At 34.2% G+C, this 72,089-nt stretch overlaps 1 protein-coding gene and 1 long non-coding RNA gene across 2 annotated transcripts; both read right to left on the bottom strand.

Annotated features, from left to right (window-relative positions):
• Positions 1-14,277: 14,277 nt before the first annotated feature.
• Positions 14,278-18,440, bottom strand: LOC114289415 (E3 ubiquitin-protein ligase RMA1H1). The gene is made up of 2 exons (XM_028233140.2): positions 18,308-18,440; positions 14,278-15,152 (listed from the first exon to the last, which is right to left on the bottom strand). Exon 2 carries the CDS (start codon positions 15,107-15,109, stop codon positions 14,411-14,413), a length of 699 nt encoding a protein of 232 aa, XP_028088941.2. The 5' UTR covers positions 15,110-15,152; positions 18,308-18,440; the 3' UTR covers positions 14,278-14,410.
• A 26,607-nt stretch (positions 18,441-45,047) lies between these two features.
• Positions 45,048-61,785, bottom strand: LOC145799076 (uncharacterized). Its single transcript, XR_014341074.1, has 2 exons — positions 61,511-61,785; positions 45,048-45,283 (listed from the first exon to the last, which is right to left on the bottom strand). It is a non-coding gene; the product is annotated as an uncharacterized LOC145799076 (long non-coding RNA).
• Positions 61,786-72,089: the final 10,304 nt, after the last annotated feature.

Below are 72,089 nucleotides of genomic sequence, written 5' to 3'. Positions count from 1 at the left end.
TCAGTTAACATGCTTAATCATAGATTAGCACTAATCAGTGGTGTTATCAGTAAACAGGAGTGAGGGTTGTCACAGTCTCTCCTCCTTATAAAGAGTTTGGTCCTCCAAACTCGAATTACCTTTATTTTGAAAGAAAACAGGATTCAGTGGAAACAATTCAGGATATCTCTTCATCATATCATCTTCTTTCTCCCAAGTGGCACACACGCCACCATGGTTTTGCCAATCAACTTTCACTAACGGTATCTCTTTATTCCTTAACTTCTTGATCCGCCTGTTTACAATCTGAATAGGCCATTCTTCGTAAGTGTAGTCATCACTTAGCACTACACGGGTAGGCTCAATCACATGGAAGGGATTGTATTCCCTCAACATTGAAATATGGAACACGTTATGTATATGCTCAATTTCAGGAGGAAGCGCTACTTGATACGCCACTGGATTAATCTTTTCAATAATCTCATACGGTCCGACATATCTCGCGCTAGCTTACCCTTGACTCCAAAACGAGTCTGGCCCTTCATCGGTGTCACTTTTACAAAGACATGATTACCTACTTCATATTCTCTATCTCGCCTTTAGACATCTGCATAACTTTTCTGTCAGCTTTGTGCGGTTTTCAATCTCTGTTGAATCAGTTTCACCTTTTTAGTAGTTTCTTGTACAATCTCGGGCCCAAGCAAAGGCCCATCTCCCACTTCTGCCCAGCGAATTGGAGATCGATATTTTCTGCCATACAAAGCCTCGAAAGGCGCCATACCAATGCTTGAATGAAAACTGTTGTTGTAGGCGAATTCAGCCCACGGTAAATGGCTTTCCCAATTTTCTTGGAAATCAAGAACACACATTCTTAGTAAATCCTCCAGAGTCTGGATGGTTCTTTCTGACTAACCATCTGTTTGAGGATGGTATGCACTACTCAGTCTTAGTTCAGTACCCAATGCTGTCTGCAAACTTTGCCAAAATCTCGATATAAACTTTGAGTCCCTATCAGAAACAATGGACACAGGCACTCCATGCAATCTAACAATCTCATCAATATAAAGTATAACTAATTTGTCTGCATTATAAATTGTTTTGACAGGTAAGAAATGAACAAATTTAGTCAATCTATCAACAATAACCCAAATTGAGTCCATACCTTTACTGGAGCGAGGTAAACCAACAATAAAATCCATAGTGATATGTTCCCATTTCTACTCTGGTATCGGTAAAGGTTGCAGTAAACCTGCGAGTCGTTGATATTCGGCTTTAACTTGTTGGCAATGAAGACATTTCGATACAAAATCAGCAATCTCTTTCTTCATTCCCGGCCACCAGAAATTCAGTTTCAAGTCTTGATACATTTTCGTATTTTCTGGATGGATAGACAATTTTGAATTGTGGCCTTCTTACAGAATTCTTCTTTTCAGTTCAGAATCACTTGGTACACACAATCTTCCCTGATATTTCAACACATTATTCTCAAATTTGAAATCCGGCCTTGGTTTAGACTCTCGTTCTTCGATGATCTTCTTCAAAAAGTCATCATGTTGCTGTTTCTCTTTAATCTCTTCAATCAGTGCCGGTTGAACAGAAATAGCAGCTAAGGTTCCACCTTGTTCACGCAAAACAATCTCAATTTCCAAGTCTTTCAAGGTCACAAAGCAATTCTTTCTACCCGGTGAGTAAACAGGCTAAATTGTCAATCGATTTCCGACTTAATGCATCAGCAACGGTATTAGCTTTCTCGAGATGGTACAAAATTTGCAAATCATAGTCTTTAATCAATTCTAACCATCTCCGCTGCCTCATGTTCAGTTCTTTCTGTGTGAAGAAGTACTTCAAACTCTTATGGCCTGTGGATACCTCACATGTAGCCCCATAAAGGTAGTGACGCCAAATTTTCAGTGCAAGCACCACTGCTGCAAGCTCCAAATCATGGGTCGGGTAGTTCTTTTTATGTGGTCTCAGTTGTCGGGAAGCATACGCAAATCACTTTTCCATTCTACATTAAAACACATCCCAAATCTTTATGAGAAGCATCACTATATACAGTATAACCATCCATACCTGAGGGTAGGGTGAGAATCGGTGCAGTCACTAGTCGAGTTTTCAACTCTTGAAAAGTTAATTCCCTCTGATCGGTCCAGTCAAATGACATCCCCTTCTGAGTCAGCTGTGTCAGTGGTAGGAAAATTTTGGAGAAATCTTTGACAAACCTTCTGTAGTACCCGGCTAAGCCTAGAAAGCTTCGGACTTCGGTGACATTTGTCGGTCTAAGCCAACTCACTACTGCTTCAATTTTCTGCGGATCAACTGAAATTCCATCCTTACTGATCACATGCCCCAAAAACATAACATTGTCAAGCCAAAATTCACATTTAGTCAGTTTAGCATACAGTTTCTGTTCTCTTAGGGTCTGTAAGGCAATTCTCAAATGATGTTCATATTCCTCCGTGCTTTTGAAATAAATTAAAATGTCATCTATAAATACAACAATAAAGTCATCGAGGAATGGTTTAAAAATTCGGTTCATAAGGTCCATAAATGCAACAGGTGCATTGGTAACTCTGAAAGGCATAACTAAGAATTCATAATGTCCATCTCTCGTTCGAAATGCAGTCTTTTCAATATCCCCTATCTTGACTTTCAACTGGTGGTATCCAGATCTAAGGTCAATTTTGGAGAACACTTGGGCACCCTGTAATTGGTCAAATAAATCATCAATGTGAGGCAATGGATATTTATTTTTCACTGTTACCTTGTTCAATTCACGGTAGCCAATGCAGAGTCTCAGTGAACCGTCTCTCTTTTTCACAAATAAGACTAGCGCGCCCCACGGTGAAGTACTGGACCTGATGAACTTCTTATCTAGCAGCTCTTGTAGCTGAACTTTCAACTCTTTCAATTCAGTCGGTGCCATTCTGTAAGGAGCTTTAGATACTGGCTGTGTACCCGGAATCACATCAATGGTGAACTCAATCTCCCTATCAATCAAATCCCCTGGCAGATCATCTGGAAAAACATCTGGGAATTCTCTGACTATAGGAATACTATTCACATCAGTTTTATCATCAGTAGGTGCAGTCAATACAGAACATAGATACCCTTTACACCCTTTTCTAATCAATTTAAAAGCTTTCATGGATGAAATCAGGTATGGGGGAGGTACTACTCCAACTCCGTTAAACACAAATTCAGGCAGTCTGAGTGGATGGAAAACAACTTGTTTTGTTACACAGTCTATAGTAGCATGATATTTCATTAACCAATCCATTCCCAATATCACATCAAAATGATCTATATTCAATGGCAGTAAATCATTATACAGATGAACATCCCTAACAACAATTTCACATGCAGGGTACATATAAGCACAAGTCATGGATCCCCCAACAGGTGAAGATACAACTAACAAATTGTTCATGGGTTCCAATGGTCTATTCAATTTTCGCGAAAAAGCATGTGATACATATGAATGTGTAAACCCTGAATCAATCAGAACATATGCATTTTGAGCACAAATTAAGAGTATACCTGACACAACGGTCTTAGTATTTTGCACATCTCCCGGTACGAGTGCGAACACTCGGCCTTGCCTCATAGGCTCTTTTCCAGTCGCTTAAGGGTTGGGTTTTGGTGGAGCAGTTGATGCTGCTACGCTAAGTGCAGCTTTGCTATTGCCTTGGGGAGCAGAAAGGCAATCTTTAACCATGTGGCCTACCTTGCCACACCTGTAACAAGCACCAGAGAGTTTATAACAAACCCCCTTATGATTCTTACCACATTCGAAACAGGGCGGTATAGAACGGTTTCCTTGACTAGAACTAGTTGTTGACCCTGTATTCTGCTTTTTGTTCAATGAACCGTTCCAGCCTTTCTTGAACTTGAAGCCTCACCTCTTACCATGCCATTCAGTTCCTGGTGTTTCAGTTTGATTTAGTGCCTCGATGTTCGCCTCAGCCATGATTGCTCGGTCAAGAACATCCACATACTTTAATAATTTCAAAACATTAATTCTGTCAAGAATTTCCACATTAAGGCCGCCTTCAAACTTCCTGGCCTTTTTGTAGTCAGTGTCAACCATGTACAGTGCATAACGGGCAAGTTCGGTAAACTTTGATTCATACTCTGCCACCGACATAGTACCTTGCTTTAATTGCTCAAATTTGGTTACCTTGCGGTCCCTGACACACTGTGGGAAGTATTTCTCAAAGAAGGCTCCATTAAACTGAGCCTAATCCATAGCAGTATTTGTGTCGTAGACCAGCATCCACCACCTTCTGGCCTCTTCTTGTAAGGTGAAGGTAGCCAATAGGACTTTGTGTGCTTCCGAACACGGAAACACTTCAAATAACTTTTCTGTTTCAAGCACCCACACTTCGGCCTTTAAGGGTTCAAGGCCTCCCTGAAAGGATGGTGGTTTCATCTTGCTGAACTTCTGTGTTAGAGCAATGATGTCATCATTCACATTCTGTTCCAGCTGTACCGGAGGAGGTGGGGGCTGTTGGTTCTGTTGTTGCAGCCTTAAGGCCTCAGTCAACATTTCAACTGTTCTCTTTAGCCTTGCCATTCTGGCCTCAGATGATTCAGTTTCATCAATAGTTCTTGCATTATCCATTTCACTATAGATAATTATAGCAATAATAAACATAAGTAGTTGCATACTTAACCACATTAGCCAATTAGCACAGATATTCATGTCATGGCCACACACACTTTCATGCTCATGCAATGCCCTATTTACTTTTCTAGGACATCTTATAGCTCATTTGGACACATGTGTGCGGTATAACTCATGGTTTAATATCGCTCTGATACCACTCTGTCACGACCCAAACCCGCCCCTATAGGTTTAGCACCGTAACCGGCCAGTAATCCAAGATTACCGAAGGCCTGCTTAACAGTAGAACAGTAATACAGAGTACAGGGGCTGGCGGAAGCCAAAACAGTAATTAAAAGATGTCCAATGAGCTGTGACAGTCTGTATGCAAAAAGACTTTTTAAAACATATTCACATTCGAAATAAAACAGTATGTACATACATCATATACAGATATTCAAGTTAGGGACCAAATCCCTACCATAACAGTACAGTACAGGTACACATATCATTCAGTCTATACAGTGTTACAAAACACCCCCTTTGTATCTGGTTTTGTAACACTGTATAAACTGAATGATATCTGTACTTGTACTGTACTGTTATGGTAGGGATTTGGTCTCTAACCTGAATATCTGTATATGATGTATGTACATACTGTTTTATTTCGAATGTGAATATGTTTTAAAAAGTCTTTTTGCATACAGACTGTCACAGCTCATTGGACATCTTTTAATTACTGTTTTGGCTTTCGCCAGGCCCTGTACTCTGTATTACTATTCTACTGTTAAGCAGGCCTTTGGTAATCTTGGATTACTAGCGAGTTACGGTGCTAAACCCATAGGGGCGGGTTTGGGTCGTGACAACTCCCTATTCCTGAATAGAAATGGGAGTACATTATTATGGATTTCGTGGTTAGGCTACCGCAATCAGTCTCGAAGAATGATGCAATATGGGTTATCGTGGATTGATTGACAAAGTCGGCACAGTTTCTACCAATCAGAATCACGTACTCCCTCACTAAGTTTGTCACTCTGTACATTAAGGAAATTATTCATTTGCATTGCGCCCCAGTTTCAATCATATCCAATAGAGACCCCCGCTTTGTGTCTCATTTCTAGAACAAATTGCAAGAAGCTTTGGGAACCACTCTGAAGTTTAGCATGGCCTATAACCCGTAAATTGATGGGCAATCCGAAAGAACAATTCAGACTTTGGAAGATATGTTACGTGTGTGTGTGTGTGTGTGTGTGTGTGTGTGTGTGTGTGTGTGTGTGTGTGTTAGACCTCAAAGGTAATTGGGACAATTACCTACCTTTGGTAGAGTTCGCCTATAATAACAGCTACCATGTAAGCATTAGAATGGCACCGTACGAGGCACTGTATGGAAGGAGATGTCGATCACCTCTGAGTTGGACGGAAGTCAGAGACAGGGAATTATTAGGCACTGAAATCGTGCAAATCACAAGTGATAAAATCTAACTCATCCAACGGCGAATTCGCACTGCCCAAAGCCGCCAGAAAAGCTATGTAGATACAAGAAAAGAGGACTTAGAATTTCAAATAAGAGATCATGTGTTTCCAAAGATCTCACCCACAAGAGGGGTTATCTGATTTGGAAAATGAGGAAAGTTAAACCCATGTTACATCGGCCGATTCAAGATACTCAAAAGGATTGGTCCTGTGGCATATCACCTTGCGCTTCCACCCGAACTGTCCAATGTCCATAATGTGTTTCACGTTTCGATGCTTCGTCGACATCTTCGAGATACAGAGCATGTTGTTGATTATGAGAACTTGGAAGTTCAAGAAGACCTCTCTTATGAAGAACAACCTGTACAGATTCTCAATCGTCGTGATCAGATCCTTCAAAACAAGACTATACCTCTCGTAAAAATCTTATAGAGAAACTATCGTGTCGAAGAAGCGACATGGGAAACTGAAAGCCAAATGTGAACCAAGTGCCCACACCTCTTCGAAAACCAAAGTACGTCAAGTTTAGAGACAAACTTCTTTTAAGGAGAGGAGAAATATGACACCCGAATTTGTAATTTTATTCAATACTGCAATAAATAGAATTTTTTATTATTATAAAAATAATAATAAAATAAAATAAATAATAATAAAAATAAAAATAAAAATAAAAATAAATGTATGGTTTAGAAAATTGGGAATTAATCGATTAAATTGTTAAGGAAATAAATTGTGAGGCACCGCACGTTAAATATTTCAGTAAGTGGTAAGTGATATTTTATAGTTGGGTGGTGAGGTTTTTAGATGTGAACCTAATGTACAATCATAGGTAATTTTAGGAATCATAACCTTTAAAATTGAATTAAATAATACTAAAAAAAATAGCCAAACAAGCTTTCGGTGAGCCAAAGATTAACATGGCCCTTGGTAATTCCTTGAGGTAAACTTAAGGACCAATGACAGATGGCAATAGTGGAGAGAAAATTAAGGGCCAAGGACAGGTGGCATTAAGAGAAATTACTTGTGTGTATGCTTTGTTTCTTGGGCCTCACTCTTGGTTCTATATAAATAGGATAGGTGCTGTAGGAGAAAGCATCCAAGCAAGAAAACACAGTGCTATAGTAGAGAGCATTCAAACAAGAAACACAACAAACAGGGAGTGAGCCCAAAATAATTTATGAGTAATTTTAAGGTGAGTTATATTATACCTTGAGTTACCATAATAAGTTTTCTATATGTCTTGAGTTACCATAGTATATTTTACGAATGTTTTGAGTTACCACAATTTATTTTATATAATTTATGTTTTATGGTTATGTTAATGTTTTAATTACGTGGATTATTTTCAAAACTTTATTTACTTAAATTGAAACCCATGAATATGCGTGTTTAAATTTTAAAAATTATTTGACAAAGATTTTATAAACAATTACATTCTGTAAGTACCACCACAGGAATCCCACGCCTTGGGGGACTTAAATGAACCATTGGCCCTTGTTTGGCCACCTTGTGGTCCCTTGTTTGTCATGGATCCATTGACCCTTATTCTGATTGTCACTTCAGTAACCCCTGTTATGTTATGTTTTGTACCGTAGTTATAGTTACTTACATAATTTTTGTATTTTAGTTTTTGCCACTTAAATGATTTGTTTATTCAGCTTAAATTATGTTAATGTTTTAGCTTAAATAATTATCTATGGCTATTTTGTGTCCCTGTACTCACAGTATAATATTTCTCACTCTACTATGTGCTTATAGTTGTTACCCCTTTCAAATGACGAGATTTAACGAGATCAAGATGAGAGATAAATCACAGTGTTTTCTTTTCTTTTTTTGTCTTTTGTACTATCTATATTTTGATTGGATTCTTGTAATAAAATAAAAGCCCAAATGACTTTTTTTTTTCTTTTTAACAAAATTTTGATACCTAATTATTTTATTTTAATTTATTTAATTTATCCGTTGCGCTACCACTACAGAAATTTTAAAATTATTTTATTTTTATCTTGTTGAGACGCCGAACCTTTGGGTACCGGGTTTGAGTCGTGACATCCTGATGACTGGGTTACAGTTAATGAAAATTATTCCCAAACTCAACAATCTTCTACTGGCCAAAATATTCAAGATATTCAACAATATAATGATGATTCTGTTCATATAAGATTTAATCAACCCCATAGTCAATCTTCTCGCCATAGTACTTCTAGTATCCCTACTGATACTGAAGATGATGAAATTTTCAATACACCTTTATTTACTAGACAAGATAGAAAAATTCATATTTGCCAAACTTCTAACACCACCAATAGTAAATTAAAAGGAATCAATAATTCATCTACTTCTCAAATTAGTAAACCAGTTTATTTCATCCTCACACATCTTCCTGAAGAAGATACTACCCCATAGGAATCACCTACTCAAACTGATTTTGAAGTTGTTCCTTCTATTAATCCACAATTATTAACCCCTAGTAAACCTTTTATTCCAGATCTTAATAAACTTCATGTTTAATTCAAATATAGAGCAAATAAGTTAAAAAGACAAACTTATAGAACCAATTATGATTAATACCAATAATCAAAAATTACCAAGAAATGGTATAAATTTATGAACGAAATCAACACTGAAATCTACTTTTTTGATTATTTAGAAAATTATTATCAAAAAGTTAATACTATTACTAAAACTAAACGGAAAACTTCCCCTAATACTTTTGTTTCTTCCAGTCACCCTCCTTTAGAAGCAATCCTCATTGAACATAAGGGTGTTGTAGTACATGCTTCTCCTTTTAAGCTTCCTGGTGATGAATCTGAAATCAAAAAAGTAATTGAACAAAAAATTATGCTAATTAATGTTTAAAAACTATTGGTAAACAATTAGACAAAATTGAAACTACTTTTGATGATTACTCAACTAGTCATACTTCCACTAGTAAACCCTTAAACAAACCACTTATTAATCTTCCTAGCAATAGGAAATGGGTAAGCCTGTTATCCATGATACAACTACTGTTGAAGACATTGAACAATTATTTACAAAAATATCCACTACTTCTAACGAAAAAGGCCTTACGGGCTTAACACAACAACCACCTGTTCAATTTAGAGTGACTCCGATACATCCAACAATGAACTCAATCAAATAGCCCAACAATTCCAAGCCAATAATCTTAACCGAATCACACATCCTAAAGTTAATCCTACTACTCTTACCAAAAATTGGTATACTAAACCTACACACCCAGATCTTCAATTTGAAAAAACTAATATTAGCAATCAATTTTCTGTTTTTGTTAAAAAATTATATGAATAGAATATTGATGGTCTAAGTGAAAATCAAATTCTACAAAAATTAAATCATATGTCCATGGTTGCAAATAGTTACCTTAGTAATTATCCTAATTATACTCAACCTAAAATAGTCTCCGTAATTATCCTTATTCTTAAGTTTTTCTTTAAGTTTACATTTATTAGAATAATGACCATTTTTTTCACAATTGTAACAAGTAACATCTTGAGTAGATTTTAACTTCTTTTTAAAGTGATTAGTTTGTTTGTAATATTATGCTAAACCAAAAAAATATATATCAATTGTGGAAAAAATTGTCATTATTCTAATAAATGTAAGCTTAAAGAAAAACTTAAAAATAAGTTTAATCAACTACAAATTATTGAAGAACATTAAAGTCAAATATTCAACATATTTAAAATAACTAATATCCCAAATCAATCTCCTGTTCATTCTAGTCCATCATCCAGTAACACCATTCCCTGGAGTGATACCTCAACTTATTACTCTTCCAATGAAAATACTGACGGAGAGATTGAATTAGGATGTAATGATACTTGCTGTAAACAAATTACTATTCTGAGTAAATCACAACAAGAAGAAGATTCTTTAATAGAATTTAAAAAAAAATACACTAATTAGTTAAAATCTTTACTAATAAATAAAGACAAAAAACCTCATCAAGATAAACCAATTATTATCCTCACAACTACTTTACAAAGATTCCAAAAAAATAAACATAAAGAAATCACTCTACAAGATTTACAAAATGAGATTAACCAAATTAAACTAACCATTCAAGAGTTAAATGTTAAAGACAAATCATTAGAAGAAGAAATTGCAACATTACACATCAATAAAAATCTTAATGATTTTCAAAATAATAATGATACTTCCTCTAATGAATCTAGTTCTAGTCCTGATCCTAGACACGTCATCTTTGATAATCGATCAACTAAATCTAATAGTGGTAATCACAATGATAGTCATCGTTTAAATATTATTAATAGAATTCATATTCAAAAATGACATTCGAAAGTCAAACTAGTTATTAATGACTTTAAAATAGAAATCATAGCCCTCATTGACACCGACACTGATTTAAATTGTATTCAAGAAGGTTTAATCCCCACAAAATATTATCATAAAACTAGTGAACAATTAAGTTCTGCTAATGGAAGTCAAATGCATATTAAATATAAATTACCCAAAGTATATATTTGTCAAAATAATGTTTGTTTTAAAACATCCTTTGTTCTAGTCAGAAATATGACCGACAAAGTTATCCTAGGAACCCCGTTTATCTTTTTACTATATCCATTTACCACTGCTAACCATGGCATAACCACACAAGCTTTTGGTCAAACAGTGACTTTTAAATTCTTGTCTTATCCTGAAATTAAATAATTAAATCAATTAAAAGAATATTTTATATCCCAATCTATTAATCGATTAACTAAATAACTCAAATTTATCAAAGAAGAAGTAAAATACAAAAGAATTGAAACTCAATTGAGTAATCCAATTCTTATATCTAAAATTGATAATTTTAAAAACCAATTAGAAAATACCGTTTGTTTCACTTTACCTAGTGCTTTCTAGCATAGGAAAAAACATGTAGTTACACTTAAAAATTTTAATAAAAGACAAATTCCTACTAAGTTTTGACCTATTCAAAATGAATAATGAATTGGGCAAATTACATATACACCCCTCCAGGTTTGGTTAAATTACAGATACCCCCCTGAGGTTTCGGAAATTACATCCCGCCCTCTGAGGTTTGTATTTTCATAACAATTTACCCCCTGAGGTTTATATTTCATAACAAATTACCCCCTAATTTCTTATGCAAATATAGCATTCAGGGGGGAATTCGTAATTTCTCAAACCTCAGGGGGGTATCTGTAATTTTGTCAAACCTGGAGGGGTGTATATGTAATTTGCCCTAATGAATTAGTGAAAATGTGCAAAAAAAAGATTAATGAATTATTAAAAAATAACATCATTAGTAATAGTAAGTCGCATTGGTCTTGCCCTGCTTTTTATGTTAATAAAATTGCTAAACTTGAATGTGGTGTTCCACGATTAGTCATTAATTATAAACCGTTAAACAAAGTTTTAGAATGGATACGCTATTCAATCCCTAATAAAAACAAAAAGATTTCATTAAAAACTTAGTCAAGTTGTCATCTTTAGTAAATTTGATCTCAAAAGTAGATTTTGGCAAATACAAATTCATCTTGATAATCGCTATAAAACTGTCTTTATTACACCTTTTGGCCATTACGAATGGAATGTCATACCCTTTGGATTAAAAAATACTCCTAGTGAATTTCAAAACATTATAAATGAAATTTTTAATCCCTTTAGTCATTTTTTTATTGTCTACATAGATGATATCCTCATTTTCTCTAAGTCACTCGATGAATATTGGAAACATCTTAATTCCTTTCTCCATATTATCAAATATAATAGTTTAGCCATTTCTGCTCACAAGATTAAGCTATTTCAAACTAAAGTTAGATTATTAGGCTATGATATCTACCAAAGTACTATTCTTCCTGTCAGTCGATCTATTGAGTTTGCTTTTAAGTTCCCTGATGAAATTTTAGACAAAACCCAATTACAACGATTTTTTGATTCCTTAAATTACATTGCTGAATTTTACAAAGACCTTAAGTCTTTTTAAGTCTTATTGAGATTTATTTTTTTTTCTGAATTTGTAATATGTTAGGCCTATTTTGGCAACAAAAAAAAAAAAAAAAAAAAAAACTTAAAAAATTAAAAAGTTAGTTTTTTATTTTTTATTTTTTGGTACTTCTCAAAATAAGCCTTAAATTAACAAAATTTGGAATCACATCACTCTATGTCTTCAATCATTGTCTTTGAGAACGTGTTCAAAAAATCGTCATTGAGAATGAGATTATTGGGTTAAAAAAAAATCATCATAATCATAATCATAATCGCAATCACCAGTAATTGCTTGTCAATTATGGGGTGATGGATGGAAAATTTTGACTTTAATTTTTTTTTTTTTTTGGTTTCACCTGACAGAAGAAAATTTATAAATATTACAAAATTACGGACGGGACATTCCACAAAAATTTCCCTATTTGTCATTTATAGAAGAAAATTTATAAATATCACAAAATTTGTAGACTAGATATTCAAATATGTAAAAAATTTCAACGACATTTTAACACAAACAAATAGCAAGTACAAATTCAACAATTATAGAATAAAAAATATCTTAAACAACTACAGGAGACAGAAAAATCAAAAGTACCAATAAGATTCAAGTTCGATAGATTGGTTTTAACATTTTTAAATTTTTTTTAAAAACATTTCTAATGAGCTTTTTTAGAGTGGGAACAAATGAAAGCTGACTAATTTTAACAAATTAGGATTCTACCAAATGAGGCATAGTAAAACATAGAGGGGTGTGGAGAGTTTTTCAAAGAAAAAAATTTTCTGTGGTCAAACCATAACAAAAGTAGATGATTAATTTCCACTTTAATAGATGAATGAAATGTATGTCTATGATTCTATAATCAACCTTGCAAAACACACGAACGAGTTTGTGCCAAAAATAAGTCTCATGGTGGTGTTTGGCAAGTGATTTTGAGGTTAAAATAGTCACAAAAGATAAAATAGATTATTTTAATCACAATAAACAAAACATCACACCTAACCCATAATCATTACACTCTTCTCTCACAAAAAAAAGTCAAAAAAGTCAATAAGCCAAAAAACCCTTACCAAACCAAACTTTTTAGCTGAGGCTATAATAGCAAAAAAAGCCAAAAAGTTAAAAAGCGAACTCACTTCCCAAATGGAGGCATAGACTTTGCTTAAAAGAACTTAGAATAGGAAATTTAGTCAAAACTCCTCCATTGAACCCTTATTTGATGAAAGGAACAGCCCAATTTATTTTGCTTTATAAACTCCCTAAAAAGAAAATACATGATTGAGTAAGAATAAAGTAAAATATCTTGTTCTTCTTTTCTTAGATAATATTGTTAGAGTAACATGTTGCTGTTACTGTTTACATCAATTTCGACGGTAATAATTTTTTTTTTTAAGAATTTCATACTCACCATGGATCTTATTTAATAGATCTTGATGAAAAAATTATGAAAATATTAGTAATATTATTAAAAACGGACATCTACATCAAAAATTACATTATTTTAAAGTTAATATTTTGATAATAATAATATGTGTTTGACTTTACAAGAAAAAAAATTTATACTTATTCTTAATATATTAAAATTTTATTATAAAAAAATTTTGACCAAATTCACTTTAAAATATTTATAATTGTCCTAAACTTGACTTGCAAGATCCATAATTGTCCCCCTGAGAAAAAGGTATCACTTTATGCCTTATTTATAGGTTACTTCTGCTGTAAATTTCTCTTTTCTGACACCTCCCTTGATAATTTGGCAGTTTGCTTAAAACTCATTAAAAAAAATTTAAAAAAATTATTTTTGGTCCACGGCCTTGTAACACCGGGCCTCATTTTGATGTTAGTGCTTGTGTTGATGAACCCAACACTAGCCCAATGTATTGTTTGGTGAATCCAATACTCCTTGGCATCGCGTGACCTTACTCTACGTAAATCATGGTTAGATATTATAATCTACCTAAAAATCAATTATTAAAAGACAAAACCTCATCCAAATCAATTATTTCATATACCAACCAAATTTGATAGGAAAGTTGCATGAGACAGAGATAAGGCAGCTACAATTTAGTTCACTACTTTCTTTCTTTTTTGGTTTTAATGGATATGGACAACTAAGATTCTTTAAAAGTAGACTTCACTGACGAACCCTGTAAAATATTGTCTATATATGTATATTGTATCTAATTTGTGATCGATTTTGTCTTTGCATCCTTCTCCAATCACACAATGTTTGTTCAAAGACTGGGCAAAATTTTTAGTATCTCATACATCCAACCCATCACACATCTATCCATGCATTGTTTCGTAAGCTAGCATTGCAAATTTCTACAAACTGTACAAAATAGGAGTAGAGATAGAAGAAGTCTAAACAATGATCAAAAGAGAAGAAGACATAGAAGAAAGCAACAGAAGAGGAAAATTGAAACTCTGTTTAGAGACTTGTCAGCTTTCATCTCCTGCCTTCTCAACCTAGGGCTGCTACTCCCCGTTAGGTGGTAGGAGTTCGGATACGCATACAAACTCTCCGAGTTCCCAAACACCCTGGCATAAACCATTTCCCCAAACATCCCAACCACCGGTTGAGAAACACTCATCGCTGTACTCCCGCTAAGGCTAAAAGATGGCGGTGATGAATCTTCATCATATTGTTGATTTTGATAAGGATTATGATATTGTATCGGCTGACTACGTTGTGATGTAGTAATTTGAGCTTGAGTACCACAAGCAGGTGGCCTTGGTGGTATGGCCAAACCAAGAGATTGTGGTTTGCCTTCAAGCTCAGATTCATTTGGAATATGACCACGGCCATAGAGGGGTACCACCGTGGTGTTGGATATTTTGGCTTTGCAGACCGGGCATTGTGGGTGTTCGTCTGAATCAAGAGAAGTGTTCTGGAAATGGAACCATTTATAGATGCAAGGCCAACAGTAAAGGTGCCCACATAGGGTAACCACAGGGTCACGTGCAAAGTCTAGGCAGATGCTACATTCGAAGCAGCCGGATATATTTTCGGACTCTGATGCTGCAGCGGGGATGGATTTCCACTCTTGGGCAACATACTGATCAAAGGCCATCGTTCTTAACCCACAGTTTGTTCTAGTTAACACTTCTTAAATCCTGGAGAGATAATGGAGAAATAACAGATTCAGTGTCTCAGTATTTATGGGTTAAACTTTAGAGAGTGAATAACCCAACACTAATGCAATGCTTATTTTAGTGGGAACTAACATTATTGTAAACAATCCTTTTGCAAATTATTTACCAAGGAGGAGACAAAGGGAAATTGCATAAAACTGGCTAAAGAAAAGACAGCAACTTTTCAACAGAGCATCTTAAAAAACGAAAAATAAAATAGAAATAAACATAATAACAACGAGAACAAAACATGTATAAACAATTTGACCCCCACAAAAAAAAATCCAGAAAGTGAGGACCATTTGCAGCTCTTTATTGGCCAAGAATACCAAGTGCATACAGAAAGCTAAATTATTGAGTGGTCCAATGTGCATTGCAATCAGATAAGGACACACAAAAGAGAAGCAGGTACCGGCAACATATATGATACATGTGGCCCTAGTATTTTATTTTCCTTCACTTGAAAATTCAATTTGGAGATCCATCTATATGTTCAAACCCACAATATCTATATCCCTTGACATCTGAATCAATAAGGTCAAAACACCATGAGAATAACACTACGCACAATTCTTTTAGTTTAGATGAAAATAAAAAATCACAGTTGCTTGTTCTCTCAATAATCCTATACAAAACCCATCTCCCAATTCCTCCAAGTAGTGCTCACTGATGGTGACAGCAAAATGCCATCTCAGGAAGTAAGATACTAAATAGGATTATTCAACTGCAATTCCTGAATATTTATATACTACAAGAGAAAATGACAACTTCAGTACGTTGAACTGGACCATGCATAGACTGCAAATATATATTTATATGATTGTAATGCGAAGATTCAAAGCGAAGCTTCAGCTACCAACTGGTTGAACATTAATAGGTCTCGGGTAAAAAATATTTAATAGGTGGGGCATTGATGGGTGAAAATTCAGAGCTTGTTTGGCAATCAACTTTTTGGTTAAAAAAGCACAAAAGACAAAATAAGCTAAATACGTCAATATGACAAAATGTCACATTTAAAGCATAATCATTTCACTTATTCTCTTACAAAAATTAAAAAAACCAAATCAAACAAGTTTTTAATTCCAAACTTAAATAGTCAAAAATCAAAAAACCAACCAAAAAAATCTATTGCCAAACGGCGAAATATTTTCTAGTCAAGTATCGGTTAGGTAGGTAGGAATAGCATTATTGAAGTTTCAGCTTCTCATTAACTGAGACACCACACCCAATTTTTTGAATATAGAAGTTGTAACAATAGAGAGATATTAAAGTGGGTCAATAATTTTTTGTACAACACATAGCCAAAAAAGGCTCATTTTTTTCCAATTTTTTTGTTTTTAGTAATCTTTTCAAAATTACATCAAATTTTTTTACTTCTCTAGATTGTCTGGTGTAAAAGAATTTAAAAAGTAAAAAATAAAAAAATTTCAAAGAACCAAAAAAAAAGCCAAAAAAACTAATTTTGGCTTTTATGGGGTGCCTTTTCTGAATTTTTTTTCCAGACCGTCTAATCGAATAGAACTCAAAAGTTTAAAGTTTGCTAAAATTAAAAAAAAAAAAAAAGGATCAATAAAAATGGGAAAAAAAAACCCAACAAAAAATGTAAACCCCAAATACCCACTCAACATCGGTATTGGAGATGCAATAGATCTAGAAAATTAAACCCCCAAAAAAAATATTTGTGATAAAAAAACATTTAAGCCTACTTCAACCCTGTTTTGTGACAAATGATATATGCAGAGTGAACCTCATAATCAGCTGATATCTCCAGGAAATATATGGTTTTCAAAAGCTGCCTAAGCTACGGATCTAGTCAAGACAAAGATGGCTGAACCTATCTGATTTAAAAATGGAAATAAAGGTTACTTAAAAAAGGCTACAAAACATTAATCAAGTTCTTATTCTCTTCTTAGCCTGTTTTATGTCTCAATTATCCCAGTAACTAACATTTGAAGGAAAATTAATAGACAAGAATTGAAATTTAGGAGAGAGAATTTGACAATCATACAGGGCAAGAAAGAGACAAGACAAATAGAAAGTAAAATAGTTCTCTTCTTTTCACTAATTCATAAATTTCATGCTGCAAAACCCTAAAATCCTTAGAAAATGAAACCCAAAAGATAAAAACAAAGTGAAAACTTTCTCCCAGATCATCAAGAGAGAGAAAGAGAGAGAGAGAGGAGAGAGAAATTAACATAAGATCATCAAAATCTCATATATATATATATATATATGCACATCTTTTTAGGTTCAAAGGGATAAATTTTAGGGTTTAAGAGCATCTCCAATTGCTCAAAAATCATTTCCAACCTTTCATCAAATCCTTCATTGAATTTGAATTTGATGAAAATTTTTAAAAATTAAGCATTGAAGATAAATTTCTTTTCCATCAATTTTATAAAAAGAGAAATTTGCGATAAAAGGGAAACTTTAAAAAGATTTTGATGAAATTTTAATGAAAGAATTGAAATAGTTCATATTAAATCAGGTTTTCACTCAAATTTATAATCAAATTATACGAAAAAAATTGGTAAGGGTTGGAGTTCAATGGTATATGAAACCCAGACCTCTAAATTAACAAATCTACAAATCATTCACTCTAAATAAAAATGATTTCATTCTGTCAAATCTATAATCACAACTGCGAAGAAGATCTATGCGATAACTTGCACACAAAAAAAAAAAAAAAAAAAAAAAATCACAAAAACTACTTCATCTATTCATATAAAAACACTTATATGGATAAAAAAAAAGGGTTTGGCTTCTCATCTCAACTTGAGAGAGATTATTTGCATTTGATAGATCAATTTTAGCGATTTTTATATTTATATTGTAAGATTATTCATATACAAAATCAAAATAATTGAATATCAATATTTATATATTTGAATTATATTTGTTTTAAAAAAATACATGATAAATATAGTTTTAAAAATAATTATCTATTTTTATAATATAAATTTAATTAAAAAAATATAATTATTGATATTGAATTATCTTAAATTTTATATAAATATTCTATTAAATTAATTTCAAAAAATAAACAATTTAAATTACTAAAATGATATAAAAAATAGATCTATCTAGATCAAATCTAAACTCATAAAAAAAAAAAATCAAGGTATATGAATCCATACCGGAATTAGAGAAACGATTGAGAGATATTGATGAGGTCTGAGAGTGTTCTTAGCTTTCAATGTCGATTTTCCGGAGAGAGAGACAGAGAGGGTGTTTTGCAGTGGCCAAAATCAGGTGGAGGGTTTTATAGACGAAACAACAGGAGAGGTTTCACATTTGGATGGTTAGATACGAAAATTTTGCTGACGTGGCGAATTCTAGTAGGTGTTGCTTTTTCCCCACGGTGAGAAGAGTACCTACCAACAAACAACTTGAAGGCTTTTTAGGAAGGAAAAAAAAAAAAAAAATAGTCAAAATATCTTTATTACACTCTCATTTAATGAAAACAACAGCTTAATTTATTTTACCTAAATGATTGAGATTGCTAAAAAAATACACATCATTAAAAGTTTTAATAAGTTGAAAAATATAAAAAAAAATAAAAATAAAAGAGACAACATCAAGGGAGAGTCATTTCATTAGTACTCTCTTTTTAGGCCTCGTTTGACAAGAGGCTATTTTAGCCAATTAGCCAAAAAGTTACTAAATTAGCCAAAAAACCAACAACCCATACCAAAAAGTCAAAGATTCTCTCTTCTCTCTACTTTTTGCACATCTTTTCGTAATTAGCCAAAAAGTCATCCCAAACATAAAAGTTTTTTTTACCTACCTTTTTAGCCAAATAGCCAAAAAGTTACTAAATTAGCCTGTTCCCAAACGAGGCCTTAGTACTTCCAAGCATTAATATTTCTTTTATCAACAATGCTAGAAGGTCACAATTTTTGTGGTCACAATTTTTGTGGTCACAATGGTTCAAAACTGTCAAAACGACGTCGTTTTGGGTGCAAAACATGCCAAAATGACGTCGTTTTTACAATTTTGAGCCATTATGGCCACAAAAATTGTGGCCCTCAAACATTTTTCTTTTTTTATTTCATAAATTTATAAGGAGGAGTTACATGATTGAGTAAGGATAAAAATCAAATATTTTTTTTCTTAGTCAGTATTGTTAGAATAACATATTACTATGAACCCAAGGGTGGGTGGCATTGTAGTTAAGACTTGGGGTTTAAGCCCCAAGGTCATGAGTTGAATTCCTTTCCCTTTGGGCCAATCTCCTGGGCGAAGCATAGTTGGTTAGGAAGTTGGACCTCAAGCTGTCTAATCCATACTTGGTGTGGGTTCAATACTCTCCCGCTGTGCGAGTCCTGACTTAAGTGGAGCTTATCTTGGGAGGTTGGGGCAGGTTCTCAGGTTATAGTCTCCTCGCTGGGAACGCTAATAGGACACCCTGGTGATCTTTGCAATGAGCGCTGCCTTGGACCTGCGGGAGGGTAGGGAAGATTTTCCTGTAACAAAAAGAAAAAAAATATATGTATATATATTACTATGAACTAGAGTAATATATTACTGTGAGACAAAATAATGGCCATGTTTGGTAGAGCTGTGGGAAAGTGCTTATAGCTTATACCTAAACAACTTATAACTTATAACTATGAACATAAGCTAATTTCTGACTTATAAATTAAGCATCTCCTGCCCCACTCAAAGAATAAGCTGATTTCTGACTTCCAAAAAGCTATAAGTTATAAGATATAAGCTAAATCAAACACATCAAAATAACTTAAATTAAGCTGAAAGCTGAAATAAGCAGCTTTTAAGCTGCACCAAACAGGCACAATATATTACTGTCAAACATAGTAACATGTTACAATTTAAATCAATTTAAATAAATAAATAAAATGTTACAATTTAAATCAATTTCAACAAAATAATTTTTAAATAATTCCATAATCAATATAGATCTTATTTAATAGATCTTAATGAAACAATTCTAAAAATATTAATTTTATTAAAAATCGACATCTAGATCAAAAATTAAATTTATTTTTAGTTTAATATTTTAGTAATAATCGTATGTGTTAAAAAAAAATTTAAAAAAAATTGTACTTATCCTTAACGTATTAAAATTTTATTATAATGGAGTTTTGGCCATATCTCAAAAAAAAAAAAAAAAAAAAAAATACACTATGCCTTTGGAGTTTTTAATACTAATTAATGATTTTTTTGATATTTTAATTATTTTTTTTTTTACTTCCTAAATTTACTTAACTTTCGTTTGACAATTTATGTTGAGATTAAAAAAACACCAAAAGAAAAAATAAACTAAATAAGTTAATAAAAAAAAAGGGCCTAATTTGGGAATGAGATTAAAAGTTATCTATCTACTTTTTTACACATTTTTTTAAAAAAGTCAAAAAAAAAATTTCAAAAAGTCAGTTTTTAGCCAACTTCTCACAACAATCCAAAATATCACATCCAAATTATAATCATTTTATTTTTTCTCTCAGAAAAATTAAAAAAGACAAAAAAAAAAAATTGTCAAATGAACATTTTAGTCCTAAATTAAAAAAAGACTCAACTCCAAAAAGTCAACTAAAATTTTTTTTTACCAAACGATAACTTAATATATGAGGTTAAAATTTAGGAATATTTACTAATAAGTTCCATCTCACAAACAAGTACTCTAATTAGTCTCAATATTTTATATTGATATGTTAAATTCTATGTGTAGAAAGTTTCTTTTCACGTGATCTTATTTTTTATTTTGGTAGTATTTTGCTGGATGACTATACCTTTTTATTAATGTGGTAGGTATGCTGTGACACTCTAATGTGACAAGTATTAATGTGACACTCCCATGTAACGAGTATGATGTGACACTTCAAAAAAACTAAAAATTTCTTAATGTACTTTTCTCAAATGTGACAACATGACGGGTATGACAATCTAAATCTTTTACTCTAAAAAAACTAAAAACTCCTTAGTGTACTTGTAGCGGGTATGATGTGACACTCCAAAAAAACTAAAAACTCATTACTGTACTTTTTTCAAATGTGACGACGTGACGGAGTATGATGTGACATTTTAAATCTTTTACTTAAAACAATTAAAAATTCTTTAGTGTACTTTTATCAAATGTGACAACGTGACAGGTATGATGTGACACTCTAAAAAAGCTAAAAACTCCTTAGTATACTTTTTTTGAATGTAATAACGTAACGAGTAAGATGCAGTGTACTTTTTCTAAATGTGACAACGTAATAGGTATGATGTGGCACTCCAAAAAAATAAAAACTCATTAATATACTTTTTTTAAGTGTGATAATGTAGCAGGCATGATGTAACATTAAAAAAAACTAAAAACTTATTAGTGTACTTTTTCTAAATGTAACAACGTGACACGAATATGATTTAACACTCTAAAAAAACTAAAAACTCATTAATATACTTTTCTCAAACATGACATGTAACACTCTAATATGGCGGGTATGATATGACATTGCAAAAAATTAAAAACTCTTTAGTACACTCCAACGTAGCGGGTATAATGTGATACTAAAAAATTTCTTAGTATACTTTTTTTAAATATGACACCCCAATATAGTAGATAAATGAGTCATTACACATCAAAAATGACTAAATGAATCGTAAGAAAAAATATAGGCCTTATTGGCCAACCTCCCTAAAATTTATAAAAAAAAATCTTTTTAAAAAATTCATTAAATATAACAAAATATAAAAATATACTAAAAAATTTTGTGTTCAATGAATTTTTGAAAAAAAATTGCACAAATTTCATATTTTTTAAGTATATCTAAATAGTAAAGCTAAAAAGTTAAATATATATATAGATTGATTAAAATGTTTAAAAAAAAAATTTACTAAAAACAAAAAGCACGAATTGAAAACTCATATAAATGTTTCAGATTCTAAAAAATTCTTACAATTATATCCATAATGATATGGTATGTATGTGTAAATTCTTAATTTGTTACACAGCTAATGATATAAAGTCCAATTCTCTTATCACATTATTATGGATGAATTTATGAATCAAAAAGTGTATGCATTTAATATTGCTCTTTTGAAAATTTCAAATCAAGAGTGTTTGTTGACACAATTTTGGATTGAGTACACATTACATTAATTTTGATTGATATAAAATAGTTAATTTTATATTTAAAAAGTGTATTGATTTCAATTTTATAAAAATAATATTTTTTTTTCACTCATCTGAATTTGTGTGGTGTTGTGTGAACAAAATTGGATTCTTTTTGGGCAATATTTGTTTTGTTCCAAATTAGATTAGTAATTCGATAAGTTGCACATAAATTATGTGTTTTTCGTAAAAATATTATAGCATTTGTTAATGTCGTCAGTTTTTAGTTTTCTCTTTACAAAAATATTTTAAAAACAAATAAAAATAAAAATTAATAAACATGTTTAATGAGCTGTCAGAAAAGGTCGCTAACAGTGAAAGGTAGATAGATGTGGTGACCAGCGTTGGGGTGAGCTCCACCCCTTGCCACTCTTCTCTAAAAAAATAATTAATTTATTTGTGTACAAATAACATAATTTCTATTAGGAAAATGATAAGGGCTCTCATTTGAGTTCTAATGATGTGTCAAAGTAAAAAAAAATAAAAATAAAAATAAAACAAGGCACAAATATTACATCAGGGTGGGACTCTCCTTCCCATTAAAACTATTAAAGCTCCTATATTAGAGTTCTAAAGCATTTTTGTTTCTATTATACGACACTTTATTTCTTAAATTGAAAGAAACATTTTGTTCCCAAGTACTAGAATCTGAATAATAAAAAATGAAAATGTACAAAAAAATCAAAAATCAAAACACTATATTATTTTTTATTATATGATGAGTCTTTTTATATTTAACTTGTAGTAAGGCTAAGTTTGGCATCTCATAAAAAATCTAAAAAGTCAAAAGTTACTATCATATTTAAGTCAAATCATCTTATTTAAGTTACATCACCTTTCTATCACATCACTTCATACCCAACCTATATTTCATAAAAAATCAAAAAATATAATTATTTAGAACATCTCAAACAACCCCTAAATAAGTAATTTAAGACAAAGTAGCAATGTGTCCCATTTCATCTAAGAAAAAAAAAATATATATATATATATATATATATTTCTTTTAAACATGTCAAAGTGCATTAATACTCCCACATCATTTAATCTATATTGAATTTAGGGATAGTTTGGAATGACTTAAATAAGTATACTTTTTGTCTTTTTATAAAAAGATGTGCAAAAAAATAGAGAGGTGATGTGATGAAAAAAATAAAAAGATAAAAAGATGAATTATTTTTAAATTACCAAATTTGACCTTAATATGGATCTAACTTGTGATTTAAACCCAATGCCAAAGGGTTTTCCAGTTGGCTCAGGAGACTCAGCACTCAATCATGAATTATTTGTCTTGTTCTCTGTATTGTTTTCTATTTCATTATATTTTAGCTATTTGACAATATGAAATGGGTAATGGGACAAAAAAATGAGATGAAAAATGGAACAGATGATCAATATTCCAACGTTCAATTCTCTATACCAACTCTCTCTCTTCATTCGCCGACACGTAAATTATAATTGTTAATAAGGTAATGATTTTGTTAACAAGTATTCAAAGCCACAAACAAAATAAAATAAAGAACATAAGATACTTTCTACTAATTTTAAAATGCTTTTCATATAATTTATTTTTTAAAATATTTTTGATATTTTACAAAGTAATTTTTACACATTTTTATTATTAAACAATGTCCCAATAGTGCAGAAGTGTTGGTTGATCGTAAGTTTCATCTTGTGAGATTTTCTTGAAAATTGACTTACACCAATCATGCATAAGATGAAATAGTGCCCGCTTTTATTCAAGGCATTAGGAATAGCGAATACTCGCTCTTACTATTTTTTTTATTAAATTTGCAAAACCTATTTCCTTTGGTTCTACATTCTCATCTCGAAATAATAAATTGAGTTCGTATAAATATTTTGAACACCACTATTGAAATAACTATTTTTAGTTTTATTTTTTACTACTTCACCCATTTCATAAATTACTTGTTAAGGTTTGTCATTAGATATTATGGGCTCATTTTTTTTTTTTTTTTTGGTAATAAAGATGGAAATTAGATAGATAAGAGTTAAGCGGTTACAGTTCTGGGGTAAAAAGAACCCCTAGTGTCTTCAAAAACTTGAAGCGAGATACAATTAGGAATAGTAGAAAAAACAAGTAGACCCTCATAATTGAATCCTTCGTTGGCAAGCATGATTTTTTTCGTTAAAATTGTCAACAAAAAAAAAACATTAAAAATTAAACATACAAGTAATTCACAATTTTTGATATAATTTAAAATATATATTTCTAAACTTTTTTTTTTTTTTTACTTCATAAAAAGGCTTTTTAAAAAAACGAGAATGACTAATTCTCAAACAAAACCTAAAAGAAAAAAAGTTGCATTACTTGACCACGAAACTCAAATCCAAGTATGACACTTGTAAGAGAGTAATTCATCTACCAAATCAACAATCAAGTCATTAAAATGCCTTTTAAAATTTATCATAAAATTAATGGAATTATATAGTCCTTTTTATTATTAATAAAGGACAACTTTGATGTCTCTTTCATAATTTTTATTTTCCCCAAATGAGATGGGCTGGATAATGAATATATTTTTCCTTCCAATAGAACATCTGACTCGAATAAAAACATAATTGAATCAAGTGTTTTAAGTTCAATCATTAAAACAATTAATTTAATAATCTACCTCATACATTTTTCTATAGAAATCCTATCACTTTACTATTTTGTATATAATTCATTCCTTTTTTTATAGGCAAGAATTTTCTCAAGTTTACTATTTGAAAGGGAGAGTATTGTTTGAAATTGTAGGATTCACCAATGAATCATTCGTGTTGTTAATTAATATTTGTGAATCAATCATTAAAAAAAATTAATTGATCTAGTCACTTGATTTTATTATATTTATTTTTTTTTAAAAAAAAAAAAACTAAAAGTATGATTCTAAAAATAAGTTGTCTATTTTTAATACAAAAATGATAAAATTATGTAATTACAATTATCTAATAATTTTATTTTTTTATAAATAATTTGTTCACAAAATTCTACAAGTTAAACTGTTGAAATCTATGAATTTGAGAGAATCACCTTCCTTTAAATAAAAATTAATCCTCCACACTCATTTTTAATTGACACATACCATTTGTTTGTTTTGTAAACTAACAACACAAACGAAGTGGAATATATTAGTATTTAAATCAATAATAGTCAAATTTGAGAAGAGTCCAGATTTATTAAAGTTAAAAATTTCAATTTTACGAGAAAATTGACTAATTATCAGACTAATTTGGATTCATTTAAATAATTTTAATTGTTCATCTTATATAATTAACTAAGAAAATTATTTATGCAAAATATCAAGTTAATCTAACATCAATTATCATTTTATTATATCATTTTTATCTATACAGCCTATATGTTTTTAAGGCCTCGTTTGGCAAGTGTCCTTTTTTGTCAAAGAGTCAAAAAGTTATTAAAAAAATTAAAAAGCCAACCACTCATAGGCTCCGTTTGGCAAGAGCTAAACGGGGCTTTTTTGGCTATTTTAGCCACAAAAGACAAAATAGGCTATTTTAGCCACAAAAAACAAAATATCACATCCAACCCATAATCATTACATTCTTCTCTCACAAAAAAAGCCAAAAAAACTAAAAAGCCAAAAAGTCCATCCCAAACCAAACTTTTTAGTCCAGGCTAAAATAGCCAAAAAAGCCAAAAAGCCAAAAAGCCAACCCACTTCCCAAACGGAGGCATACCAAAAAGTTAAAAATTTTCTTTTCTCTCTACTTTTTGCACATCTTTTCTTAAAAATTCAAAAAGTCATCTCAAACATATTAGTTTTTTTTACATCACATTTTAGTCAAAAAATCAAAAAATTACTTAAAAAAGTCTATTCCCAAAAAGTTACTGAATAAACCATCAATCTATGGTAATATATATGTGATTTAATCATATGATTACTCATGTCTAATCAATCTAATTTTTTACATGTATGTTCTTCTTAACTTATTATCTAAGATAAATGATTAACATGAGTACCGTAAAAAGCCAACTTTACAAGATTTTCAACTTTAATAAATTCGAACTCATTTGAGAATTGCTACTGAAGCACTCAATCAATTTCTACTCATTTTTCGTTTGGAAAGTGGGTTGACTTTTTAACTTTTTGGCATTGTTTAGCTTGAGGTTAAAAAGCCTCGTTCGGGAGGCTTTTTGACTTTTTTGACTTTTTGTAAAAAAAATAATGTAATGATTATGAATTAGATTTGATATTTTTTCTTATTAATTTAAAAAGCTTATTTTATCTTTTTATGTTAAAATAGCCCCCAACCCAATCCAACCCAACCCAACCCAACTCTTCTTCCCAAAAGAAGCCAAGGGGGATTGTTTCGTTTAGATTATCTAAATTGTTTATAATTTTTTTTTTAAATATATGCTAACTTATTTGGTGACAGAAATAATTTAAATAAATCAAAAAATTATTATTTAAATATTAAAAATATATTTTTTTAACTATTACTTTTTTAAAAAACAAACAGAAGAGAGAGAAGGGCATTAAAAATAAAAATAAAAACAAAAAAAAACATAGAAATGGGAAAGATTTAGGAATATTTTCAGGTGTCTTCTAGAAAGAAGGCTTGTAAAAATCTACGAAAACGATTTGGGAATAAAAGTAAAGGGTGAAGCGGGTAGTTTTGCACTGATTCACACGACCACGAGAACGACGTCCACGCAATTTTCCTTGCTGTTGATTTTCTTTTAACAAACATCACTTCACTTCTAGAAGAAGGTTTACTCACTATTATTAATTAATAAATAAAAGATGATGGAGACGTGCGCTACAGACAAACAATCCTCCTTCTAGAAACCACAAATGTTAGACAGTGGAAGTTGATTAGTAAAAGTTTTGAATTTTTTTTTAAAAATATGTAAAAAATTAAAGATATGATATAACTCAAAAAAAAATTAAAAAATTAACTTTTAACTTAATTACTAAAAGAGGCCTGACTATCTTGTTTGAGATTAACATTTTTAGCTTGATCTTTTGATTATTTTTAATTATTTTAATTTGATTAAAAAAATAATATTTTAAATGATTTTAATTTTTTTTTATAATTGATTTGATAGTTGTGAAAAAAAAATAATATGATTATATTATAAATGCCACATTTTACATTATTGACTATTTTTATTTTTTTTGTTTTTATTGACTATTTTAACTAAAAAGTTACATTTCAAACAAGGCCGATTAAAAACTTTAATGGGATTTAAAATTTATTTAAGTTTGATTTGATAAATTTTTTAGCCGATTTAAAACAAGTTTTTGTTGAGTCAAGTTTGAATAGTTTGATATTTTTATATAGTTTTATGCTTATTTAATTGAGCTGAACGAGCAATAACTATTTAAGTTTAATTTGAAAGTTTTAATGAGTTCTACAATGTGTTTAAAATTGACTTATTTACTTAACGAAGTAAGATCTAACTACTTTTTAACAAACTAAATACGAGTCGAGCTCAAGTTATTTGGTTCGTTATTTGGTTCGTTTATCACCCTTAGTTATGACTTAAGTAATTCTAACACTCCATTTGTTTCGGCGGAAAATATTTTGCAACAACGAAATTTTTTTTTGAAGAAAACATTTTTCTATATCTGGTTGTATTAATAGTGGTGGTAGTGGTGACTGTAGTGTAGCGAAGGTGAAGGTGCATGCTGCTGGTGATAGTAGTGTGGTGGTATTGGTAAATTTTTAAATCAAAAAATGTTTTTCACCTTTTAAAATAAACATTTTTCACCTAAATAGATTTATTTTTCGTTGATCATGAAAAACAATTTATATTGATTTTCATTTTCATTGTACCAAACACTAAAGAATATAGAAAAAAAAAAATTAAAAAAAAAATTTCGCCCAAACAAGCAAAGCGTAAAAGGATGAGGCAATTGATACAATGGTCTATGTAATTATTCTTTGGAACAATGAAAAATTCAAACATTCAAGATTCGAATAGATGATGCGACTGTAATTTTTTCGTTGTAATCAAACATATTAATATATAAACATCCTACCGTTTACTCCCACCCCCCCAAAAAAAAATAAATAATAATAGTAATGATTCTAAGAGTTATTTACGTCATGAACCCCCAAATAATTAATAAATATTATTTTATCCTTTTCATACATGAATGCATATATTTTGAGTCCATCAATTATAAAAATATATCAATTTTATTCTTGGAAACTCCCTCTAAATTACTTGTAAAAGGGATATATTTGTACGATTTTTATAGTTAAAAGAGTCAATGTGTACAGTTTATAAATGAAGGGGATAAATTAACATTCGCTAATAATTGAGAGGGTATTAGTGTAATTAATTCTAATTTAGCGTGGTGTTTGACAATCAAATGAATACTTAACATAAAAGAAAAGGAAAGCTCTAGGGATTACCCACCCAAAATTTTCTAGGTGGGTGATTGTATAGTGAGGATTAAATTTGTGTAGTGTTAGGGTATGACTAGAATAAATCTAAATCACAAGATAAAAATATGAATAATTTTTGAGTTGATGAGGATGGGTTTGATTATTATTCTAAAGAAAAATAAAAAAAAAATCCTGAAAACTACTATTAGATTGAAAAATATGAAGAAAAAAAACAAAACAAAAAAAGAGTTTGCCCTATTTGTATAACGGTTCTGCTTTAAACTCGACCCATTTCATGCTCTGAGGTATGGGATTTCATGTCTTTAACTGTTGTTTATGTCCTTTATCGCCTTGTTGATAGTTGAGTTGGGTTGCTAGTTGTGTTTGAAACAGGTTGGGAGTTAATTTTTCAAAGAGTTGATGTTCAGTTTTCTTCTTGTTTGCTCAAGCGGTGTTTTGGTCGCTTGAGCAGTCTTTGAGATCTCCCAGTATTTTGCAGACCTACAAAACTTCTGGAAGTAGGGTGATCTTTGCTCGAGTGGTCTTTCTTGCCCTTGAGCAGTCTTCCAGTCTACAAAACTTCTAAGAAAGGGTCATTGTGCGCTCGAGTGGTGTCACTTATTTTCTCTGATGCTCAAGCGGTGTTTTGGTTGTTCGAGCGATTTGTACGTGTATTAATTCGAGAAAATGGATTTTTGAATCACTTTTTCATTTCTCTCTCTCTCTCTAAAACATTCCAAAACCCTAATTTCTTGACTTTCTCTGTGTAGTTCTTATTTAAAATCTCAAATACTCCATCATTCATTGATTTCTCTACCATTGCTCTTTGGAGAAAAATGTTGAGCTCGTCGTAGACTTCAATATAATCGGAGAGAATCTCGTTTTTGGCTCCACCAAAGTTTTACGCTTGTTCTTTTCCTCTTTTACTCTTAAGGTATGGATTTCTTCAATCTCTCGTATGATTCTTAGCTTAATTATTTACTCTTTGAAAAGATTTAATGATTTGGAATTTTTGGATTAAACCTAGGGTTTGATTTTTGAAATGTAAAATATGGGTTTTCAAATGCTTGCTTGAGGAAGGTTGTAAGAATGTGTTTATGGTTGAGATATGTTGAAATGTTGGAATTTCTTTACTTAAATGTGATTTTGAAAGTAAAGAAGGCTTTGTTCAAAAATCCTTGATATTTGGTTTATTGAAGAAAAGGGAAAATATGTAGAGTTTTGAAAAGATGTAATGATTGTATTTGTTGATGATGAAGATGGAGTTGGATATGTAATATCACTGCCATTTTGAAAATGATGAGATTATATCTTTTATTGAAAAATTATATGTTAAGTAGATATATCTATTTTGGGCTATTGCTGGAGGATAGTTTTAATTGTTGTAAAAATTGCATGAGGATTAGGTTAAATTGAAACTAATTTCTCATACATTATGAATCAAGCATTGTTTCATACTTGAACATTGAAAATGTATTGTTTTTGAGAAAAATGGGTGTATACCTTGGTAAATCTGGTTAGGAGATATGGTTGTGGTTAATATTGTTGGCCTGTGTGTCCTTGGTGAAAATCCAAACACCCACGCAGTTAGGTGCCGATCCTTCCTATTAGTACCGATAAAATGGTTTTGGTAATGCTTGTATAGTCTACTAGCAGATAGGTACCTAAAGATTCCCTATGTTTTGTATCCACTGTCCTGTTTTTTTATATAAAAAGATATTTTCATGCATTGATATATAATCCTGACATTGCATTGTTTGAAATGGAAATGTAAAGCCTTTGACAAATGGTATGCATATAAATTCACCTTATAACTTCGTTAAGATTTATATATTGTGTTAAAGTATCTCTACTGGGTTTTAGCTCACCCTATGTGGAAAACAACTTTTTGGTACTGATGATATGCCTCCACCAAGGACTTAGCTTGAGAGGATCGTAGCACTGAAAGCTCATCTTTGTTTCTTGTCGTAATTATTTTTGTACAAGCCTGGGGCTTTAACTATATTAAGTTGAACTCACTTTTGATGTGCCCAAGTATCGTTTTGGAAAGATGTTGCCATTAAGGCATTAACTTATCTGTATAACCCTTTATTTCACTTCACTCATATGTGACATATGCTATAGATTCAGGATTTAGGGGTTTATGAATGTATACTTGCATATATCATCTTTTGTACGGTAAACTTAAAACTTATATAAATGAAAGGTTATTTTTCAACATATTGCGCTTTTATTGAATATTATGAAATGGGTTGTCATTACTATTTTGGGGCGTTACAATTTGGGAGGAAGGTTTTGAGCTAAAATAATAAATAAAGACAAAATAGGTTAAAATAGATAATAAGACAAAATATCACATCCAAACTATAATCATTTCACTTTTTCTCTCATAACTATCAAATCAACTTAAAAAAAAGAAAAAAAAAGAAGGTCAAGTATCTTCCCAACACAACTTTTTGTAGTTAGGCTAAAATAGTCAAAAAAAACTAAAAAGCCAACTAAAATAACCAACTTCTCAAACAAGTATATAAAAGGGTTTTGAAGTATGTGAAGTGTGTATTAAAATTATAAATTTTTTGACATTTTGTGTCTCTTATTGACAACTCTTAAGACTGTTTTTAACAATATCTAAAATTAAATATATGATTATGACTTTTTTGAAGTGTTGTGTAGCGCTTGGAACTTAATATATTAAGTAAAAACTAAATAAACTCGTTTGATAACCATAATTAGTATCATTTCAAAATTGAAGGAACTTAAAATTTACACTTCAAATTTTTTTTGTACCTATAAACTTACTAATATATAAGTAGTATCAAAGTTTACCCTGAAGACCATACCATTACTGCCATTGCCACACTCTAGTCCTACACCCACCACCACCAGGGCTAGCACGTCACTACGATTGACCCCACCACCTCCCTCTCTACTGCCAACATTTCACAATCACCATTACAATCGTCACTATTACTACCACTATTACAACCCTCTAACTTTACCTCTATCGCCACTGATGCACCACCATCATTTCACTATCACCATTACTACACCACCACCACCACTACCACAATCCTTCACCTCTACTGCCGTTGCCATGATTGCCTTAGCCAACACCATCATTCCAACACTACATCCACTACAACCCTCCACATCGACCACCATCACCAACACTACCTAGCCACCACCACAACCACTACCATTACTACACTATTGTCACTGCCACCACCACTGCACAACAATTACCACCACCACTACCTCACTATCACAATATAAAAATTGAAAGAGAAAATTTCAAATTTCATCTTGTACACACGAAAAATTTATTTTAGTTTAGTATTTAAATTTTTATCAACTAATTTGTTAATTTGAAAAATTTAGTATTTAGTTTTTAGTTTTTAATTTTATCAAGCATCACCAGAGTTAGTTAAAAAAACTATTGAATTAAAATAAATCTACAAAAAAAAAAAAAAAAAGCTATTGCTAAAAAGCTTAATTCGTTTTACATAATTTTCTAATTAGCTTTTAGAGTAATTGAAATGAACTTTTTCAGTGAAAAATGAGTTTGTCAAATGAATTAAAATTTTATTAGTAAAAATAAATTTGTAAACTAATACAATAACTTTTTAGATTTCACTTGGTTGTGATTAAAAGTTAATTTTTATTAACTAAAAAAAATTATTTTATGTGTTGTATTACTTACAAGGAAATGTTAAAAATAATTGCTAAGAATGTATTAAAATATGTAAAGAATAAATAAAAATTATTTAAAAATATATAAAATGTGAATTGTGATTATAAATATTTTAAAATTTTGTGATTGTGACTCTATTAATAAGAATACATTTTCTTATTTGATCATAGACAAATCAAATAAGCCAAAAAAAAAAAAAAAAAAAAAAAACCTCAAAGATAGGAACGGTGACTATGAAGGAGAAGAAAATTTCAAAGTGGGTGGATAAGATTTCGTACAGTGCGTACATTTAAAACAGTGAGAACGGTGACTATGAAAGACAAGAAAGGCAGTGGATAAGATTTCGTACAGTGCGTATACTTAAAAGAGTAAGAATACAATTATATGTGTAGTATAATAATTAATGTATATTTTATTTCTTTAAAAAAAATATTTAATAGTATAATTATAATGTCTATTATAAAAGAATAATTTTAATTTTAAATTAAAATTAAATTTAAAGTATAATTTTAATTATTTATTTTAATAATATTAATTCTATCGTTCTATTTAAATTATTACTTGAATACTTATATATATTAATTTTAGTTAAATTATTTTAATATTTTGATAATTTTAGTTCTATTGTATTATAAAAGTATAATTATCATATAATAATTTTTTATGATATATATTAAATTATAAAATACTAAAATGAATACTTATTTTGATATTAAAAATAATATTTAAATTAGTAACATAAAATTAAAAGTAATTCTAACTATTTAATTTGCTTTTATATTCATTTAGAAAATAAAAATATGTAGAAATAGAAATTATATAAAATTTATCAAAAAAATTAAATATAAATATGTTGTAATTGGATTATCATATAATGATTTTATATGATATATATATTAAATTTTAAAATTGTAACATAAAACATTCTTATTTAAATTAAAATATTAACTATATAAAAGAAATTCTTTTTTTGGGTAAGTATATAAAAGAAATTCAACAATGAGTAACCAAGAAAGCATCACATAACAATATCTAAACCTAAAAAAAAAAAGTAATGAAAATATCCAAACAATAGATATATCTCAATTGTGAAGTGATTAATCATCTGTAATATGATGTCAAAACATAAAAGAACTTATTAATCAACAATTGAAAAAGTAACTCAAGCAGTAAATCCAAACTTTAGAGGTTTCTCGAGGGTGTCATTGTTGTGTCGGTTTTTCCTCCTGTGAGTTGTAATTATATAAAATAATACAAAAAAATGAAATATATTTTCATATATAGAATCACTATAAAATTTAAACGACAAATCCATAATATAAAATCATATAGAATTGGTATTGTGTATAAAATAATGCATGAAAAAAAAAATTAAAAAGGCAATTTAGTATTAAAAAAATCTTAATACCTTTGAAAGAATTAAGAAAAAAATCGTGAAACTCAAAATTAGTATTGAATTTGTGAATTATGTCAATTTACGATAAAAAAATATATGAAAAAGAAATATTTTTCAAATAGAGTCCATATAAAATAGACAAAGTTAGTTTTTAAATTATAATTGGATTTGTTTAGAACTCTATATGTAATTAAGAAAATACATACTGATGTAGCTCTCTTAAAAAATAAAAAATAAAAAAAGTAAACTCTTATAATGTGTAGCGTAAACATGAGAAAAATATTACTTTTAATAATATATATATATATATATATATATATATGTGTGTGAGAGAGAGAGAGAGATTATTATATTAATATATAATATGACATAATTTTAGAAGTTTTAAATTTTTATAATTTGTACAACAGGTGGGGTTCATAATTTTGAAGTAACAATATCATAGCACATGTTGATATACTAATTGGTATATCAATTGATACGTGTAGCACCACTGGAAGAATTAAAGTATTCGTATAGGTCTTGTTTACATTCAAAAAAATATATATATATATAGGTCTCGTTTGACTTTTTGATTTTTTTTTTACTATTTTACCTTGGTTAAAAAATTGGGAGTACTTACGTGTAGGTCTTAATAAGTTTACTTATTATCTAATAGGTCCTATAAAAAAAATTTGTTATAAAAAAAGTCACTAATTATAAGTTTTAGTGACAATTTATAAAAATCATGACAAAAAAAAAGTCACTAATTATGAATTTTTAGCGACGTGTAAAAAATTGTCATAAAATATTTATTTTTAGAGAGAATTTACCAAGACTTATTTTGAATAGGATTTGATAGGAATTAAGTATAACTATTAGGATCTATTAGTAGTTTATCCAAAAAATTGTGTTTAAGAAGATAGTTGATTTTTTTTTATAGCTAATTTGATGATTGTAACAGAAAAAGTGAAATGATTATAAATTAAATATAACATTTTATCTTATTAATTTTTTTAATTTATTTTATCTTTATTTATTATTTTAGCCCAAATAACTCTTCCCAGGCCGAGGGAAAATAACACGATAGAAGACAAAAAATTTACAAAGTACGGAGGCGCAACTCCTTGTCTAGTGCGATGCAACTCAAAAGTTATGGGTGCACCTCAACATGCCTGTAGTGTTTTTTTTTTTTTTTTTTTAACTATTTCACTGGGACGTAATTCTCCTTTCAGATAATAATTTGAAAAAATTACAATTTTGTGGAATTTTTAAAAAATAATTATAGATTTATGAAAAAATTATGATTTTAATTATTAATATTTATAAATTTTATTACTTATTTATAATTTTTTTTAAAAAATACCACTTATTTGATATTTTCCCGAACAATTTCATCTTGTATTCTTTTGTACAAATTTGTTGGATTGAAAATTACAAATTAAAATACAAATTAAAAATTTAAAAATTATTTTTAAAAATTCTAAAACCAAATGTAGTGAATGAATCCACAAACATAAGGATATCAGCCTAATTTGTTGAGAGGGGAAAAAATTGCAGTTACTAATCTTATAAATCGTACTTATTTATCAATATGCGTTTTTCGAATAATAATTGGGAGAGTTACCCATAAATTCTAAATGTTGAACTTGTGTACCATTTGGTCCCAGATTAATACTTGTTATCCATTTAGTCCTCTATATTATGTAAAAGACATGAGTGACCTTTGTTTGACTTTATTAGCGTGATAGTTGTGTGATTTAAATTGGTGTGTTCATGTGTGGTTGGATATAAATGTTTATCCGATTGTATGATAAACATGTGGCAAATTGTGTGGTTGGATGGATGCCACACAACCCAAAAGTGCACTATAGGTTTTTTATACTTTCTGCTTTTTGTTTGGTGTAGTGCACGTGCCACACAACCATTTTCCTAGCCATCCGGCTCGACCCGTATACGCACATCAAAACAGGGATACGTATCTAAGACGTTTCGATTTGGGTTAAGTTTGATTTGTAACTCATAGTTTATTGCGATTTGCCCTATCTTCGTCCCCAAAAATTTGAAATTCCCGATTTCAATTTGACGGCTGTACTTGATTGCAGATTGAGATGTGAGGTATTTACGATTTGGTTGTGTGAGTGTGGTGAGTCGTTGCCACATTGACGGTGAGGCGGAGAGAGATATCGATAGTAGGGGCTATGACAGTGCCAGAGTTATGTGTCGTGTCATATTTGGTGATCGTTGATGGGACGATGATGACGGGGATGTGTTGGTCTGGGTGTTTTGTTTTATTTGTTTTGGTTTGGTGTGTGTTTTATGTTGGTTGTGTGGGACATGCTTTGTTTTTTGTTGGGTGTTTACATTGTGACAGCATGATGTGTGAGCCTGGGTGTGTTATTTTATTTGTTTTGGTTTTTGTGTGTGTTTTATGTTAGTTGTGTGGGTGTTAGCTTTTTGGCTTTCGAAGGTTATTTTTGTAATTATGAGCGTGCCGGCAAGGATCAATCAGTCCTTACAGAATTTTGATTGCCAACCAATTATCAGACACTTGTGTTATAGTTCTTTCAGTCTCAATGATTTTAAATTTTTCTTATAATTGATTTGATAGTTGTGGAAAAAAAATAATATGATTATATTTTAAATGCGACACTTTACATTATTGACTATTTTAATCTTTTTTGTTTTTATTGACTATTTTAACTAAAAAGTTGCATCCCAAACAAGGCCTATTAAAAACTTTAATGGGATTTAAAATTTATTTAAGTTTGATTTGATAAATTTTTGAGCCGATTTAAAACAAGTTTTTGTTGAGTCAAGTTTGAATAGTTTGATACTTTTATATAATTTTATGCTTATTTAATTGAGCTGAACGAGCAATTAACTATTTAAGTTTAATTTGAAAGTTTTAATGAGTTCTACAATGTGTTTAAAATTGACTTATTTACTTAACGAAGTAAGACCTAACTACTTTTTAACAAACTAAATACAAGTCGAGCTCAAGTTATTTGGTTCGTTTATCACCCTTAGTTATGACTTAAGTAATTCTAACACTCCATTTGTTTCGGCGGAAAATATTTTCCAACAACGAAATTTTTTTTTGAAGAAAACATTTGTCTATATCTGGTTGTATTAATGGTGGTGGTGGTGGTGACTATAGTGTAGCGAATGTGAAGGTGCATGCTGCTGGTGATAGTAGTGTGGTGGTATTGGTAAAGTCTTAAATCAAAAAATGTTTTTCGCCTTTTAAAATAAACATTTTTCACCTAAATAGATTTATTTTTCGTTGATCATGAAAAACAATTTATATTGATTTTCATTTTCATTGCACCAAACACTAAAGAATATAGAAAAAAAAAATTAAAAAAATTTTGCCCAAACAAACAAAGCGTAAAAGGATGAGGCAATTGATACAATGGTCCATGTAATTATTCTTTGGGACAATAAAAAATTCAAACATTCAAGGTTCGAATAGATGATGCCACTATAATTTTTTCGTTGTAATCAAACATATTAATATATAAACATCCTACCGTTTACTCCCACCCCTCTAAAAAAAAATAAATAATAATAGTAATGATTCTAAGAATTATTTACGTCATGAACCCCCAAATTATTAATAAATATTATTTTATCCTTTTCATACATGAATACATATATTTTGAGTCCATCAATTATAAAAATATATCAATTTTATTCTTGGAAACTCCCTCTAAATTACTTGTAAAAGGGATATATTTGTACGATTTTTATAGTTAAAAGAGTCAATGTGTACGGTTTATAAATGAAGGGGATAAATTAATATTCGCTAATAATTGAGAGGGTATTAATGTAATTAATTCTAATTTAACGTGGTGTTTGATAATCAAATGAATACTTAACATAAAAGAAAAGAAAAGCTCTAGGGATTACCCACCCAAAATTTTCTGGGTGGGTGATTGTATAGTGAGGATTAAATTTGTGTAGTGTTAGGGTATGAGTAGAATAAATCTAAATCACAAGATAAAAATTATGAATAATTTTTGAGTTGATGAGGATGGGTTTGATTATTATTCTAAAGAAAAATTTTTAAAAAAAAAATCCTGAAAATTGCTATTAGATTGAAAAATATGAAGAAAAAAAACAAAACAAAAAAAGAGTTTGCCCTATTTGTATAACGGTGCTGGTTTAAACTCGACCCATTTCATGTTCTTAGGTCTGGGATTTCGTGTCTTTAACTGTTGTTTATGTCCTTTATCGCCTTGTTGATAGTTGAGTTGGGTTGTTAGTTGTGTTTGAAACAGGTTGGGAGTTAATTTTTCAAAGAGTTGATGTTCAGTTTTCTTCTTGTTTGCTCAAGTGGTGTTTTGGTCGCTTGAGCAGTCTTTGAGATCTCCCAGTATTTTGCAGACCTGCAAAACTTCTGAAAATAGTGTGATCTTTGCTCGAGCGGTCTTTCTTGACCTTAAGTAGTCTTCCACTCTACAAAACTTCTAAGAAAAGGTCATTGTGCGCTCGAGTGGTGTCACTTATTTTCTCTGATGCTCAAGCGGTGTTTTGGTCGTTCGAGCGATTTGTACGTGTATTAATTCGAGAAAATGGATTTTTGAATCACCTTTTCATTTCTCTCTCTCTCTAAAACATTCCAAAACCCTAATTTCTTGACTTTCTCTATGTAGTTCTTATTTAAAATCTCAAATACTCCATCATTCATTGATTTCTCTACCATTGCTCTTTGGAGAAAAATGTTGAGCTCGTCGTGGACTTCAATATAATCTGAGAGAATCTCGTTTTTGGCTCCGCCAAAGTTTTACTCTTGTTCTTTTCCTCTTCTACTCTTAAGGTAAGGATTTCTTTAATCTCTCGTATGATTCTTAGCCTAATTATTTACTCTTTGAAAAGATTTAATGATTTGGAATTTTTGGATTAAACCTAGGGTTTGATTTTTGAAATGTAAAATATGGGTTTTCAAATGCTTGCTTGAGGAAGGTTTTAAGAATGTGTTTATGGTTGAGATATGTTGAAATGTTGGAATTTCTTTACTTAAATGTGATTTTGAAAGTAAAGAAGGCTTTGTTCAAAAATTATTGATATTTGGTTTATTGAAGAAAAGGGAAAAGATGTAGAGTTTTGAAAAGATGTAATGATTGTATTTGTTGATGATTAAGATGGAGTTGCATATGTAATATCACTGCTATTTTGAAAATGATGAGATTATATTTTTTGTTGAAAAATTATATGTTAAGTAGATATATCTATTTTGGGCTATTGGTGGAGGATAGTTTTAATTGTTGTAGAAATTGCATGAAGATTAGGTTAAATTGAAACTAATTTCTCATACATTATGAATCAAGCATTGTTTCATACTTGAACATTGAAAATGTATTGTTTTGAGAAAAATGGGTGTATACCTTGGTAAATCTGGTTAGGAGATATGGTTGTGGTTTATATTGTTGGCTTGTGTGTCCTTGGTGAAAATCCAAACACCCACGCAGTTAGGTGCCGATCCTTCCTGTTAGTATCGACAAAATGATTTTGGTAGTGCTTGTATAGTTTACTGGCAGATACGAACCTAAAGATTCCCTGTGTTTTGTATCCACTGTCCTGTTTTTTTATATAAAAAGATATTTTCATGCATTGATATATAATCCTGACATTGCATTGTTTGAAATGGAAATGTAAAGCCTTTGACAAATGGTATGCATATACATTCACCTTATAACTTCGTTAAGATTTATATATTGTGTTAAAGTATCTCTACCGGGTTTTAGCTCACCCTATGTGGAAAACAACTTTTTGGTACTGATGATATGCTTCCACCAAGGACTTAGCTTGAGAGGATCGTAGCACTGAAAGCTCAGCTTTGTTTCTTGACGTAATTATTTTTGTACAAACCTGGGGCTTTAATTGTATTAAGTTGAACTCACTTTTGATGTGCCCAAGTATCGTTTTGGAAAGATGTTGCCATTAAGGCATTAACTTATCTGTATAACCCTTTATTTCACTTCACTCATATGTGACATATGCTATAGATTCAGGATTTTGGGGTTTATGAATGTATACTTGGATATATCATCTTTTGTATGGTAAACTTAAAACCTATATAAATGAAAGGTTATTTTTCAACATATTGCGCTTTTATTGAATATTATGAAATGGGTTGTCATTACTATTTTGGGGCGTTACAATTTGGGAGGAAGGTTTTGAGCTACAATAATAAATAAAAACAAAATAGGTTAAAATAGCCAATAAGACAAAATGTCACATCCAAGCTATAATCATTTCACTTTTTCTCTCATAACTATCAAATCAACTTAAAAAAAAGAAAAAAAAAAAGCAGGTCAACTATCTTCCCAACGCAACCTTTTGTAGTTAGGCTAAAATAGTCAAAAAAACTAAGAAGCCAACTAAAATAGCCAACTTCTCAAACAAGTATATAAAAGGGTTTTGAAGTATGTGAAGGGTGTATTAAAATTATAAATTTTTTGACATTTTGTGTCTCTTATTAACAACTCTTAAGACTGTTATTAACAATATCTAAAATTAAATATATGATTAAGACTTTTTTGAGGTGTTGTTTGATAATCTAATGTATCGCTTGGAACTTAATATATTAAGTAAAAACTAAATAAACTCGTTTGATAACCATAATTAGTATCATTTCAAAATTGAAGGGACTTAAAATTTACACTTCAAATTTTTTTTGTACCTATAAACTTACTAATATATAAGTAGTATCAAAGTTTACCCTGAAGACCATACCATTACTGCCATTGCCACACTCTAGTCCTACACCCACCACCACCAGGGCTAGCACGTCACTACGATTGACCCCACCACCTCCCTCTCTACTGCCAACATTTCACAATCACCATTACAATCGTCACTATTACTACCACTATTACAACCCTCTAACTTTACCTCTATCGCCACTGATGCACCACCATCATTTCACTATCACCATTACTACACCACCACCACCACTACCACAATCCTTCACCTCTACTGCCGTTGCCATGATTGCCTTAGCCAGCACCATCATTCCAACATTACATCCATTACAACCCTCCACATCGACCACCATCACCAACACTACCTAGCCACCACCACAACCACTACCATTACTACACTATCGTCACTGCCACCACCACTACACAACAATTACCACCACCACTACCTCACCATCACAACATAAAAATTGAAGGAGAAAATTTCAAATTTCATCTTGTACATACGAAAATTTTATTTTAGTTCAGTATTTAAATTTTTATCAACTAATTTTTTAATTTGAAAAATTTAGTATTTAGTTTTTAGTTTTTAATTTTATCAAACATCACCAAAAAAACTATTGGATTAAAATAAATCTACAAAAAAAGAAGAAGCTATTGCTAAAAAGCTTAATTCGTTTTACATAATTTTCTAATTAGCTTTTAGAGTAATTGAAATGAACTTTTTCAGTGAAAAATGAGTTTGTCAAATGAATTAAAAAAATTTAGTAAAAATAAATTTGTAAACTAATACAATAACTTTTTAGATTTCATTTGGTTGTGATTAAAAGTTAATTTTTATTAACTAAAAAAAATTATTTTATGTGTTGTATTGCTTACAAGGAAATGTTAAAAATAATTGCTAAGAATGTATTAAACTATGTAAAGAATAAATAAAAATTATTTAAAAATATATAAAATGTGAATTGTGATTATAAATATTTTAAAATTCTGTGATTGTGACTCTATTAATAAGAATACATTTTCTTATTTGATCATAGACAAATCAAATAAGCCAAAAAAAAAAAAAAAAAAAAAACCCCTCAAAGATAGGAACGGTGACTATGAAAGAGAAGAAAAATTCAAAATGGGTGGATAAGATTTTGTACAGTGCGTACATTTAAAACAGTGAGAACGGTGACTATGAAAGACAAGAAAATTTGAAAGGCAGTGGATAAGATTTCGTACAGTGCGTATACTTAAAAGAGTAAGAATAAAATTATATGTGTAGTATAATAATTAATGTATATTTTATTTTTTTTAAAAAATATTTAATAGTATAATTATAATGTCTATTATAAAAGAATAATTTTAATTTTAAATTAAAATTAAATTTAAAATATAATTTTAATTATTTATTTTAATAATATTAATTCTATCGTTTTATAAAATTATTACTTGAATACTTATATATATTAATTTTAGTTAAATTATTTTAATATTTTAATAATTTTAGTTCTATCATATTATAAAAGTGTAATTATCATATAATAATTTTTTATAATATATATTAAATTATAAAATACTAAAATGAATACTTATTTTGATATTGAAAATAATATTTAAATTAGTAACATAAAATTAAAAGTAATTCTAATTATTTAATTTACTTTTATATTCATTTAGAAAATAAAAATATGTAGAAATAGAAATTATATAAAATTTATCAAAAAAATTAAATATAAATATGTTGTAATTGGATTATCATATAATGATTTTATATGATATATATATTAAATTTTAAAATTGTAAAATAAAATATTCTTAATTAAATTAAAATATTAACTATATAAAAGAAATTCTTTTTTTGGGTAAGTATATAAAAGAAATTCAACAATGAGTAACTAAGAAAGAATCACATAACAATATTTAAACCTAAAAAAAAAAGCAATGCAAATATCCAAACGATAGATATATCTCAATTGTGAAGTGATTAATCATCTGTAATATGATGTCAAAACATAAAAGAACTTACTAATCAACAATTGAAAAAATAACTCAAGCAGTAAATCCAAACTTTAGAGGTTTCTCGAGAGTATCATTGTTGTGTCGGTTTTTCCTCCTGTGAGTTGTAATTATATAAAATAATATAAAAAATGAAATATATTTTCATATATAGAATCACTATAAAATTTAAACGACAAATCCATAATATAAAATCATATAGAATTGGTGTTGTGTATAAAATAATGCATGAAAAAAAAAAATTAAAAAAGGCAATTTAGTATTAAAAAAATCTTAATACCTTTGAAAGAATTAAGAAGAAAATCGTGAAATACAAAATTAGTATTGAATTTATGAATTATATCAATTTACGATAAAAAAATATATGAAAAAGAAATATTTTTCAAATAGAGTCCATATAAAATAAACAAAGTTAGTTTTTAAATTATAATTGGATTTGTGTAGAACTCTATATGTAATTAAGAAAATACATACTGATGTAGGTCTCATAAAAAATAAAAAAAAACTCTTATGATGTGTCGCGTATACATGAGAAAAATATTACTTTTAATAATATATGTATATATATATGAGAGAGAGAGAGAGAGAGATTATTATATTAATATATAATATGACATAATTTTAGAAGTTTTAATTTTTGTAATTTGTATAACAGGTGGGGTTCATAATTTTGAAGTGACAATATCATAGCACATGTTGATATACTAATTGATGCGTGTAACACCACTGGAAGAATTAAAGTATTCATATAGGCCTCGTTTACTTAAAAAAAAAAAAAAATATATATATATATATATATATAGGTCTTGTTTGACTTTTTGATTTTTTATTATTATTTTACCTTGGCTAAAAAATTAGGGGTACTTACGTATAGGTCCTAACAAGTGGACTTATTGTCTAATAGGTCTTATGAAAAAATTTTGTTATAAAAAAAGTCACTAGGCCTCGTTTGGGAACCCTCCATTTTAGCAAAAAAGTCAAAAAGTTACTAAATTAGCCAAAAAGTCAACAACCCATACCAAAAAGTCAAAGATTCGCTTTTCTCTCTACTTTTTGTACATCTTTTCGTAAAAAACCAAAAAGTCATCCCAAACATACTAGTTTTTTTTAGCTCATATTTTAGCCAAATAGTCAAAAAGTTACTAAATTAGCATGTTCCCAAACGAGGCCTAATTATAAGTTTTAATGACAATTTATAAAAATCAAGACAAAAAAAAAGTCACTAATTATGAATTTTTAGCGACGTGTAAAAAATTGTCATAAAAAATTTATTTTTAGAGAGAATTTACCAAGACTTATTTTGAATAGGATTTGATGGGAATTAAGTATAACTATTAGGATCTATTAGTAGTTTATTCAAAAAATTGTGTTTAAGAAGATAGTTGATTTTTTTTTTATAGCTAGTTTGATGATTGTAAGAGAAAAAGTAAAATGATTATTGATTGAATATAACATTTTATCTTATTAATTTTTTTAATTTATTTTGTCTTTATTGATTATTTTAGTTCAAATAACTCTTCCCAAACAGAGCCTACGGGAAAATAACGAGATAGAAGACAAAAAATTTACAAAGTATGGAGGGCGCAGCTCCTTGTCTAGTGCAACTCAAAAGTTATGGGTGCACCTCAACATGCCTGTAGTATTTTTTTTATATTTTTTTTAAACTATTTTACTGGGACGTAATTCTCCTTTCATATAATAATTTGGAAAAATTACAATTTTGTGGAATTTTTAAAAAATAATTATAGATTTATGAAAAAATTATGACTTTAATTATTAATATTTATAAATTTTATTACTTATTTATAATTTTTTTTTAAAAAAATACCACTTATTTGATATTTTCCCAAACAATTTCATCTTGTATTCTTTTGTACAAATTTGTTGGATTGAAAATTACAAATTAAAATACAAATTTAAAAATTATTTTTAAAAATTTTAAAACCAAATGTAGTGAATGAATCCACAAACATAAGGATATCAGCCTAATTTGTTGAGAGGGGAAAAAATTGCAGTTACTAATCTTATAAATCGTACTTATTTATCAATATGCGTTTTTTGAATAATAATTGGGAGAGTTACCCATAAATTCTAAATGTTGAACTTGTCATTACAAAAAAAAGTGTTTTTTGCGACGGCAAAACGCCGTCGCAAATGCCCCATACGCCGTCGCTAATACTTTTTGTGACGGTAATTTGGTTTTTTGCGACGGTAAGTGCCGTCACCATTGTTTTTTGCGACGGGAGAGTACCTTTTTTTGCGACGGCAATTTTCTGTCGCCAATAAGTGAAGAAAATCTGAGTTTTTGCGACGGTACAGTATTTTCGTCGCTAAAATGGGTTTTTTGAGACGGCAAGAATACCGTCGCTAAAAGAGTCGTAGCTGATAACTATTGGCGACGGCAGTCTGAGCCGTCGCTAAAGGTTTATTTTTCAATTACATTCCATAGCTTTTGCGACAGTATGGGTGCCATCGCAAAAGCCTCGTACAATTTTTTTTTGAGACAGGTGGTATGCCGTCTCAAAAAAAAAAAACCTGTTGGGAAATTATTAAAAAAATTAAAATAACCTACATACATAAACAAAAGTTGACAAATAATGATAATTCATAATGTTGTTCCATTCATAACAATACACAAATAAAAATTCATAACAATAAAAATTATGCCACTACATAATGTCGCATAATACATACATAATGTTGTTCACAAATTTAAATAACATAAATCAAAATCAAAATCAAAACCAAAAGTTTTCGTCTTGATTCTTTCGTGGGTTACAAAAACAAAAGTTGGTCATAATCTTTATACGCCCGCATTCCACAAGAAGCAAACTGCTACTCAGGAAATATCTGAAAAAAACAAGATAAAAATAATTAATAATCATATAATGGTGTTAATATTTTAATTACAGAAAAATATAAAAAAAATTGACTACTATATAATTAGAAAGATAGTTTAGTAAATAATTTTGACTAGACCGAAATCCGACTCTAACTCCCAAACCGGGAACCCGATTCGAGCCCCGTCTTCTCCCATAAGTCTATCGTGCCTAAGCGGTCGTGTGTGCCAAGTTTCGTGCTAAACCGACGTCGTTTGGTGATTTTGGGGCATTAACGCCTCGAATTCAAGTTTCTTAAGGAAGTAGTTTGTCTAAAGTGAAATCCGGCTCTAACTCCTAAACCGGAAACCCGATTCGAGCCCCGTCTTCTCCCACAAGTCTCTCGTGCCTAAACGGTCGTGTGTGCCAAGTTTCGTGCTAAACCGACGCCGTTTGGTGATTTTGGGGCGTTAACACCTCGAATTCAAGTTTCTTAAAGAACTAGTTTGCCTAAAGTGAAATTCGGCTCTAACTCCCAAACCGGGAACCCGATTCGAGCCCCGTCTTCTCCTACAAGTCTCTCGTGCCTAGGCGGTCGTGTGTGCCAAGTTTCGTGCTAAACCAACGCCGTTTGGTGATTTTGGGGCGTTAACACCTCGAATTCAAGTTTCTTAAGGAACTAATTTGCCTAAAATGAAATCCGACTCCAACTCCCAAACCGGGAACCCGATTCGAGCCCCGTCTTCTCCCACAAGTCTCTCGTGCCTAAGAGGTCGTATGTGCCAAGTTTCGTGCTAAACCGACGCGGTTTGGTGATTTTGGGGCGTTAACTCCTCGAATTCAAGTTTCTTAAGGAACTAATTTGCCTAAAGTGAAATCCGACTCTAACTCCCAAAACCGGGAACCCGATTCGAGCCCCGTCTTCTCTCACAAGTCTCTCGTGCCTAGGCAGTCGTGTGTGCCAAGTTTCGTGCTAAACCGACGCCGTTTGGTGATTTTGGGGCGTTAACACCTCGAATTCAAGTTTCTTAAGGAACTAGTTTGCTTAAAGTGAAATCCGGCTCTAACTCCCAAATCGGGAACCCGATTCAAGCCCCGTCTTCTCCCACAAGTCTCTCGTGCCTAGGCGGTCGTGTGTGCCAAGTTTCGTGCTAAACCAACGCCGTTTGGTGATTTTGGGGCGTTAACACCTCGAATTCAAGTTTCTTAAGGAACTAATTTGCCTAAAGTGAAATCCGACTCTAACTCCCAAACCGGGAACCCGATTCGAGCCCCGTCTTCTCCCACAAGTCTCTCGTGCCTAGGCGGTCGTGTGTGCCAAGTTTCGTGCTAAACCGACGCCGTTTGGTGATTTTGGGACATTAACTCCTCGAATTCAAGTTTCTTAAGGAACTAGTTTGCCCAAAGTGAAATCCGACTCTAACTCCCAAATCGGGAACCCGATTCGAGCCCCGTCTTCTCCCACAAGTCTCTCTTGCCTAGGCGGTCGTGTGTGCCACGTTTCGTGCTAAACCAACGCCATTTGGTGATTTTGGGGCCTTAACTTCTCAAATTCAAGTTTCTTAAGGAACTAGTTTGCCCAAAGTGAAATCCGACTCTAACTCCCAAACTGGGAACCCGATTCGAGCCCCGTCTTCTCCCACAAGTCTCTCGTGCCTACGTGGTCGTGTGTGCCAAGTTTCGTGCTAAATCCGGCTCTAACTAGTCCTGTCTTTTCCCACAAGTCTCTTAACTTAGAATGTAAAGAATGCAAACATACATTTTAGCTTAGAATGCAAAGATACATTTTATACCTGATCTTCTGGTAATGGTGTATATGGATTCTCGTCTTCTGCAGATTTCCTAAATGCCCGGTGGCCACTCGATGCATCAGGAACCTATTTTAGTCAATGCATAATGTGTTAATCATATTCGAATTTTATACATAATCTTGAGTGAAAATTGAACTATCAAACAATTTAATTTATATGGAACCTGTCTGTTGGGATCCACACTCGCCCCTTGTGACACAAGGGCCATCATCTCAGCTCTCATCTGCTGTAAATGTGTAGAGAACTCTGCTCGCAGCTCCTCCCTCAACTCATGCCTTAGCTCTGCACGAACCTGCTGCGTGATCTGATCAATAGTCGATGGCTGGGGTGTTGACTGTGATAGCCCAGCACCATCTTTATACACCGCTCTCCAAGGCACAATTCTCCCTTATGTGCAATAATATCCATGTCCGTCATGACCTATCAACTCATGAAAAATGGCATTCCTAGCCTCTAAAGTCCGACCATCCTCAAGTAGCATAAAGAGTTGACGATTAAACTCATCTTGTATTGAATAAGACATACAAGTATATGCCAAATTAAGATGGTTGACACACAAAAAATAAACTTTAAATACAATCAAAGGTGTTTGGAAACTACCAAGGTCTGGATAACATCTGGGTCATCTACTTTACGTGTCATAAGCCAAACATTCATCTTATCAGTAGACTCCCCCTTACTGGTCATCTACATTTTTTTAGAAATATGAAAATTAGAATCCAAATAATTTGCAAATATACAATGTTTGTTTATATACAAAAATAAAACAATAAAATGTAAACCTCATGCCGGATCTGAGAGAAAGTAGTACGCCCTGTGGTATGAGCTATGCCGTGAGCTCGCCGATTTTTAGCGTTCCTACTTGCAATTTTCTATAACAGGTTCAACAAATGTAAGTATGTAAATATGATTTGTATGTTTACATATCATAAATATAACTTATTTGTATACCTCAGCATCGGAAGTACGCCAATACTCCACAAGTTGTTCCCACTGGCTTGGCACAATGTGCATAGGAACATCATCCTTCAGATTAGGATCAGAACTTCTAGGCTTGAAACATTTAGCCTTAATCTTGTTTTTGTGATCCTTCCATATGTTGTTGCAGTTTTTCATGCAGTTGGCTTGTACTCCTCTGGACATATATTCAAATTGTCCTATAAAACACAATTTCAAAGTTTAAGGCTAAGTATAACACAAATTTGGAATTCGAATTTGTGGACAAAAATATACTTTTACCTTCACATCCTTCCAGATAGCATCAACAATATCATCAGGCACATTGTTCCAGTCAAGAAAAGTAAAAGGAACAATGTTACCATTCTGCACAATAATTATAGCGATCCCGGGTTTACCCTTGTTGTACAGTGATCCGGACATGTGTCCGTAGATGTTGGTAGTTGATTATTATCTTGTTTACATCCTTTTTACTTCGTATTTGAGTTATAGGATGTGTTAGGCAGGTTTGTTACAGGTTGGTTGAGTTTAGAAACCAAAACTAGTTGCCTAGATTTTGACCTGTCCGCTCGAGCGGGGGTTTTGGCGCTCGAGCGGGAGTTTCACCCATCCAGTATTTCCTGTGCAGTGTTGGACGCTCGAGCGTGGGATCGGCCGCTCGAGCGGGGTTGTGTGAGTGCCGCTCGAGCGGGGAGTTGGAAGCTCGAGCGGAGACCTGGTTCTATAAAAGTTCTGGGAGTGTGTATCCGCCACTCGAGCGGGATTGTTGGCGCTCGAGCGGGAGTCTGTGAGTGACGCTCGAGCGGGGTATTTGACGCTCGAACGGGGCGACTGGGTTTAAGTTCCGAGTTTTGACTTTTCAAATCACTTTTTCACTTTCTCTTCTCTCTCCTACTTTTCCAAAAACACCATTGTTGAGCCTCTCACTCTAGAACTCTACCTTCTCTCTAGGTTTTGATCTAGTAGGAGTGATTTTCTCATCTTTGGCCTTTACAAAAGAGTTGTTGATCGTCGAGGGCTTCATTTTAATCTGAAAATTTCGGGATTTGGAGCACGTTGGGTTTTGTCATCTTCTCCTTTGGGGCTCCGGATTTGAGGTAGAGATATCCTACTCCTCTCTATGGATTTTGTCTTTAAATTTTAGTATTTTGAGATGTTGGGGTTGGTTTGGTAATTTCGTGAAAGTTTGGGGCTTTTGTGTAATTTTACAAAAGTCGGGGTTTTATTTATAATGAACCTAGATGCATGTTTGGCATAGAGAAATGGAATAAATGTTGAATCATTGATGAAAATGGGACCTTAAGAGTTATAATGTTAATTATGGAAAATGACCTAATTACATTGTTTGATTAATTGGGATAATTAATCGTGAGAAATGAGGAAATGAAATGGGATTGTTGAGAATGAGAATGTATGGGGTTAAAGGGTGTAGTTGAATTATTTATCACTCACCGAAATGAAATGTTGATTGAATATCCATTTGTGCATTTATTTTCTGTTTAGAAATAACTGCTTTGGGCTATCGGTGGAGGATAGTCGTGATTGTTGTAGACAATGCATGATGATTAGGCAAACAAAAACTAATCAATGAAATGTGTCATGGAATTTGACGGTTGATAGAATACATTAACTGTATGTATTGAATGATTGTATATAGAACCAATGTGTTTGTATATGTTATGTGTAGAGGAGGAGATGGGGGATGTACTCCGCGGTTTAGGGGAAGATGGGGGATGTACCTCTAAACCGGATAGTGTTGGGAGAAGATAGGGGATGAACTCCGAAGACACAGCTCATATGCTTGTCTAGAGAAATGAAGATAGAGCTCATACACTTATCTTTGAGAAGTGTAGACACAGCTCATATGCTTGTCTAGAGAAGTGAAGATAGGGCTAATATGCTTATCTTTGTGAAATATGGATGTAGCTTATGTGCTTATCTGTGAATGTGGGATATAGTTGTAATACATATCTGTTGAGACGATGATAGAGCTAAAATGCTTATCTGTTGAAAAGGGGAAAATGAAAAGTAACTTGGACTCATAAGTCGTATGACATAAAGATGTGGTTTATGTGGATGTAACTGTGTTGGCCATCTATCAATTGCTAATCTTTTAGTCATTGTTCATGGTTGGTTTAGTGTATTTCTACTGGGCTGTGGCTCACCCTATATGGGAATATCATTTTCAGGTACAGGTAGCATGCCACCTCCAAGGACGTAGCTTGGGAGACTAGAGGCAGGCGGACTTTTGTCGTTTTATTTCTTTGATGTATTACATGTGTATTCAAGCCAAGGGCTTAATATGTAAATGAGTTAGCACTCTTTTGTTGTAACCAAGTGTTAACTTGGAAAGCTGTAAGCCCGTAGGGCATTTGCTTTTGTTGTTAACATGTAATACTTTTGTAATGAAACTCTGATGAATAGAAGAATGTGGATATTTCGTATGGTAATGGATGTTTTATTTGATGGGTTTAATGCTATTATTTTGAGGGCGTTACAACTTGGTATCAGAGCGTACCGGGTTCGAATACTTTGGGTACGTGGGAAGTGATTAGTATCACAATGGGTTTGTCTCGCTTGGTAGAGACTTAGATGTAGTGTCATATGCTATGTGCTTAATTGATAACATGCTTATGTGATTATGTGGGTATGGAATGTAGTTTCTAGGATGTTGATTGGATCCTTGGGTTTCTGGGAGTCTTGTTGGAAAGGCACTTGATCAATGCTGTTTCTAACCGGAACTCTAGTAACGCCTCGGGACTGTCATTATCCGGAAATGAAATTCGTAAGTGTTTATGTGTTTATGTGCTTACGTGGAGTGAATTACAGTTGTCCATGCATTAGGACGTGAGTGTTTAGTTTTGACACATTTGTGAATGTGCTAACGTTCTGTATTACCTTTATTAGGATGTCAGAATGAGGAAGAGGTGCTAGGTGTGGTAGACCTGCGAGGCAGGAAGTACCTTTAACGAATGAGATTCCGGCAGTATAGGAGGGAGTTGGCCAGGCCAATATGGCCGAGCCAGTGGGTCAGCAGGCTATGAGTGCCTTGGCACGAGAGATAGCAGGGGCTTTGGGTATTCTCAGGGCTGGGAATCAGGCAGCCGAGGCAAGGCCTTCTTTCTTGAAGAGGGAGTTCTTCCGGTCTAATCCGGACGAATTTGTTGGGGATCCGAAGGAACCACTGAAGGCTGACGAGTGGTTGGAACAGATGAGTAAGACGTTCAAGATGCTTGGCATCGAGGACGGGCACTGAAAGTGACTTTGGCATCCTTCCAGCTGAAGGGAGATACGGGTCAATGGTGGAAGTACGAGAAGGCTCGTGTTGGTGGTACATGGGAGGCGTTTGTAAATGCTTTCCAGGAGAGGTTCTTATCTGCAGTGGCTAGGGAGAAGCTGATGGATCAGTTTAGCCGGCTTAATCAGCAGGGTATGTCTGTGGCAGAGTTCGAGGCCACTTTCACTAGTTTGTCCAGGTTTGCACCTGAGTTGGTGGCGTCCGAAGAACGCCGTTGCTATGAGTTTGAGCGGAAGTTGAGGCGGGGCCTCAAGCTGAGAGTTGGTGGGTCTTACATCCGAGAGTATAGACATTTAGTGGATGCTGCAGCTCATATGGAGGTCATGATGCAGGAGGAGGATGAGGGGCAGAGAGGCTCCAAGAGGAGCCAGGATGGTCAGGGCGATGGCAGGAGACAGAGGGGTTATAACCCTCAGCAGCCTCAGGGTGCAGTTTCTAGATCGACCTTTCCAGTGCCGAGTGCAGGCTCGAGGAGAGGCAATCAGGGGGAGTTTGCGTGTTACAAGTGTGGCCAACTGGGTCACAAGGTTTCAGTTTGCCCGCAGAAGGGTGGGGGTCAGAGAGCTGCTTCTTCTTCAGCTAGACCGCAGAGTCAGAGTTTGGGCAGGGGGCAGCCCTTGTCTTGTTATCAGTGTGGACAGCCTGGGCACCTGAAGAGGTTTTGCCCACAGTTGAGTGCCACTTCAGGAGCGTCTGGTTCTAGACAGACGCAGGGATTTCAGCCAGCTCAGTCTGTGCAGGCCTCGAGGGCCAATCCGGGGGCTTCGTCGTCCCAGTCAGTGCAGCAGTCGTATACTCCTAGAGGTGAGCAGGTGGATCAGGGGCCTACAGGGCGCGTGTATGCTGTTACCGCGCAGGATTTAGTACCGGCTCCATCGGTAGTGAGAAGTACTTTTCTGTTTTGTAACTTGGTTGCTAGCGTGTTGATTGACACGGGTGCATCTTATTCATTTGTATCTGCTGCATTTGCATCTGTGTTGGAATTGGAGTTAGCACAGTTAGCATCTCCTATTTGTGTAGTGTCACCTCTTGGTGGTGAGTTGATCCTAAAACAAGGTGTTAGAGGTTGTGATATAGAGGTCGCCGACCATAGGCTTCCTTTTCCGTTTGTTGTCATGCCCATGAAGGGTTTTGATGTTATTTTGGGTATGGACTGGCTATCGTCATACCGGGCTGTTATCGATTGCTACCGCCAAAGGGTCACGTTATGTACCTTGAGCGGGAAGTGGTTCCATTTCTTGGGAGACCGGGTTGGTAGTGTTTTGCCACCGAGGTATGATTCGCGAGGGCGAAGTGAGCTTAGTGGTTTACTTGCTAGCTTTGAGAGTGGTGAGTGTGGTGAGACCCAGCTTGTGTTGCCGAGGGTGGTTTGTGAGTATTCGGATGTCTTTCCCGAAGACCTTGTTAGTTTGCCACCTCACCGAGAGATAGAGTTCTCCATTGATTTAGTGCCCGGCACGGCGCCGATTTCTATGGCATGTTACCGTTTTGCTCCAGTAGAGTTGGTTGAGTTGAAAGTTCAACTCCAGGAATTGCTAGATAAGGGTTTTGTTCGCCCTACTGTTTCACTGTGGGGAGCACCGGCCCTCTTTGCTAAGAAGAAAGATGGTGCCTTGAGATTGTATATAGACTACCGGAAGTTGAATCGGGCTACAGTCAAGAATAAGTACCCTATGCCCCGTATAGATGATTTGTTTGACCAGTTGAAGGGTTCCCGTTGTTTCTCTAAGATAGACTTGAGATCGGGTTACCACCAGTTGAGGGTCAGGGAGGAGGATATTCCTAAGACGGCATTCCGTACGCGGTATGGCCATTATGAGTTTCTGGTGATGCCATTCGGGTTTACCAATGCACCGGCAGTCTTTATGGACTTGATGAACCGGATCTTCCAGGAATTCTTGGATCGATTTGTAGTCGTTTTCGTGGACGACATTCTTGTTTATTCGTCTTCTGAGGAGGAGCACGAGGAACACTTGAGAGTGGTGCTTGAGTTGCTTAGAGCCCATAGGCTGTATGCCAAATTTGGAAAGTGTGAGTTTTGGCTGAGGGAAGTCAAATTCTTAGGCCACGTGGTATCCGGGGAAGGAGTGTCTGTTGATACATCCAAGGTAGAGGCAGTGCAGGATTGGGCACAGCCTAAGAGTGTGTTTGAGATCCGCAGTTTTCTGGGATTAGCTGGGTATTACCGCCGGTTTGTGAAAGATTTCTCCAGGTTAGCGTCACCGTTGACTAGGCTGACTCGGAAGGGAGTCAAGTTTGTGTGGAGTGAGACTTGCGAAAAGTCGTTTCAAGAGCTGAAAGTTAGATTGACCACCGCTCCGGTTTTGATTATTCCGGAGAGAGGGTTGGGTTATGCGGTTTATTGTGATGCCTCACGAGAGGGTTTGGGTTGTGTGTTGATGCAAGAAGGGAAAGTAGTAGCTTATGGCTCACGTCAGTTGAAAATACACGACAAGAATTACCCTACACACGATCTAGAGTTAGCGGCTGTGATCTTTGCCTTGAAAATCTAGAGGCACTACCTTTATGGTGAGAGGTTCGAGGTGTTCTCAGACCACAAGAGTTTAAAGTATCTGTTTACACAGAGAGACTTGAATTTGAGGCAGAGGAGGTGGATGGAGTTCATCGAGGACTATGATTTTGAGTTGCACTATCATCCGGGAAAGGCCAATGTTGTGGCCGATGCCCTTAGTAGGAAATCCATTAGTGATGTAGCTTGTATAGCCATCCGGGAATGGGAGATGTTGGGTGCACTTGGCGAGTTTGATTTGCTTCCAGGCGAATCTGTTGAGGCTACGGCCTTGTTTTCTGTTGTTGCACAGCCCACACTTGTGACTAGAGTGTTAGAGGCACAGAGAGGTGACCTTGAGGCAGAGTCCTTCCGAGAGAAGATCTCAGGTGGGAAGGTTGAGAAGGGTTTGACGGTGTATCTCGACCTGAGTGTGAGATACCGAGACCGTTTGTTTGTGCCGGAGTCTTGCCGAGAGGAAGTACTCTGAGAGTTTCACCATTCACGTCTTGCGGTGCATCCGGGAGGTACTAAGATGTATCAGGATTTAGGTCGCCAGTTTTGGTGGCGGGGCATGAAGAGAGATGTGGCAATCTTCGTGTCTAAGTGCCTTACTTGTCAGCAAGTGAAGGCCGAGCATCAGAGGCCAGCGGGTTTGTTGCAACCCTTGCCTATTGCCGAGTGGAAGTGGGAGCATGTCACTATGGACTTCGTTGTAGGTCTTCCGAGGACTCAGCGGGGTAGTGATGCTATTTGGGTGGTTGTAGACCGGTTGACTAAGTCGGCGCACTTCATTCCTATGCGCGTGAGAGATTCGGTAGATCATTTTGCCGACTTGTATATTCGGGACATAGTGAGATTGCACGGGGTCCCAGTGACGATCGTCTCAGATAGAGATCCTCGTTTTACTGCTAGGTTGTGGCAGAGCTTGCAGAGTGCCTTGGGCACTAAGTTGACCTTTAGTACGACTTACCATCCGCAGACTGACGGGCAGTCCGAGCGTACTATTCAGATCCTCGAGGATATGCTTCTGGGTTGTGTCCTGGACTTCAGTGGGACGTGGGAGAGGCACTTACCATTGGTAGAGTTTGCCTACAACAACAGCTTTTAGTCTAGTATCGGTATGGCACCGTTTGAGGCCTTGTATGGCCGACCGTGTAGGTCTCCAGTTTGTTGGGCCGAGGTGGGTGATACACCTTTGTTGGGTCCGGAGTTGGTTAGGGAGACAACAAAGAAAGTTGAGCTTATCCGTAGGAGGCTTGTTACAGCCCAGAGTCGTCAGAAATCTTATGCTGACCGTAGGAGGAGGCCTTTGGCGTTTGAGGTAGGTGATCATGTCTTTCTGAAGATATCACCTAGGCAAGGTTTGATGAGATTTGGGAAGAGTGGGAAGTTATCCCCTCGGTTTATTGGACCTTTTGAGATCCTTGAAAGGATTGGCGAGGTTGCTTATCGGTTAGCCTTACCGCCGCAGTTGTCCGGAGTGCATGACGTGTTTCATGTGAGTATGCTTCGGAAATATGAGCCGGATCCATCACATGTATTGGATTGGACCGATTTAGAGGTAGATGAGGATGCCTCGTATGAGGAGAGACCGGTTCGGGTCTTGGATAGGCGGGATCAGGTCCTGCGTGGCAAGACCATTCCTTTGGTGAAAGTCTTGTGGAAACATCACGGAGTGGAGGAAGCCACTCGGGAACGTGAGTTGGAGGTCCGCGAAAAATATCCGGACTTGTTTGTTGATATGTAATCTTGTATTTAGATTTTGAACTATTGTTGAACTTAAGAGCTTTTATATATGTCTTAAGTTGTGAAACATTGAAAATGTCTTGATTTATTGGAAGTATGTTTTGGAACTTGCCTCATATGGAAGTTGAAAGTAACATTACATGTGTTGAATATATTGTTGAAATTGGAAAGGAAATACGTAATGTTGATGCATGTTGAAAGTACATATGTTGTTTACATATTGTGAAATGCCTCTTGTTAAAGGGATGGGATGACCGGTAATGGGTCGAATTGTTGAATGTTAAAATGTAACATTGTTTAAAATGGAGGAAAACTTGTTTTTGAAAACTTGTGCTTAATTTTGGGGACGAAATTCTTTAAGGGGGGGAGGTTATAGCGATCCCGGGTTTACCCTTGTTGTACAGTGATCCGGACATGTGTCCGTAGATGTTGGTAGTTGATTATTATCTTGTTTACATCCTTTTTACTTCGTATTTGAGTTATAGGATGTGTTGGGCAGGTTTGTTACAGGTTGGTTGAGTTTAGAAACCAAAACTAGTTGCCCAGATTTTAACCTGTCCGCTCGAGCGGGGGTTTTGGCACTCGAGCGGGAGTTTCACCCATCCAGTATTTCCTGTGCAGTGTTGGACGCTCGAGCATGGGATTGGCCGCTCGAGCGGGGTTGTGTGAGTGCCGCTCGAGCGGGGAGTTGGAAGCTCGAACGGAGACCTGGTTCTGTAAAAGTTCTGGGAGTGTGTATCCGCCGCTCGAGCGGGATTGTTGGCGCTCGAGCGGGAGTCTGTGAGTGATGCTCGAGCGGGGTGTTTGACGCTCGAGCGGGGCGACTGGGTTTAAGTTCCGAGTTTTGACTTTTCAAATCACTTTTTCACTTTCTCTTCTCTCTCCTACTTTTCCAAAAACACCATTGTTGAGCCTCTCACTCTAGAACTCTACCTTCTCTCTAGGTTTTGATCTAGTAGGAGTGATTTTCTCATCTTTGGCCTTTACAAAAGAGTTGTTGATCGTCGAGGGCTTCATTTTAATCTGAAAATTTCGGGATTTGGAGCACGTTGGGTTTTGTCATCTTCTCCTTTGGGGCTCCGGATTTGAGGTAGTGATATCCTACTCCTCTCTATGGATTTTGTCTTTAAATTTTAGTATTTTGGGATGTTGGGGTTGGTTTGGTAATTTCGTGAAAGTTTGGGGCTTTTGTGTAATTTTACAAAAGTCGGGGTTTTATTTATAATGAACCTAGATGCATGTTTGGCATAGAGAAATGGAATAAATGTTGAATCGTTGATGAAAATCGGACCTTAAGGGTTGTAATATTAATTATGGAAAATGACCTAATTACATTGTTTGATTAATTGGGATAATTAATCGTGAGAAATGAGGAAATGAAATGGGATTGTTGAGAATGAGAATGTATGGGGTTAAAGGGTGTAGTTGAATTATTTATCACTCACCGAAATGAAATGTTGATTGAATATCCATTTGTGCATTTATTTTCTGTTTAGAAATAACTGCTTTGGGCTATCGGTGGAGGATAGTCGTGATTGTTGTAGACAATGCATGATGATTAGGCAAACAAAAACTAATCAATGAAATGTGTCATGGAATTTGACGGTTGATAGAATACATTAACTGTATGTATTGAATGATTGTATATAGAACCAATGTGTTTGTATACGTTATGTGTAGAGGAGGAGATGGGGGATGTACTCCGCGGTTTAGGGGAAGATGGGGGATGTACCTCTAAACCGGATAGTGTTGGGAGAAGATAGGGGATGAACTCCGAAGACACGGCTCATATGCTTGTCTAGAGAAATGAAGATAGAGCTCATACACTTATCTTTGAGAAGTGTAGACACAGCTCATATGCTTGTCTAGAGAAGTGAAGATAGGGCTAATATGCTTATCTTTGTGAAATATGGATGTAGCTTATGTGCTTATCTGTGAATGTGGGATATAGTTGTAATACATATCTGTTGAGACGATGATAGAGCTAAAATGCTTATCTGTTGAAAAGGGGAAAATGAAAAGTAACTTGGACTCATAAGTCGTATGACATAAAGATGTGGTTTATGTGGATGTAACTGTGTTGGCCATCTATCAATTGCTAATCTTTTAGTCATTGTTCATGGTTGGTTTAGTGTATTTCTACTAGGCTGTGGCTCACCCTATATGGGAATATCATTTTCAGGTACAGGTAGCATATCACCTCCAAGGACGTAGCTTGGGAAACTAGAAGCAGGCGGACTTTTGTCGTTTTATTTCTTTGATGTATTACATGTGTATTCAAGCCAAGGGCTTAATATGTAAATGAGTTAGCACTCTTTTGTTGTAACCAACTGTTAACTTGGAAAGCTGTAAGCCCGTAAGGCATTTGCTTTTGTTGTTAACATGTAATACTTTTGTAATGAAACTCTGATGAATAAAAGAATGTGGATATTTCGTATGGTAATGGATGTTTTATTTGATGGGTTTAATGCTATTATTTTGAGGGCGTTACAATAATGCCAAGTTGAGTAGTTAACTTGGCCACGTTATCTCCTATTGGGCAGTAATTTGCATCAAATTATATGTCCAGCTTTTTACCAGTACCCCACTCTTTAATGCCCTTGGCACATCCTCTACCACGCCTAATCGAGGTTGATGAAGAACTAACATGACCTGCGAGATACAATAACAATAAACAATATGCAATGGTAATAAACAAATGCAAATTTAAATAATGTGAATACAAATCATATCAAATAAACCTGAGGTGGGCTGTGAAGAAGTCGAAGGGTCTGCAAAATACAATGAGAATAAACAAGTTATATATAATGAGCATAAATAAATGTATGTGTAAATAATTTTCATACAAATCAAAGCAAATTTATATACCTGCAGATGGCTCATAAGCTGATGATGATAGCTGCTGTGGTGCCACTGATGGTGGACGTACCGATGGTAGGCGTGGAGGCTGAGTACATGGTAGCTGCTGTGGTGCCACTGATGGTGGTCGATACGGTGGTACTAATGGCCCCTCAGATGGTGGTGGCACTAATGGCCCCTCCGATGGTGGCCGATGTGATGCCTCCTCTGATGGTGGTGCTACTGATGTCCTGTTATGTAGCACATCAGACATCATGCGCCGGGGATGATCAAGCTTTCTCTGCCTTCCCATAATAATCTGCAAGCAATATAACATTAATTGACATTAGAAACATAGACAATGGTTTGTCATCAACTATAATATGACATTAATTGAACTAATACAATTACAAAGACAAAGTAAATTAAGAAATTGATGATTAACTACAACCTTGGCCTTAATTGAATTACTAATGTTGATTAAATATCAGCCTATTTGAACATCAACTGTTTCCCCTTCTGCGGCTTCCCTCACCCAACCAACTTCTTCATCACGAAGCATTATATTTTCTTCCAATTGTTGGCTCATGTATGGCTCGATTTGTGGATCAGTCGAACTCATATCAAATAAACCACTTTGAGACATCTTCACCATGACTTGCTAGTCTGGTTGTAACGGGTCTGCAACATACCAAACTTGCTCTGCTTGGGACGCCAAGATGAAAGGTTCATTGGTAATTCGATCATCTCGGTACAACAAATGATTGAAGTTCACCAACGTGAAATTGAAGACATCTTTTTTCCCGTGAATGTTGTCAATCCAATCACACTTAAACAACACATGTTTCTTCTCATTGGAATATCGAATCTCAACAATATCTGTCAATTGTCCATAATAGTACACAGACCCCACACGAGGATTCTTGTCTTTTCGACTAGCATAACTTATGGTATCTGCCTTCAAAGCTACACCACAATTTTGTGTGGCTCGACGATCATCCATGGCCTTTACTCGATACCAAAACCCATTCAGTATATACCCGTTGAACCTCCTTGCCAGGTCCTTTCGGCCCATCAATAAGCACGGATAAAATTAGAAATGGTTGCTTCATGCACATCCATGGCGACAAGTTGTACGGAATGAGCACAACAGGCCAAGTGCTATGAACTATGTTCATCGTCCTGAATGGGTTAAAACCATCAGATGCTAAGCCAAGCCTTACACTTCGGCAATCATTACTAAAGTCAATATTCCGATGGTCAAAATCTTTCCATGCAAGGGAGTCAGCAGGATGCCTGAAGACACCATCATCAGTTCGTTCCTCTGCATGCCATCTCATGAACTTGGCCGTCTTTGATGACATAAACAACCTCTGCAACCTTGGCTTTAAAGGAAAATACCTCATCTATTTTGCAGCTATTTGTTTGCCACCTTTGTTAGGACCATTTGAACCACCATCACCATTTGATTTCCATCTAGAACTGTTGCATATGACACATTTGTCAAGATTGGCGTCCTCGTTTCGAAACAACATGCAACTGTTGGGACATGCATCCCACGTCTCATACGTGAAGTCCAAATCTGTTGTAACCTTTTGAGCTTTATAATATGAGTCCGGGAGTTTCACACCCAATGGGAACGCCTCATTCAATAACTCAAGTAACATGTCAACAGACTTGTCTGTCCACTGATTAAGCACCTTCAAATGTAGAAGTCGAACAATGAATGACAAAGATGTGAACTTCTGACAATCCGGATACAATTCACTTTGTGCATCTTGAAGAAGTTTGAAATACTTTGCAGTCTCTGCATTTGGACCGAGCTAGGGTTCAAATGCATGGGGATCAGGCCCCTGTGGTTCATCACCCTCAACACTTGTACCGGCATGTGGATTTCTCATAGCCCCTTGTATCATTCCAATCATATCATCCCCAATGTCTGAATTAGCTAATGTTTCATTCTCCCGATTACCATGCAGAGATACGTAAGATTCCCCTTGATTAATCCAATGTTTGTATTTTTTAAAAAAACCATTCAAAATCAGATGCTCCCGTACACCCTCTCGTACAAAATAGTATCGATTCTCACACTTCCTACACGAACAACTGATCATCGAACCTTCAACCCTATTGGTGTAGGCAAACACAAGGAATTCATCAATCCCATTAATGTATTCGCTCGACATCCTATTTGGCAAATCGATCCAACTCTTATCCATCATCTGTACACATCCACAAAAATATCTCATCAAAGTAACTCTAAATATAATACCTACGTATTCATGTACCATGATACCTATCCATCCAATTTCTCTCAAATAGGTAGGTAGTCTTATCCTAGTTAGTTATTTACCGATTTAATAGGAGAACATAAAAAATGAAATACTTATACAACAACACGTGAAATCAATTAATTGAAGAAAAAAATGATATAATTTCATACTTTCTGAGTCATAACTTAAAAAATAAATAAATCATAACCAAACACCACAGGAGGCACAACCAAAGATCTTATAAGTCTCAACTAAAATAGTATCATAATTAACGAAGATAATTCATCATAACTAAAGAAAAAAAAAATGACATAACTAATGATGCATATGATAAATGGATGTGTATAGTAGAATTCTCCAAATTATTAGTATCCATAATACTATGCGGCATTATTTATAAACTTGATAGATGAGTTATACAAAAACACACTAATCAAGTATATTGTCTCAAAAATTATTTAATAAAGATGGATCATTATTTTGTATATTATAATTTTGAACATCACATACATAATCTTATGTAACAAAGTAGAATAAGAAAGCCCAGTCCAAGTTTCTTTTCTATCTATATATATGGAGGCCCAATTACTTTCCATACTACAAATTACTTCCACAAACACACCAGCAAAGATCAATCAGGTAACGTAAATACTTAAATACCTCGCACGCTACATGTTGGGAACATTGTAAGATATGCTCTCCTTGAAAGAAAATACAAAAACTACATATAATGAAATGATAGCAGAACTGCATTAGCTATGGTTATGAAGTTCACAGACTAGATAGATGTACAGTACAACCAAATTAAGCACAGAACCATTACCTGTCGATAGAGTGGTGACTGGAACTTAAAATCCACCAAAAAATAAAGGCTTCAAGTTCCTGGATCAAGTCCCGGCCTAAATTCCCAAAAGTTTATCAAATGATCAAAAAGACTACTTTTCGATACAGTTGTCTGGAAGAAAAACAAAACAAATGATAGGTACATCAATAACAGTATCAGCAAAATTAAACTCATGATTTATTTTATTATAAGACTTAAACTTTGAGTTTTTTTTTTTTTTTGTAATTTTTCATATTATTTTTTATTGGACACTTCTTATATTATTGAGAATTGCATTACTTTAGTGATTAACTAGTGTATATAATATGAGAAATTTGTTGGATTATATTATGAAATTTGAAGTATACCAATGAAGTTTTTTGAAACTCTTCAATCGTGGAACTAAACTGGATTTGAACAAATTTTGCAGTTTGGTTTTGGTTCGATTTCTAAAATTTCACGATTTATGATTCCAAAATTTCTCTAAGGATAGGTTTAGTACTTGGATCATCTCATAAACAAATTAAACTAGTATGTAAACACCCCTATTAAAACAATTGATTAATCAGGCTAAAAATGATTATACATCATTCACTTTTATAAGTCATGTATATTTTCATTTCCAACATTTTTAGCAAGTGGCCACAAATAAGAGACCCGTTAACATTTTTTTTTTTAAATATCTAAAAATAGGTTGTGAATTTTTAAAAGTTTATTATTTTTCAAAAAAATAAAATGATTGGAAATAATGAGTGTTTCCATAAATGTTATTATTATTTATTTAAATATACAAATTAAGTGTTATTATTTATTTTCAAAAAAAATAAAATGATTGGAAAACAATGAAAACAGATTTTAGTTTTAAGTTGAGAATAATATCAATGTAATTAGAATTATAATGTATATATATATTTATATATAATTTACATATTTTTATATATATATATATATATATCAATATATATATATAGATGATATAAATTTATCAATATATATATATATAGATTATACAGATATATCATATACATTCGCAGATGATCTACAGATCTGTATATATATATACAGAGAGAGAGAGAGAGAGAGAGAGAGCATACGCAGAGAGAAGACTTGTCGTCCTCGCCGCCGGTACCTGTCGTCCTCGCCGCAGCACCACCGCACCACCGTTCGCCGTTCGCCGTTCGTAGGGATTTGGTTGAAATGATCAATACAGTCGTTCGGCTTCGTAGGGATTTAGGGAAAAAAATTTGTTTCAAACATTTAGGGATTTGGATTATGTTTTGATCGAGCGGCAAGATGAATAGGGAAGAGCGGGGGCAAAATATTTTTTCACTTTTTGCGACGGTAGGTTTTACACCGTCGCAAATGGCAAGTATTTTGTTCATAAAACGACGCCGTTTAAATTAGACTTTTTTGCGACGGACATTTGCCGTCGCAATATGTAAACTATTTGCGACAGCAAACGTATGCCGTCTCAAAACATTTTTTTTGGCGACGGTAAAAACATCCGTCGCTAATACTGATGCATTTACTCCCCTATCCGCGCATTTTTTATTACCGACGAGGACAACGCCGTCACTAAAGCCTTCATTTGCGACGGTTTAAGCTGCCGTCGCAAAAAACTATTTTTTGCGACGGGACAAGCGTTGTCGCTAATGCTTCCGTGTTTTTACCCCCATTTTCTTGTAGTGTGTGTACCATTTGGTCCCAGATTAATACTTGTGATCCATTTAGTCCTCTATGTTATGTAAAAGACATGAGTGACCTTTGTTTGACTTTATTAGCGTGATAGCTCTGTGATTTAAATTGGTGTGTTCATGTGTGGTTGTATATAAATGTTTATCCGATTGTATGATAAACACATGGCAAATTGTGTGGTTGGATGGATGCCACACAACCCAAATGTGCACTATAGGTTTTTTATGCTCTCTGCTTTTTGTGTGGTGTAGTGCACGTGCCACACAACCATTTTCCTAGCCATCCGGCCCGACCCGTATACGCACATCAAAACAGGGATACGTATCTAAGACATTTCGATTTGGGTTAAGTTTGATTTGTAACCCATAGTTTATTGCGATTTGCCCTATCTTCGTCCCCAAAAATCTGAAATTCCTGATTTTAGTTTGACGGCCGTCCTTGATTGCAGATTGAGATGTGAGGTATTTACGGTTTGGTTGTGTGAGTGTGGTGAGTCGTTGCCACATTGACGGTGAGGCGGTGAGAGATATCGATAGTAGGGGGCTATGACAGTGCCAGAGCTATGTACCGTGTCATATTTGGTGATCGTTGATGGGACGATGATGGCGTAGATGTGTTGGTCTGGGTGTTTTGTTTTATTTGTTTTGGTTTGGTGTGTTTTATGTTGGTTGTGTGGGACATGCTTTGTTTTTTGTTGGGTATTTACATTGTGACAACATGATGTGTGAGCCTAGGTGTGTTATTTTATTTGTTTTGGTTTTTGTGTGTGTTTTATGTTAGTTATGTGGGACATGCTCTGTTTTTTGTTAGGTTATGGCCTGGGTGTGTTGTTTTATTTGTTTTGGGTTGGTGTGTATTTGATGTTGGTTGTGTGGAAGAGGCTAATCTCACCAAAAACGGACGTGCGTGCAAGGAAGGGCACAATTGTCTCATTAAATTATGTCAAACAAAGGAAATAGGATCAAATGAAAATATATTTCCTCACTAACAGGACTAGTGAGAACAATAAAACAATCTTAGGATTAATTGGTAAAACTATTTGTAGGATGAGATTTATTGATAAATATCCCGAGAAGGAGATTTTATTATTAAAAAAATATCTTTTAAAAGGTAGAATTCACTTATTTACATTTTCCAGACTAACTAACACAAATAAATTAAAGGACAATTTAATACTATGAACCAACCGATTATTGACCATCTAGACCGTCTAGAAGCATAACAATGACAGCTTATATGAAGAGTTACGTGGTGAAGGCTCTACATCAAAGTGGGAAAATATCACTTAATCTATTCAAATTGTATCGATTCGTATTATTTTATATTATTTTATTTATTAATTGTAGATTAAATTTTATAATTCACTTTCAAAATCACTTCGTTCCACTATAGTTAATACATATATATATTTTTTAATTCTAATGAAATATCAAGTAGAAATGAATATGAGGAAGATTTAAGATGTGAAATTTGTTACAAATTAATAGTTATATATATAAAAATAATAGTATATAAAATTAGTTTGTATTATATACATAAAAAAATTATGTAAATTAGTATTATATATTATATAAATACTTAATAATTAATTAGAATATTTTTCAATTTATCAATTTTTCCAAAATCTTCAAAACCATGATTTTTTATTAAGGCCGAATTGTACACCATTGAGGCCGTTAATTAGAATCTCTTAACTTCACTTGCTGGCCAAACCGTATACTTTGTGTGTGTTGAATGTTAATCAGGTTGTACATAGTCGAAGCATAAAATGGGCAGAAAGACAGAATTTGGAGTGCGTTGACTTTTCCCGCACGTGCGTTGACTTTTTTTGGGAAAGTCAACCCGACATTTTAAACATGTTTGGACGAGATTGGAAGTATAGAAAGGCAAGGAAAAGGCTGGAATAGGGTTCGGAACTTGTTTGGACCTAAAGAGAGAGGCTAGGGTTTGGAAGGGAAGAAAAACAAAAAGCTTCAAGGATGTCTCCCATGGTGGTTTCTTCTCCATCTACCTCATTCCACTCCTCCATGAGTGGCTAGTCTCATTTTCTAGGGTTTCATCAAAACCCTAGCCATGTAATTATTTTGTTTTCTTTTTTATTTTTAATTATGTAAAGGTTTGAACATTTGTATGGTGATTTAGAAGTTACTTTTATATATTTTTCATTATTTCTTCAAATATTTGACTTTCTGTGATTGTTGAATGTTATCCATACATGAGTTTTCTATTCCTTCGCATTCAAGGTATGAGACAAACCATGCTACGAGGAACGAGTCATATCACTACCTTAGTTTAGAGTGAACGATTCGTATTACTTGAGATGGTTCGTGCTCGTACATTGAATGTGATGATCTTCTCGTTAAATGTTATGAGCGTGTAGTTGCGAAGCATTAATCCGTTCAAACCATAGCATAATTGATTTCAATTGGAAACCCTAATTACGTGACTAGTGGTGGACTCTTTGCCCTAGTTTTTCCCCCAATTCAGTAAACCCAATTTCATTTATTATTGATAATTTAATTCCTTAGCTTAATTTATTTGTTATTAATTTAGGCTATGAACAATCAATCTTTTTATCAAAATTAATTTAGGAATTTAACAATTAATTTAGTTTAATTTCACAATTGTCCCTGTGGATCGATACTTGGACTTGCCATTATTCTAAAAGAATTTGGTGTAGTTTAGTGTTTATTTTTGGTGTGTTCAACAAGCCATCAAATTTTGGCGCCGTTGCCGGGGACTTTTGGCGAAATTAATTAATTTAAAGTTACATTCTTATTTTAATTTTTAGTTTAGGATTTTATGCTTTTGTGTTGCTAAGTGTGCAGAGCGTTTGAAACTGGAGCTATCACCGAAGTGCAAGCGGAGCACAGTCAAGCTTTAAAAATAAAAAAGAAAAAAACGCAACACTAAAGTGAGTAAATAGAAGCAAACACTCACAAGCAAAGCACCAAAGTGCTAAAACGAAAGTCAAAGCTCAAATAGAGGTTGGAGACAACGTCTACACATCAAGCATCTGCAAGACGAGTAAAGCATTTTCGTTAAACCGCTGTGAGTATTTCCCCCTTTGGTATTTTACTTTCATACTCAATGCACAGAGTCGGACCTTGTTGCGTGTGTTTGGGTAGTGTATGCACGGGCGCCGTTCTTGTTGCCCTGAATTGTGGAGTTTGGACCTTGAACTAGAAAGGACTCTTAGGGGACTTAGGGCTTCTGCCCGTGTTCCTAGGCTTGAGTATTCATATTCATACATTGAGCCATTAGAGATGGCTAATCCTGATGTCCCAAATGTGCCTAACCGAACCCTTAAGGATTATTTTACACCCACTACATATACATCACCATCATGCATCCAATTACCCAACACCACTGCTGCTCATTATGAGATTAAGTCCAGCACCATACAAATGCTCCCTTCATTCCATGGACTAACTCATGATGATCCTTATAAGCATTTGAATGAATTTCTGGAAATTTGCTCGACAGTGAGGATCCAGAATTTCACAAATGAGGCCTTAATGTTGCGATTGTTTCCATTCTCGTTAAAGGATAAAGCCAAATACTGGCTAAATTCTTTACCTGCTAATTTAATCACAACTTGGGACCAATTACAGAAACGGTTCTTGGAGAAGTACTTTCCCATAGGTAAAACCAACCAACTTAGGCGAGCCATCACAAACTTTGCTCAAATGGATGGCGAGCAATTCCATGAGACGTGGGAAAGACTTCGAGACCTTCTCCAATAGTGTCCCCACCACCAAGTGCCTGATTGGCTACTTGTTCAAACGTTTTATTATGGCTTAACTAAGCCGCACCGCCAAATGGTGGATTCGTCCTGTGGTGGGACATTTATGTCTAAAAATGATGCCGAGGCATGGCAATTGTTTGAGAACCTAAGTGATCATTCCCCTCACCATGCCTCCGTAGCCCAACAAGTCCGGCAACCAGTAGTTGGAGCCCCGAAAAGAATGGGCATTTATGAGGTCGAGCAAAACCTAGAGTTAGCCCAATAAGTAGAGGCACTATCCCGCAAGATGGACCAATTATTAGCTATGGGACATGCCCTAAGATTAGTCTCAATTTCACGAGGCATGTGTTATTTGTGCGAGCCCTGCTCATGATTTGGGTAAGTGCCCTTCGGCATCACAATTTTCGGAGTTAGTCCAAGAGCATGTGAATGCCGCTCAAGGATTCTCCAACCTGGGTAATGATCCATACTCCAACACATACAATCCAGGATGGAGAAATCACCCTAATTTCTCATGGAGACCCCCTTCACAAGGCACTTCTTACAATCCTTCACCACCAAGGCAGAATTTCAATAATTTTGCCAACCAATCATCGTACCGATCACCGCAACCTTATAGACCCCCACAACCGTATCGGCAACCACAACCCCCGCCTGTTCCTCAGGGCAACTCTGCCTTTGAGACTCAGGTATTGGAAGTTCTCTTGAACTTAAGGGGTTGGCACCGGTAGTTCACTCCCACACTTACTCTATTGCTAAGCTAGAGACCCAATTGGGTCAAATGGCTAACAACATGAATTGAAGAGAGGAGGGAAAATTACCAAGTCAAACTGTGGCCAACCCTAAGAGACAATACGGGGCAGAGAGTTCGGGTGGGAATGGGAAGCACCATGAGCAGGTGCAGGCAGTGATTAGTTTGAGAAGTGGTAGGGAGTTAGAGCCTCAGTCAGTTGCGTCTGATGCAACTAGAGTTAAGAAGGGTGACCACGGTGGTTCACCTAGTGAGAGTAAGGGTGAGGGGGAAACACTTAAGAGGGATGACTTAGTCCCTAGCACTTCATTTGAGCCCAAGGCACCATATGTGCCTAAGGCACCCTTTCCCCAATGCCTTGATACACTGTCCCCTTTTAATAAGAAGACGGCATCTATGGAGGCAATGATGGAGGTCTTTAAACAGGTAAAAATTAACCTCCCCCTGTTGGGGGCGATTAAGCAAGTACCCTCCTATGCCAAATTTCTGAAGGACCTTTGTATGCAAAAGCGTAAATCTAGGACACATGTGTCCCAAAAGGTCTTACTCACGGAGCAAGTAAGTTCCATCTTGTTGAATGACACACCTCCAAAGCCTAAGGACCCGGGTGCCCCAATCATTGCATGCATTATTAGGGACCATTTCATTGATAGGGCCTTATTAGATTTAGGGGCTAGTGTCAATTTGTTGCCGTACTTTGTGTACGAGGAATTTGGGCTTGGCGAGTTGAAGCCCACTACTATTACTCTTCAGTTGGCTGACCGATCCCTCAAAGTGCCATGTGGCATGATTGAGGATGTGTTAGTTAAGGTTGATAGGTTCTACTTCCCTGTTGACTTTTTGGTGTTAGATATGGAACCGGTAGCCAGTTCTAGGAAACAAATCCCGGTGATCTTTGGTCGACCTTTCTTGGCTACGGCCAATGCATGCATTAATTGTTAGACCGGGGTTATGAAAGTTTCATTTGGTAACATGCAAGTGAAACTTAATGTTTTCCAAGCATCCCAACAACCTCATGAGAGAGAGGAGTGCTTATTAGTGGATGTTGTGGATGAGATTGTGGAGGAGGCTTTGCCCTCCATTCTTGTAGATGACCCTTTAGAGGCTTGTCTAGCTCATTTTGAGTTTGAAAATTTTGATATTGGTGGGTCAGTTGAGAAGGTGAATGCCTTGCTTAATGCTTCTACTACACCGGATTTTCCTCCGTGGAAAGCCCGGTTTGAGTCACTTCCTCCTCTATCGAGAGAGCCTGCCATACCATCTTTGGTCACACCACCTACACTTGAGTTGAAGCCACTCCCGGCCACACTCAAGTATGCATTTTTAGGGCCCCAAGATACTTCACTGGTCATCATTGCATCTAACTTGACTGTAGAGCAGGAGAGTCAGTTAATGAGTGTTCTCGTGGCACATTGGAGTGCTATAGGGTGGTCAGTGGCTGATTTGAAAGGGATAGATCCCTCCGTGTGCATACATTATATACATCTAGAGGAGGACACCAAACCTTCTCGCGAAATGCAACGGAGACTGAATCCTAATATGAAAGAGGTGGTGAAGAAGGAGGTTCTGAAATTGTTGGATGCGGGTATCATATACCCCATCTCAGATAGCAAGTGGGTGAGTCCCACACAAGTAGTGCCCAAGAAATCGGGCATCACCGTTGTTGAGAATGAGGGAGGAGAGTTAATCCCCACACGAACCACTACTGGGTGGCGAGTGTGCATTGATTATAGGAGACTAAATTCCTCGACCAGGAAGGATCATTTTCCCTTACCTTTCATTGACCAAATCCTAGAGCGGTTAGCGGGGCAGGGTTTCTATTGTTTTCTTGATGGCTACTCGGGGTATAATCAAGTCCCGGTGTACCCCGCTGACCAAGAAAAGACCACATTCACTTGTCCTTTTGGCACTTTTACGTACAGGCGCATGCCTTTCGGGCTATGTAATGCACCGGCGACCTTTCAACGGTATATGATGGCCATTTTCTCCGATATGGTGGAGAAATTCTTAGAGGTTTTTATAGATGACTTTTCGGTGTTTGGACCGTCTTTTGAGGAATGCCTTAGGAACTTGACTAGAGTGTTAGAATGATGTACTAAGGCAAACCTAATCTTGAGTTGGAAAAAGAGCCATTTTATGGTTCGTGAGGGTATAGTGTTGGGACACATTGTGTCCCCTCGAGGTATAGAGGTTGACAAGGCTAAGGTTGATCTCATTGCAGGCCTTCCTCCACCCAATTCCGTGCGTCAAATTAGGTCTTTCTTAGGGCATGCAGGTTTTTACCGTAGGTTCATCAAAGACTTTAGTAAGATATCACGTCATTTGTGTAGTTTACTAGTTAAGGACGCGCCTTTTGTCCTTGATGAGGCATGCTTAAAGGCATTTGAAACACTGAGAATGGCCTTGACCACCGCCCCAATCATGAAATCACCAGATTGGTCGCTTCCCTTTGAAATCATGTGTGATGCCTCCGATTATGCTGTCAGGGCTATGTTGGGCCAAAGGGTTAATAAGGCACCATTTGCTATATACTATGCTAGTCGCACTCTCTCAGATGCACAATTGAATTACACTACCATCGAGAAAGAGTTGCTAGCTGCGGTCTTTGCCTTAGACAAATTCTGGTCTTATCTCCTAGGTTCCAAGGTCATAGTCTTCACTGATCATGCCGCTTTGCGGTATTTACTATCTAAGAAAGAGACAAAATCTAGGTTGATTAGATGGATTTTGTTACTTCAAGAATTTGATTTAGAGATCCGTGATAAGAAAGGATCTGAGAATGTGGTGGCGGACCATCTCTCATGAATCCTCGTTGAGTATACTAGTGACCCTCTTATTTTGCATGATTCGTTTCCAGACGAACAACTCTTAGAGCTGTCACAAGCGAGCCCCCCGTGGTTTGCACATATTGTGAATTACTTGGCCATTGGGCAAATTCCGTAGAATTGGTCTAAGCAAGACAATGACCGATTCTTTTCGCAGGTCAAGTATTACTTTTGGGAGGATCCAGAGTTGTTTAAATATTGCTCCGACTAAGTGATCCGACGGTGTGTGCCGGAGAGTGAGGTGCATAGCATTCTTATATTTTGTCATTCTTCTACATGTGGCGGTCATTTTAGTGGGCATAAAACAGCCGCCAAGATTTTACAGTGCGGGTTTTATTGGCCCACAATTTTTAAAGATGCCCATCAATTTTGTAGAACTTGTTTGCGCTGTCAGCAAATGAGTTCGATGTCTCAGCGTGACATGATGCCAATGTCCCCTATTCTTGTGGTAGAAATATTTGATGTTTGGGGGATTGATTTTATGGGCCCTTTCCCGTTGTCATTCGGGTTTGAGTACATTCTCTTGGCAGTAGATTATGTGTCTAAGTGGGTGGAGGCAATAACTACCCGAACAAACGATCATAGAGTGGTAACCAAATTTTTGCATGAAAACATCTTTAGTCATTTTGGGTTTCCTAGAGCCATAATAAGTGATCAGGGTACACATTTTTGTAACCAGTTCTTTGAGTCGATAGTTAAGAAATACTCTATCACTCATAAAGTTGGCACTCTATACCACCCTCAAACTAGTGGCCAAGTGGAAGTCTCAAATAGGGAGGTAAAGCACATAATTGAGAAAACGGTGAGACCGGATAGGAAAGATTGGTCACAACAGTTAATTGATGCATTATGGGCTTACCGTACTGCTTATAAGACACCCATTGGGATGTCACCATATAGAGCAGTGTTCGGAAAAGCTTGCCATCTCCCGGCTGAACTCGAGCACCGAGCATTATGGGCCATAAAGAAGTTTAACTTTGATATGGCTGCGGCTGGGCTCAACCGGAAATTGCAACTCAATGAGTTGGAGGAAATCCGGAATGATGCATATGAGAGTTCGAGATTTTTAAAGCTCAAACTAAAGAATTTCATGACAAGCACATTAATAGAAAATCCTTTGAACCCGGTCAAAAAGTGTGGCTTTTTAATTCATAACTGAGACTCTTTCCGGGTAAGCTAAGATCAAGATGGGATGGCCCCTTTGAGGTTGTTAAGGCATTTATTCATGGTCGTTGAGGTGCGAGATCCAAAAACTGGCCACACTTTCAAAGTGAATGGCCAAAGATTGAAACCATATATAGAGGGGATTGGGAATGGGGATATGATTGAGTCCATTGCTTTGATGGACCCATTTTATTATGATTGATAGATTGATTTCTTATTCTCTTTTCTTTCCCTTCTATGTTATTCTGTTTTTTTTCTTGGTTCTCATTATGCTTTACTTGCGTCTAGGAGACTTTAAATCCTCTAAAGGTGTAATTCCTTTGGTGTTAGCCGTGCCCGAACGGCATCTGACGGTCTGGTATAGCCACCTAACCGTGTTTGTAGTGAGTTCCTAAG

This window comes from Camellia sinensis, chromosome 9, assembly GCF_055761805.1.
Source record: "Camellia sinensis isolate YWXY chromosome 9, ASM5576180v1, whole genome shotgun sequence".
Taxonomy (NCBI): Eukaryota; Viridiplantae; Streptophyta; class Magnoliopsida; order Ericales; family Theaceae; genus Camellia; species Camellia sinensis.
This window is presented reverse-complemented; position numbering and strand designations above follow the sequence as displayed.

What these genes read in the sequence shown, in the direction of transcription:
- LOC114289415 (XM_028233140.2), bottom strand. Translation starts at nt 15,109, where the DNA reads ATGGCCTTTGATCAGTATGTTGCCCAAGAGTGGAAATCCATCCCCGCT.